This window comes from Lissotriton helveticus, chromosome 7 (genome assembly GCF_964261635.1).
Source record: "Lissotriton helveticus chromosome 7, aLisHel1.1, whole genome shotgun sequence".
NCBI classification, from domain to species: Eukaryota; Metazoa; Chordata; class Amphibia; order Caudata; family Salamandridae; genus Lissotriton; species Lissotriton helveticus.
Genome location: NC_136068.1, coordinates 1,930,802,505 through 1,930,874,593, shown reverse-complemented (window position 1 = coordinate 1,930,874,593; position 72,089 = coordinate 1,930,802,505). Strand labels below are relative to the sequence as shown.

At 46.7% G+C, this 72,089-nt stretch overlaps 1 protein-coding gene across 3 annotated transcripts; it reads right to left on the bottom strand.

The window, feature by feature from the left end:
- Positions 1–35,680: 35,680 nt before the first annotated feature.
- On the bottom strand, positions 35,681–61,799 carry LOC144770925 (uncharacterized). 3 transcript variants are annotated; one of them, XM_078655744.1, is made up of 4 exons: positions 61,401–61,799; positions 53,508–53,610; positions 48,874–49,011; positions 35,681–37,570 (listed from the first exon to the last, which is right to left on the bottom strand). In XM_078655744.1, exons 2-4 carry the CDS (start codon positions 53,548–53,550, stop codon positions 36,471–36,473), a joined length of 1,281 nt encoding a protein of 426 aa, XP_078511870.1. In that variant the 5' UTR covers positions 53,551–53,610; positions 61,401–61,799; the 3' UTR covers positions 35,681–36,470. The 3 variants fall into 3 exon arrangements, with proteins under 3 accessions (XP_078511870.1, XP_078511871.1, XP_078511872.1); XM_078655745.1 differs by having other exon boundaries at positions 61,693–61,787; XM_078655746.1 differs by having other exon boundaries at positions 61,722–61,778.
- Between the last annotated feature and the right edge of the window lie 10,290 nt (positions 61,800–72,089).

Sequence of the window (72,089 nt, the reverse complement as noted above, 5' to 3'; positions counted from 1 at the left end):
GTGGCAGCCCTTCTTATCCTTGTTGGCCTCTGAATTTCGGGAAGTCACTTGCCCTCGATACCTCCGCTTACTGCGCCGCTATGATACGGAACAACTGACAGAGGTCTAGTGGTCGCGAATGGCATAGTTAGTTTAGGTGGTGGACTTGGAACACGGGTGGTGGGTCGGAATGGGAAGGGAAGGGTTTAGAGGTTTTCATATTGTTCTGTTTTTCCTGTAATTTATAGCATATACAAGGCTTTCTTACAGTAGCATAAGCCCACTTTAACACTGATGGACTTAGCTTGTTCTTTTTGAACTCTGAATTTACCACTGTTAAAGGATGCAATGGCTATACCTACATGTATATTTCTTTGTATAAGCTTCAAATCTCTCCATACAAAGATGTAATACTAAAGAAAGGGATAAATCCATGAAGGCAGGATGCTGGACTTGTAAACTGCTGTGCCAGCAGATCTGTGTAGGAGTAGGTAACGGGGCTGCTCTTGGATTGACTTTGGGTCTGGCTCGAGTGCACTCAGGGCGCGGTTGTGCGCAGATGGGCTTGTCTTTGGCGCAGATGTACACAGCCAGATTTTGAAAAAAGCTCACTATAGGAGAGGACATGGCTCCAGGTGTGAATCAGCTGCGTCTGAAGAGGTAGGTACATAAAAAGTCCAGCAACTCACAAACCAACTGGAAAGCTTACCCTCCATTGGGAAGTACTGGCAAATAAAAGTTTGCAGCAAAAAGTCAGAAAAAGTAACACATAAAAGCAATATACCAAGCAGCTTCACTGTTCCAAGATAGCGGCCGCAATGCAATACTGGAGCCAACCACCTCCTTCCGGGCCTGGCCTGAACAAGGAAAACAATGGATGCACTTTTTAGGCTGAGCCCAGCGCAGCGCACATGCGCTGCTCTAGGAGAGGACCTTTTGGAATCGGTCTGCACTTTTCTAACACTCGTGCGTGTGGCGCATCCACCTTGCGGGAGTGAGCAGTGGCGCGCAGGGGCCATCTGTTTCTAATTAGCGTGGCCGCGCGCTTGTTTACTTATGCCTGTCTCGTGGTCGCTTTCACTTTCTTGCCTGTCTCGTGGTCGCTTTCACTTTCTTGCCTGTCTCGTGGTCGCTTTCACTTTCGTGCCATGCTTTTATTTTTTTTATTGAAGCTAGCTGCCGGTTTTGCTCCTGTGCTCTTAGCACTCCCTTTCCTTGGTTGCCCCCGTCTCTATGCTGTGCCTCTCTTCCTCCTCTGTTTCTCTACTCTCTCTCCCCTGCCTGTCTCACCCTTGCCCTCCCTCTCAGTTACCCTGTTTCCAGCTCTGGGCCCCGCCCTTTGACAGGAAAGCGAAACTTGCAGGTCCACGCGCTGCTGACAGGGACCGGACTCTGATCAGGAGCTGGCGCCTTGGTGAGCACAAGGCTGCTCAAACTGATGTATTCTGGGAGCTGTAGTCCTATGGGCCCAGCTGAAGAACTGGGCTTAATGCATTAAACAGTAGTTGTTTTGAATGGAAGACCAACGTTGCAAATGAGGGGTCCCTTAAACAAGGGGAGCAACTAGTTATTAGATATTCCTAAAAGGCAGAGAGAAGCAGGCTGTGCGCCCTGGCAGTCTCTGGAACACGGCTTATGCAGATACCACGCGCCTTCACACTGAAACACCCTGGGACAGGTCTATTACTCCATACAACAGCACTCCCCTTTCCTAGAATTCTAGGCACTTCCTATGGCTCAGGTCCAGGCTCGTTATAGAGCATGGGGTTTCATTGTGGGGTTTACCTTCATGATTGCACTGATGGCGCAGTGTCACACTTCGCACTCACACAGCACGGTAAAAAAAGCTATGACTGGCACAATGTGGTTTATAAACAATCCTACAGAGCACATGTAATGAGACTAATCTTTGTGAATGATAAGCCGAGCATGCATGCCCAGACATATCGATATACACCGCACACGAGCTAGCTTTTTGAACAATGGAAAGGATGAAAGTCAGAGTCAGTCCTGCTTTTATTTGCACTTGTGGCTGCTGCGTGCACATAGATTTCTTTAGTACACTTGGTGACATTGGCAGATGCCACCGGTGACTCAATTTTTGTTTATGTTACCAAGACACTGGTCATCCTATGTATCTGTGGATAACACAATGTTTACAGTGCAGATTAAAAAACAATATTAAAGTGGGGACTGCTTTGTGCACATATGGTGTGGAGAAGCGCTGAGTCCTGGCGCCTGCTGCCTTTAGCCGCTGTGCCTAATAGTGTAACTCTTAGCACCCTCTATTAAAGTCTATCTCTCATGTTGCCATTGCTTGTCCCTGTGATTTTTTGTATTCGTCCCTCGGTCTTATAATTTCTATGTCTTTCTTTGTTTATCTGTTTTGTGCCATGTCCCTCCTCAGCGTCTGTTTGTCTTTCACTGTGTTTATGTATTATTCTATCTCTCTATATCTCCGCCTTTCACTGTCTCTGTACACTTTTCTGTAAAGCCTGTCTCACTTACCTTATCTCACTCTATCTCTGCATATCCCCGTTTATGCTTTCGTATTTATCTATACCTGTCCCTGTTCCACTGTTAGTGTGTCGCTCTCTTTGTTTGTATACACACGTTTTTATCATGCTTATCTGTGTTTTCTTTTCCGTTCGGTTTTTCCTTCCTTTCTTTCTGTCTCTCTGCCAGCTGTTATGCAATATTCTCTAAACAGAAAGACATAGCAAGGAAAAACAAACGGAGAGGCAGACACATATAAGCATGAGCTAACTTTTAGTACCCTCTGTGACCAAAACCCATTTGCTGTCTCTTCACTTGCAAACCAGCTTCCTCTCTGCACTCAGAATTACTGAAGTCTCGGCGTCGGCTCAACATCCTGTGATCCTGCGCAAAATCACTTAATCTCCCCGTGCCTACCCCAAAACAAGGATCCAGCTCCGCACTGCCCTTTATTTATTTGCGTTTAGCGCACATTCACGTAGCACTAACTTGGGAGAGGTTGTGGCCTTAGGGTTAGAGCTGCCTACTTTGGAGCTGGAGAACCAGGTTGGTTTCTGTGGCATTTCAAGATTTTCTTTATTCTCCTAACCTTGTGTTTTGTTTCAGAAGTCTTCTCCCATCCTTTTAAATCCCTTGTGGTACTCCCTCTCCCTCAACAGCTCACTTTCCAGGGATTCTGTTGCTCCTTAGGTAATCCTTTATTCCTTTTTTCTTTCTTTTTTAGTGCTGGTTACAAATTAAGTTTGGTTTCGGTGATTGTGCGCAAATTTCAATGTACCTAACAACTAATGATTGTGTCCTTGTGTAACGTAACTGGTGGTCATGTAAAGCGCTCCAATATCTTCGGGTCAAGCTAACGCTATATTAATCTGCAAAAAGTTTTTAAAAACTTGTCACGAAGGGACTGAAATGCTTTGCATGAGCAACACTTACATTACACAGGGACACGTAGCAACCAGTGCATCTGCAGCCGTCTTTACTAACCCCCCTACCCTTTCCGTAGTGTCGCAGGGATTCCGCTTCTACGCAGAACTGTGCGCAAAGACTTGGAACCTTGGTGAGTTAGGGTGTGCCAAAACTCACCTTAGTACCCAAAATCCCACTACCAGACTAGCAATCAGTGTCTCATTGGTTCTTACAAATCCCCAATAATTAGACAACCCAGAACATGGACTTAGAACACCTCAGGAAACGTGGAATGCATGAACACTCTTTCGTTATACTCACTGATCAGCCCAAAACAAGGAGTGAATGAGGACACGTGCTAGTTTGAAATATTTATTTCTAATGCTGTGTTCTCAGGTACAGTATCTTAGCTAATACAAGCAAACATATTATAATAAACAAGGTTATCAGCATAGTTACATTTCCATAGAATACAAAGGGAGTAAGCATGTTAAATGCTAAGGGTCAGAAGGCTAAAGGTACCTACATCTTACCCTCCCTTGCTAGTGTATTGTATTAGATCTATAGTAGGTCTCTTGGGATTACAAGGGCGGCCCCATACCTTAGGTTCTAGCAGCATGAGATCACATCATATTCTACACCAGCTCTCTGCATGCGAAGATTCGTCAGACTGCTGCCACATGCTCTAGGCAGTGCAATATTAAACGCGCTGAAAACTCGAGCCACCCACAGCTGCATATGTGTTATGTCTAGGACGTGCGCTGATCAGACCGAAAAACAACTTCTGTGTTGAAGTAACCTTGAGGGCCGCAGCACTCACTGTACAGACATAGCCTACCAAGCTAGACTGATACTATAGGAAAAACATATTATTCTTATGTGAAGCAAAATATTCTGCTAAACTCTAAACATTTATAATATCATGGGCCGTGTGCAAAGCAACAGAAAGAATAATATAATAAATAAATAATAAAACGGCATTTAGCTTCAAACAAGCTCATGCTAACTAAACACAGTATGAAGGCAAAGGCACTCTATATGACAGTAGTTGCTGTTTTTAACTTACCAATGCTTTTGACACCCGTCCCTCGCCCCACGTCCCTGCATGCCCCACCACGGCCTGCTCCCTGCCTCCTTTCCCATTGCTTGGACATAAAAGGCCAGTTTATGGCCTCGTAGCCATGTGGTGACCTCTCTACCTCTCTGAAAGTGATGCAACCTGCATTAATGTCTGTGCCTCTGATCCAGATTTATTTTTCAAATAAAGTATACAATACATAATTTTTAAACGTGAAAATCCAAGAGCACGTACAAAAATAGTAAAACAACTTGCCAACACACTCTGTTTAAAATATAAATAAACCCTCAATCAATTAATCAATACATTTGTAAAGTCCGTTACTTACCCGTGAGGGTCTGAAGGCGCTGGGGGGAGGGGTGCTGCTCCTGCTCAAATAGCCAGGTCTTGAGAAGCCTCCTGAAGGTTAGTAGGTCCTGGGTCTGCCGTAGGAGGATTGGGAGGGTGTTCCAGGTCTTGGCAGTGAGGTGGGAGAACGATCTGCCGCCGGTGGTTGCTTTTCGGATGCAGGGGACGGTGGCGAGGGTGAGGTCGGCGGAGCAGAGCTGTCGGTTCGGGGTATAGAAGGTGAGTCGTCTGTTGAGGTATGCCGGTCCGGTGTTGTGGAGCGCCTTGTGTGCGTGGATGAGGAGCTTGAAGGTGATCCTCTTGTTGATGGTAAGCCAGTGCCGGTCTCTCAGGTGTGGTGTGATGTGGCTGTGGCGTCGGATGTCGAGGATCCGGCATGCAGAAGCGTACTGTATGCGTTGTAGTCGTTTAAGGAGTTTGGCCGAGGCTCCTGCATAGAGGGTGTTTCCATAGTCCAGCCTGCTGCTGACGAGGATCTGGGTGACCGTTATTCTCGTTTCGGTGGGGATCCATCTGTAGATCCTGCGGAGCATGCGGAGGGTGTTGAAGCAGGAGGACGAGATGGCGTTGACTTGCTTGGTCATGGAGAGTGTTGAGTCGAGGATAAACCCCAGGTTGCGTGTGTGGTCAGTGGGAGTTGGGCGTTGGTGCTGCTCTCAGTGCGGACGGCCACCAGGAGTCGTCCCAAGCTGAGGGGGTGGAGCCGAGGATGAGGACATCTGTCTTGTCTGAGTTCAGCTTCAGACGGCTATTCTTCATCCACTCGGCGAAGGCTTACATTCCTTCATGGAAGTTGGTTTTGGCAATGAGGGGATCCCTGGTGAGGGAGAGGATCAACTGGGTGTCGTCGGCATAGGAGATGATGTTGAGGTCGTGTAGTCGGGCGATGTGGGCGAGCGGTGCCATGTAGACGTTGAACAATGTCGGGCTGCGGGATGATCCTTGGGGTACGCCGCAGGTGATCTCAGAGGCTCTGGAACTGAAAGAGGGGAGGCGGACGCTCTGGGTTCTGCCGGAGAGGGAGGAGGTGGTCCATTCTAGAGCCTTGTCTAGGATCCCTGTGCTGTGGAGGCGTGTGCGTAGGGTTCAGTGGCAGACAGTGTTGAAGGCGGTTGATAGGTCCAGGAGGATGAGGGCCGTGGTTTCGCCGTTGTCCAGCAGGGCCCTGATGTCATCAATGGCGGTGATGAAGGCGGTCTCGGTGCTGTGGTTGCAGCGGAACCCGGTCTGGGATGGGTCCAGGATGTTGTTCTCTTCGAGGTAGCGGGTCAGCTGTCTGTTGACGGTCTTCTCGATGACCTTTGCCGGGAACGGGAGGAGGGAGATGGGCCGGAAGTTCTTGAGGTCCCTCGGATCCGCCTTGGGTTTCTTCAGTAAGGCGTTGATCTTGGCGTGCTTTGAGCTCTCCAGGAAGGTTGCGGTCTCAAAGGAGATGTTGATGGCCTTGCGGAGATGGGTTGCGATGGTGGCGCTTGCTTTGTTAAAGATGTGGTGTGGGCATGGGTCTGACGGAGAGCCGTAGTGGATGGTGTTCATGATTTTGATGGTGTCGTCGTTGTTTATGTTGGTCCAGGTGAGCATGGGATCGGTGTGGGTGATGGCCGCGGAGTCTAGGATGTCGGTGGTTGTCAGGGTGGTCAGGTTGCTGAAGCTGTTGTGGATGTCTGTGATTTTCTGCTGGAAGAAGGTGGCAAGGGAGTCGCACAGGTCTTGCGATGGTGGGATGTCCTTGGTGTTGGAGCTGGGGTTGGAGAGTTCCTTCACGATGTTGAAGAGCTCTTTGCTGTTGTGCGAGTTGTTGTCGAGTTGGTCCTTGAAGGAGGCCCTTTTGGCGGATAAGATGAGGTGATGGTGTCTGCGGATGGCGTTCTTGGGGGCTGTGTGGCTGTCTGGTGTCTGTTCGCGGAGCCATTTCTTCTCTAGTGTACGGCAGGTTTGCTTGGAGGCCTGGAGGTCTGTGGTGAATGTGGGATACTTGTAAAGCGCACTGTTACTCTAACCGAGTGTCCTGGCGCTGTAGACCTCTGGGGAACCCGTCCTGGTTTTCCCTGTGAGATGGTCCCTTTCTGGGTATTTCTAGGGTGAAACCAGGCATCCCCGGTGTCTGTGGGGGGCCGTTGTAGAGATGAGGCAAGCTTAATGCCCAGAGTTGCCGAGTGTGTTCCCTGGTTAGAGTAGGCACTGAGAACCAGCTGGCTTTCTTGTTAGTGTGTCTGTTGGAGGGTTTCTTGATTGGGGCGAGAGTGTTTGGCGCAGTTGTCGATTCAGCATCTGAGGTTGTGGGAGGCGGTGGTTGGGCTTTGGGCGAGGGTGGTGTTTAGCTGGTCTTCGGTGATTTTGCTCCAGCTGCGGCGGGGATCTGTTGCGTGCAGTGGTGTATGGTGGGTTTCCAGAAGGTGAAGTGGATGCAGCGATGGTCGGTCCAGTGGAGTTCGGTGGTGTGGCTGAAGGTGACATGGTTGGCGAGGTTGTCAATCAGGGTGGTGGAGTTGGTGTCGTTGTTGTTCTCGAGGTGGAAGTTCAGGTGTCCGAGGAGGATGTAGTCGGCAATGGAGTCACTGAACTGAGGCCGGGGGGTCTGTAGACGAGAGTTCTTCTGAGGGTGGTGTTGGGATCGGTGTGGATCTGGAAGTGCAGGTGTTCGGCGGTGCTGTGGTTGTCGTTGGTGCTGGTCAAGACCCTGAGGGTGTTCTTACGGATGATAGCGATTCACCCTCCTACTCTGTTGATGCGGTCCCTGTGGGTGATCTTGGAGCTGTCCGGGATGGCTATGGCGATGTCGGGTGCCGAGGAGGCGTTCATCCAGGTCTCTGTCAGGAAGGCGATGTCCGGGGATTATGTGTCGAGCAGATCCCAGAGTTTGACGGCGTTTTTGCATGCGGAATGGGTGTTCAGTAGAATGCATCTGAGGTGGTTGCGTCCTGTCACGGTCATTTGGCAGCTCGGAGGCTGGTGAAGTTGCAGCTCCGGCAGGAGAAGGGTCCTTTGGTGTGCTTCGGGGCGGCCAGGAAGCAGGTGTGCGGTCGTCCGGTGTTGAGTGCAGGGAGGGTGCTGGCGTCGTAGCAGCGTCAGGGTGTTTGCGGGGGCCAGGGGGTCTGGCGCTGGGTGCGGTCCAGGGGCAGACGGGCTTTCCCCAGCGGCTCGCCCGCTGCACAGTGGCCTGCATTTGAAGGGGAGGGGGGAGGGATGAGCAGCTGGGAGGCGGGAGTGAGGCGGGATGGTCAGAGGATAGCTGCGGGAAAAACGGGCAGAAGAATACAAGGGGAAACAGATCAAAACAAGTACAGTGGCAGTCAGGAATAAAAAAACAAAAGGCAGTACCAGGCAAAAACAGCAAATGACGAGGGCAGCACCAGGCAAAAAATGCAGTGATCAACACTCAGGGAGAGGAGCCCAGGGAAGACTCGAACCCTGCACAGGAGGGCTGGCTGGGGCGTGCGGCAGCGCAGATCACCGTTGAGCTGCTGGGGAGAGAGAGATCCTTGGACCAAACTCTCACAACAAAATACATACTGATGAGTAGATCAAGAACAGCCACAATCCAATGTCATGGAGCACTTCAAAACACAATATTTTATTTTGCTGTTGCACCACCAATTTTTACATTAATGTACACCAGTGTCTTAGAATTTCTATGTCTTTCTTTGTTTATCTGTGTTGTGCCATGTCCCTCTTCAGCATCTGTTTGTCTTTCACCATGTCTATGTTTTATTCTCTTTCTCTAATATGCCTAATAAATGTGTTAAAGCTTCCACGCATGATAATGTAAAGCATGACTAAAAAAGTATAAAGGTCCCAAAAGCAAGACCTATTGGCTATGCCAATGCTAGTTTTCAGTATCAGCTCCCTGCAGGGCCAGAGCTAGTTCAACTTGCACAACCCGATTTGAATAAGCTCACCATAGGAGAGGGCACTTGCGTCTGAAGAGGTGGGTAAATTAAGAAACTAAATGTGAACAATGTTTAAAAATTCATAAAGTGAAAAACAATTGGTCTCCTTGTAGATGAATGCCGTCTCTTGTTTACATTTTTTATTTTTGAACTCATGCAAAGCAGTTAACGTACAACTTATATTTCGCATACATTTCAATTCATCAATAGCATATCTAAATCTATTAAATTCATAATTATTACATGATAGATCCTCACTTATAAATTATCCCTCCTTCCCCTAAAAATCGCCTATTGAGTCATTCCACTTCTTCATGGCAGATATAAGAGAGAGAGAAAAAAACTTCTGGCACTGTCCAATGGTCATTTCCCCTGTGGTCAGCGTTATACCAAACAGAGCAGCATAAGGATCCGGGAGAGGATTACACTGCAGCTTCTGGCAAATAAAATATATATATATATATATATATATATATTTCCAGAAATGAAACAAAAGAGGATATGTTAATGAAATATGCAGCCAGTCCCCATTAGCTGGTTTACATCTAAAACAACTCGCTTCCACCTCTGGAAACATTTTATGAAGCTTTGCTGGAGAGTAATATAACATCCATTTGCTAAAGAACGCAATTCTTCAAGTTTGCCGCTCCAACTGCTGTAAAACTCACTCGATTATAAAATGCCCGCTGAGCAGGCTCTAAAGACCAACCCGTAGAAGCTTCTATTGATCGTAAAAGATCTATAATTAAGGACCTGCTATTTTTCGGGCTAATAATTTATACCAATTTCCCACTCCTTATACCTTTGCAATAAAATATGCAGACCCCAGCGTATCAACCAATTTATAATTTCCCATTACATACCCTGAACAAAACTTTTTAACTTTAACAAAACTGATAGTAACCGCGAAACGTAAAGTTAAGATTTGTGTTATACCGTAATTATGTATGATCAGTTCATCTACGTTCCCGGGATCACTGAAAGAATATCGACGGACAGAATATCGACCATCAAAAATATCGTTGAGAAAATATCGACAGTCAAAATATCGAGTTTCTATCTACAAACAGGTAAGTACAAAAATATCGAGTTAAAAATATCGTTTACAAAAATATAGTTGTAAAAAATATCGTATTTACTAAAAACAGTGTTAAATTAAATTAATATTAATAATTAATTACTAAAATATACTTAAAATTACTTAAATTAACTTATAATAATTAAATAATTAATGAAAGTTAAATAAATATTTTTTTATTTCATATTTATTAAACATATATATATAGTAATAAAATATAATAAAATAATACCCAAAAACTGACCCTGAACCCTAAAAATACCCCTTTACCCAAAAACTGAAAACTGACCCTGAACCCTAAAAATACCCCTTTACCCAAAAACTGAAAACTGACCCTGAACCCTAAAAATACCCCTTTACCCAAAAACTGAAAACTGACCCTGAACCCTAAAAATACCCCTTTGCCCAAAAACTGAAAACTGACCCTGAACCCTAAAAATACCCCTTTGCCCAAAAACTGAAAACTGACCCTGAACCCTAAAAATACCCCTTTACCCAAAAACCCAAAACTGACCCTGAACCCTAAAAATAAAAACGATATTACTTCACTTACCTTAAAAACGATATTACTTCACTTACCTTAAAAACGATATTTTGGCTGTCTATATTCTGTCCTGTCGATATTTTCTCCAAACGATATTTTGGAGTTGATATTATGTCCAAACGATATTTTGGAGTCGATATTATGTCTGTGCACCACGTTCACTGTATGGCATGTTCTTACTCTCACATTTTGTCAAAGATAAACATGCATGACTGATTGATATGTCACTGGACTCTTCCACTATATGGAAACAACTGGATGGAGATACGTTGAAGACTGTGTACGCCTGCTCAGTTATTGTTTAACATTGAATAAAGTTTTTAAAAAAACTAATATCAAGTGCAACACTGCGCTACCATGTTAGTATCAGTTATAGTGACCTTAGATGGTTCATTCTAGAAAAAATGAGAGTCAATAGACGAGGAGGAGACATAGATTCAATGAGAAAAAAGAGGGAACAGTGGTTTATCTGCTACCTCAACACTGTAGAAAAGGGACTCAACTCAAGAGAAGATTGGGCAAAGATAATACAGACATAGGTACTTTATCAAATACATCATAATAGCACTCTTTAATGTATAAAGAGCATAATGATTTATATTCCAGTTCTCTATAGAGTATTTTTTAATGTAATATCTATAGCATTAATTCAGGCTGCGTGGTTTTTAAATTAGCAGTCCCGCTCCTGTTCGCCGACGGTAGCAGATCATCTAGCTTGCATCTAGCCTGCTCCTAGCCTGCTCCTAGCGACAGCAGCGTAGTGTACTGTAATTTTTATGACACTGTTTATTTTTGTTTTAACTATTGCACTATGAAATTCGTCATCATGTTATTGGATTGATCGGTGTACCACCACTTACCTTTGTGCCCAGGCGTGTTCTACTACTTCACCGCCAAAAGTTTGGCTGTGTGGAGGGAACGAGCGCCACAACCGGAAGGTTCCCCCCTCCACTTCCGGTGTGCCACCACCAGCAAGGTCAGCTCTCTAGCTTTCCGCCTCCCCCCGGTACATAAGACGATGCACTCAGTCAAGCGCAGCGGACGAGCATAGCGGGCGCGCCGTCAGCGCGCCGGAGTCGCGCCAGAGTCATGCCCGTCTGCGCCCGTCCGCGCCGAGACCGGGCCGCGGGCTAGTCCTCCTGAGCAACCCGTCCAATTCCTGACATACAGCGGTACCCAATTACTAGCCCTTAGACCCTCCATGCATTGTTCGCACAACCCTCCCCACTTTATTCTTTCTGAGCTGTCTTGTGGCCCTTTAATTTGCAAATTTTGTACACGTCCCCCCCTTAACAAAGATCGGCATAGTTTACTGCAGGCGGCACTTATAAATGCTCGCTCCCTTCCAAAACACAAATTAGATATCCTTGAACTTATTATTGCACACTCCCTTGATTTACTTTTTATTACAGAAACATGGGGAGACGCGGCGCAGACCCGGATTTTACAGCTGCCCTGCCACCTGGTTTCTGTCTAAATCGATTAGATAGACCGATAAAAAAAGGAGGTGGTCTGGCTATTATTTATAGAGATCATCTCCGCATTAATACCACCCCTCTTCTTAATATGAGTTGTGAGGCACTGCGCGTGCCCTCCAGGACTGGTCTACACAATGGGACTTGCAAGATGCGTGGCGCAGTCATAACCCCAACACCAAGATCTACTCATATTACTCGGGGGCACACGACTTACATGTACGCCTCGATAGGTACCTGGTCACCAGAGAGTTGCTGCCACTTGTCAGAGACACACACTACATGGGCGGCACACACTCAGATCACAACCCCCACCTCATGGACCTGGCCTGGGAACAGCCGAGGCCGCCGGTGCCCACCTGGAGGCTGCAACCTGACTTAATGCTGGATGGCCCACTCAGGACCTCGATAGGTGCACAGACAGCGCAATACTTTGAGGACAACAATGGGACTGCTTCCACGCCCCAGATAGAATGGGACGCTTTCAAAGTGGTCCTCAGGGGACTGTGTCTAGGCACACAGGCTCACTCTAGGCGACAGATAGAGAAAGACCTAAAACACCTAGAAGCAGACCTGCTACAGGCAGAACGGGAGGCGTCTGAGGGCGCCAACACTAGGCTATTGGAAGCGAGGGCGGATCATGACAGATTAGTGGGTAGACTAAAACATGTCAACTATGCTGCTCATTCGGCCCGCACACACCGTTATAGTGACAAGCCAGGCAAACTGTTGGCCTGGTTGATACGACGCGAAGACCGATCTTCCCCTGTGACGGCGATAAGCCCTGCCACCGATACAATGGTGTATACACAGGTGGACATCCATGCCGCCTTTGTGACACATTACGATGCGCTATATCGGTCACAACTGCGAAATCCGCAGCCAGATATAACGGCGTATCTAGACGAAGTGACGCTCCCCACTCCGACTGATAGCCAACGGGACGATCTTGGATCGCCGTTAACGGCAGATGAGCTACGTGACGCCATTTTCGCCCTTTCCAATGGCAAAGCCCCGGGCCCGGACGGGCTGCCAGTTGAATACTACAAGGCCTACTCAGACATTCTAATTCCCGAACTACTCAGAACATACTCGGGAGCGTTAGAGGACTCATCCATACCCAAATCCATGAATGAGGCAACATTGGTGTCTCTCCTCAAACCGGGCAGGGACGGTACGCTCCTCGGCTCATACAGACCTCTGGCTCTGTTGAACACAGACTACAAGATCCTGGCGTCGACTCTAGCCCGAAGGCTGGCGGCTCTGGTGCCAGCCTTAGTGCACAAAGATCAGAACGGCTTTGTTCCAACATGATGCACCTCACAGAACATAAGGAGGCTGTTCCGAGTACAGGAGTACGCAATCCAGACCTGGCCGAGATCGGGCTGCTTAATTTTAGACCTTGAAAAAGCGTTCGAATCCGTGGAATGGCCTTATTTGCTAGCGGTGCTACGCAAGTTTGATCTGGGTGACGACTACATCGAGCTGGTGGGATTGCTGTACAGGAGGCCCGAGGTGAGAGTACGCACGGGCAGACTGCTGTCCGAGGCCATCCGAGTCAGGAGGGGCACCAGGCAAGGCTGCCCGCTCTCCCCACTACTCTTTTCACTGGCGATGGAGCCTTTAGCCGAGCGAATGCGCAACAGCGGCGCACAGTGGGGCATTCCACTGGCGGATGGCACACATATAATATCGCTGTACGCGGACGACTTACTTCTGTACGTCAGAGACCTCGAACACCTACCACCGGAACTATCGGACATCTTCCGAACGTTCGAGACCATGTCCGGCCTAAAGGTCAACTGGGCCAAGTCGGGGGTGTACTCATTTGCTCCTAACACCCCAGACCCTGAGCTCAGGATCAATTGCGAGAGGTTGCCGTGGCACCAAAACACGTTCAAATACCTGGGAATCCATATTTATAGAACCCCCCCAGACATTTTGGATGGCAATTTGACACGAGCCATAACATCCATCAGAACACAGATCGCCTTTTGGAAAACGCTCCCCATTAATGTGCCGAGCAGGGTGACTTTAACGAAAATGATCGTCCTGCCCAGACTCCTGTATTACTTTGCAAACATTCCACTATGCGTCCCGGCCCGCATTTTCAGAGAATTGGAAACCATGCTTAGAGACTTGATTTGGAACACGGGAAGACCCAGAGTGGCACTGACGAAATTGTACGTTCCAGTCAGCGATGGTGGCCTAGCGGTACCAAACCTGGAACTCTATTATCTGGCGGCGCAACTGCAATGGGTAGTGGCTTGGCTCTCAGGCAGGAATCATGAGGACACGGTCACAGCTGTGGGCGCACTATCCCCAGTACAGATACACTCATTATTTCACCCAATGGCGAGCACCAGGAAACACACCCAACTACACGTAGCAGTGGCTGCGAAATGCTACTCTCGATGCCTACGGCTCACCAGAACCACTACACCGTATGCCCCGGCGCTCCCGCTCCTAGGCACCCCCAAGGCCGCGACAGTAGTTACAGAAACGGCCCTGTGGGGAAACATTACTGAAGAACCTCCCATACACCAGCTGATACAGTACATGCACGTCATGGGAAATGGCACACACGTGGTGCACTGGCTAACCCAAGCACTGCTCTCCCACAAACAATGCACCCTACAACCACTGCGGGATAAGTGGGCGGTGGACAGGGGGAAGGCCTGGACGGACAAGGAATGGGCGGTGATACTGGCGGGCCCCAAGAACACTCCTCGCAACGCACGCTTTAAACAGATTCAATTTTATATCTTACACAGAGCATACCTCTCCCCAGACAGGATAAATCTATACTTTCCAGGCGCAACGGCAGGGTGCCCGAGATGCAATACAGAGGGAGCGGATCTCTTACACGTGCTGTGGCAGTGTCCACCGATCCAAACGTATTGGCAGTCGGTGTTGCCACTGTTGGAGCAGGAGCACGGCAATGCCGATTCCTCACACATGGGAGGCGTGCCTACTGGGCCTCTACCACAGAACCAAACACAACAGGGTGCCCTCCCGCTTCTGGGATCTTGGCCTCATTACAGCAAAGAGGTTCATTACTAAACACTGGAAGCGCGCAGACCCACCCAGGGCAGAGCACTGGCGCACCTCACTAGACACCTGGGCAAAGGCGGAAAGTATATCCCTTCACAATGAGGAGTCAGCAGGGCTGCGTAAATTCCCCATTGCGGCGCTTTGGGACGAACTGCTACACTCCTTCCACAGCAAATTCCAGACACTAGAAGAACCCACAGGACATGCCTCCCCAAGCGGAGAACACAGAGACAGGTGCACAACACCAGGCACTGCGGATGTTGGCCATGTTGCCAGCACCCCTGTCACATAGTTGGAACGAGCACTGCCCCGCCCCCCCCCCCCCCCGCTCCACCCGCGCGGCACGCTCGCCGCTGGTCCCGCATCGCCCTCTCTGGCCTACTGAGACAGGCACGGACCGACCATGACACCACCCCCGGACCCCCCCGCTACGTGATCAGATGTCCAACACACCACACGCCATACACCTCCAAGTTTGGTAACCCCACATCTCCCTGTTTAGGTCTCGTGACCTATCAATGCGCATGCGCATTGAGAGAAGCGAGACTATAGGGCTTTAAACAAAGTTTAACTAACTGTGGCGATTTGGTGCTGTGCCCGTGCGCTTTTAGGTCAATGCGCAAGCGCATTGACCTAAAATGCGCGTGCACAGCATCAAATCGCCATCTGTTCCCCAGCAGCACTCCTCCCACTCCTTTGAAGTGAAGCCTAGCTTCACTTCAAAGGCCCCTGCCGCTCTCCCCGCTCCGCCCCCTGCTGCGGCCGTGTCGCACTTCTCCTCCCCCCTCCCCACATTAATGCCCTCCTTTTGTCTCTCCCTATCCCTCTTACTTCACCTTTTTCTCTCCCCTTCCCTCTGCTTCGCCATCTCTTCTTTCCCTCTCGATTCCCTGTGTTTCCTCCTTTCCATATTTTTTCCGTTCTCTACTTCTCTCTGTCCCTTACCTCTGAGTTGTCCGCTCTCCCCTTTCTCTCACCGCACACCCCTTCCCTCCCTCCACTCGTCTGTTCTCTCCCTGCCCCCTTGTTTTTTTTTCCTCGCACAAATGTGAAAGCACTGTACAGCAGCAGAGAACAGGCTCCGCTTCCCTTGTGTCGTGTTTCCAGTGACTGCGGTAGTGTCCCTTACCTAATGAATGAGTGCTAAAATATTAATTGTGCACAAATGCATCCCGGACGTTCCTATGGCAAACGACCAGAATTAACGGGCAAGGCAACTGGCTGTTATGCAGGCACATAAGTGTTTCATTATTAGCCAACAGTGTGAAGTCCAACATTATCAAGTGCAAAAATAGTATTTTACAGCATGCGGTGCACATATTCGCCGTAATATAAATAAAAGGGCTACATGAGAAAAAATATTTTAAGATACATCTTTACCAAATGTGCAGCTCACAATGTAATGTCCCAGTCCTGCTATATGCACGTGCACTCCTTTCTCCCTCTCTCCCGCTGCCTAGTCCTCCCACCCCCTCCCTCTCCAGTGCCGCTCCACTCGCATCTGCCTGCTGCTCCCCCGCCCACCCCCCCACTCCCCCAACCAGCAATTCACACACAGCAACGCCACTCACACACGCAACGCACTAATCGACGCAACCCCACTCATCGACGCAACCCCACTCATCGACGCAACCCCACTCATCGACGCAACCCCACTCATCGACGCAATGCCACTCACACATGCAACGCCACTCACACACGCAATGCCACTCACACACGCAACGCCACTCACACGCAACGCCACTCACACACGCAACTCATCCACGCAACCCCACTCATCCACGCAACGCCACTCACACACGCAACGCCACTCACACACGCAACGCCACTCACACACGCAACGCCACTCACACACGCAACCCCACTCATCCACGCAACGCCACTCACACACGCAACGCCACTCACACACCCAACGCCACTCACACACCCAACGCCACTCACACACCCAACGCCACTCACACACCCAACGCCACTCACACACGCAACTCCACTCACACACGCAACTCATCCACGCAACCCCACTCATCCACGCAACCCCACTCATCGACGCAACGCCACTCACACATGCAATGCCACTCACACATGCAATGCCACTCACACATGCAACGCCACTCACACACGCAACGCCACTCACACACGCAACGCCACTCACACACGCAACGCCACTCACACACGCAACGCCACTCACACATGCAACTCATCCACGCAACCCCACTCATCGACGCAACGCCACTCACACACGCAACACCACTCACCCACGCAACACCACTCACACACGCAACGCCACTCACACACGCAACGCCACTCACACACGCAACGCCACTCACACACCCAACGCCACTCACACACGCAATGCCACTCATACACGCAACACCACTCACACACTCAACTCATCCACGCAACCCCACTCATCCACGCAACCCCACTCATCGACGCAACGCCACTCACACACGCAACGCCACTCACACACGCAACGCCACTCACACACGCAACGCCACTCACACACCCAACGCCACTCACACATGCAACGCCACTCACACACGCAACGCCACTCACACACACGCAACTCATTCACGCAACCCCACTCATCCACGCAACCCCACTCATCCACGCAACCCCACTCACACACGCAACGCCACTCACCCACGCAACGCCACTCACACACGCAACGCCACTCACACACGCAACGCCACTCACACACGCAACACCACTCACACACGCAACGCCACTCACACATGCAACGCCACTCACACACGCAACGCCACTCACACACGCAATGCCACACACACACGCAACTCATCCACGCAACCCCACTCATCCACGCAACCCCACTCACACACGCAACGCCACTCACACACGCAACGCCACTCACACACGCAACGCCACTCACCCACGCAACGCCACTCACCCACGCAATGCCACTCACCCACGCAACGCCACTCACCCACGCAACGCCGCTCACCAACGCAACGCCACACACACACGCAACTCATCCACGCAACCCCACTCATCCACGCAACCCCACTCATCCATGCAACCCCACTCACACACGCAATGCCACTCACACACGCAACGCCACTCACACACGCAACGCCACTCACCCACGCAACGCCACTCACCCACGCAATGCCACTCAACCACGCAACGCCACTCACCCACGCAACGCCACTCACCAATGCAACGCCACTCACCCACGCAACGCCACTCACACACGCAATGCCACTCACACACGCAACGCCACTCACCCACGCAACTCATCCACGCAACGCCACTCATCCACGCAATGCCACTCACACACGCAACGCCACTCACACACGCAACGCCACTCACACACGCAACGCCACTCACACACGCAACGCCACTCACGCACGCAACACCACTCACACACGCAACTCATCCACGCAACCCCACTCATCCACGCAACGCCACTCACACACGCAACGCCACTCACACATCCAACGCCACTCACACATCCAACGCCACTCACACACGCAACGCCACTCACACACGCAACGCCACTCACACACGCAACGCCACTCACACACACAACTCATCCACGCAACCCCACTCATCCACGCAACCCCACTCATCGACGCAACGCCACTCACACACGCAATGCCACTCACACACGCAACGCCACTCACACACGCAACGCCACTCACACACGCAATGCCACTCACACACGCAACACCACTCATACACGCAACGCCACTCACACACGCAACGCCACTCACACACGCAACGCCACTCACACACGCAACCCCACTCACCCACGCAACCCCACTCACACACGCAACGCCACTCACACACGCAACGCCACTCACACACGCATCACACACGCAACCCAACTCACACACGCAACGCCACTCACACACGCAACGCCACTCACACACGCAACGCCACTCACACACGCAACGCCACTCACACACGCAACTCATCCATGCAACCCCACTCATCCACGCAACCCCACTCACACACGCAACGCCACTCACACACGCAACGCCACTCACACACGCAACGCCACTCACACACGCAACGCCACTCACACACGCAACGCCACTCACACACGCAACGCCACTCACACACGCAACTCATCCACACAACGCCACTCATTGACGCAACACCACTCATCCACACAACGCCACTCATCGACGCAATGCCACTCATCGACGCAACGCCACTCACACACGCAACGCCACTCACACACGCAACGCCACTCACACACGCAACGCCACTCACACACGCAACGGCACTCACACACGCAACGCCACTCACGCAACGCCACTCATCCACGCAACGCCACTCATCCACGCGACGCCACTCATCCACGCAACGCCACTCATCCACGCAATGCCACTCATCCACGCAACGCCACTCATCCACGCAACGCCACTCATCCACGCAACGCCACTCATCCATTTGCAAAACCAAAAGGTCAAACACTTCTATTGCAAGACCTATTGCATTTTCAATGCTTGTTTTATTATCCTCACCCATCCATTACAACATGATAACGTGGAAGACATGATTGAGTGATGTTTCCGCCATTGTATTTCATTGTGAAGTAACGGTGTACCTTATGTTTCGCTCCGTGATCCATGTATGAAATTTCTTTTTTTTTTTTTTGTGTTTACATGCAACGACATACTGTACAATTCATGTTTTCTTTCTCCTGTGAACCGAATAAAGGATATATTTTAAAAAAAAATGAGTTGTGAGGCACTCTCTTTTACGATTACTCTTACTGCTAATCAATCATTTTCAGGGAGTCTAGTATATCGTCCCCCAGGTCCATGCACCAAATTCCTTGCTAACATTAACAACCTTCTAGAAAGTGTAGCAGGTACTCCTCATTTCACCATTCTCGGGGATTTTAATTTTCATTTAGAGGCTGGTACTGATAACAACACTGTATCCCTCCTTGAAGATATGTCAGCTGCAGGACTTAACCAACTAGTCTCGGCACCTACTCATATCGATGGGATATTCACAAACAATCTAGATATTTCCTATTCCTCACAACTGCCTCTTACCTGGACAGATCATTCAGCGGTATTTTTTGCCATTAGGCTCAATAATCCCACAGCCCCTCCGATGAAATCTGCGTTTCCAGTTACGTCTAGGAACTGGAAAAACATCAATATCCCACTTTTATCGGCTACTCTGGCCTCATCACTAGATATAATCGAAACAGATCCAGATATAGCTTCTAATAACTATCTTTCACAACTTAACAATGCTTTAGACTTTTTAGCACCACCAAAAGTTATGTTTCGAAATCGCACTTCGCCCTAAGCCCCCTGGTTCTCTGAAAACCTGCGCTTACAGAGACAATTCTGCAGGAATTTAGAGAGACACTGGCGGAGACATTACAACCTTACAGATAAACTCATATATAAAAGTGCCCTCAATAAATATAAGCAGCAGCTAGTCATAGAAAAAGTAGCTATTATGTCACTCAGATTGAATCAGCAGAAAATTCCACCAAGAAGCTCTTCTATGTAGTTAACCATCTGACCAATCCTCCTATTCCACCAGAAAAAACTTCCCAACAGCTGTGCAATTCATTGGCGGACTACTTTACTGACAAAGTAACCTCCATATTTTCTGCTTTCTCTCCTCAAGCTATGTCTACAGCTAAATCCCCAGCCCCCAATCATCTCCCTATTTCTAAGTCTTTTTCTTTTTTTCACTTAGTTACACTTGAACAAATTTCACATCTTGTCACCACCATTAAATCAGGCTCACCATTAGACCCTTGTCCTCCTTCTATTCTTAACCTCATTCCCGAGGCTATCTCACCTGCAATAGCTACCATTTGCAATAATATGTTCCAGGCAGGTACCTACCCGTCGGTATGGAAAAAAGCGATCATCAGACCCCTTTTAAAAAAAACTCCCTTGACCCCACAGACCCTGCTAGTTTCAGACCAATTGCATGTCTACCCTTTCCATCTAAAATTTTTGAAAGCCTTATGAATCAACAACTATCAGATTTTATTGATACCTACAATCTATTGGATGACACCCAATTCGGCTTCAGGAGTGCACACGGAACTGAAACAGCGCTCATCAAAGCAGTGGATGAAATCAGATACACACTAGACAAGGGAGGAGCGGCAGTCCTGATATTGTTGGACTTGTCAGCGACTTTCGACACGGTCGATCACAACATCTTGATCGACCGTGTCGCAGCCATGGGGGTGAAACATAAAGCCAAGGCCCTGATTGCATCCTTCCTACATAACCGGTCTCAAACTGTTAAACTGGGTTCCTTTTATTCATCTCCTCTTTCCCTTCCCTGCGGTGTTCCGCAAGGCTCCTCGCTAAGTCCGACTCTTTTCAACATCTATGTATCGGACTTAGCGAGGGTGATAAAGGAATATGATATCAGCCTTACCACCTATGCTGGTGATACTCAGTTAGTCCTTTCAATACACCGGGACGGAGACAGGGTGGCCGCCAACTTCCGGGAAGCAATGTTGTCCATCAGCTCCTGGATGGCGGCCAACTGTCTCAAACTGAATTCCAACAAGACCGAGATTATGTTGTTTGGCAAGTTAGAACCCTGCTGGTCCCCTCAGTGGTGGCCAAGTGAGCTAGGCCCCCTGCCCATACCTGTCAAAAAGGTAAGAAACCTTGGAGTCATCTTCGATGATCGGCTTCTTTTCAATCACCATGTAAATAATGTTGTTTCCTCATCTTTTTTCACCTTGAGGAAAATCAAAAAAATTCTACCTTACATACCCACTTCGGCAGCAAAAACCCTTATCACATCCCTTGTATTTTCACGAACAGATTATTGTAATGCCCTCCTTCTTAATGCTCAGGCAAAAGTGCTCAACAAGCTTCAGTTGGTGCAGAACTCTGCGGCCAGGGTACTGCTCAACATTCCAAAACATCACTCCATTTCCCCTTTCATTCATAATTTGCACTGGCTTCTAGTGAGAAGTCGCACAAAGTTCAAGGCTCTATGTATAGCATATAAAGCCATTAACAATACTGGACCTCAGTTCCTCAAATCAGCATTTAAACCTCCAGAGGCACCAAGAACTCTTCGTTCATCCTCAGCCCATCTTCTGAACGTTCCACCCACAAAAAAGGTAAACTGGGGTGACAGACGCTTTATAGTGGCTACTGCCAGACTGTGGAACTCACTCCCTCTGTGTATTAAGACCTGCCCCACGCTATTCAGTTTTAGGAAACAACTTAAGACGTGGTTATTTACACAATAGATGCTTTGTTTGTGCAGTTTCTGATCTTTACAGCGCCGAGACACCTCCGGGTATTTGCGCGCTAAACAAATTGCAAAAATAAATAAATAGCAATTCTAGCTCCATGATGCCGCCGGTTTAATGATAACAGTGCGATCATTTTTGCCAAATCACCTTATTCAATACTAGATAGTGGAGTGAAAAATCCCTCTTACACGCGCAATGTGTGAGTCTTCGCGGGGAGCGACGACAATCAGCGATGGCGGGAGTGTGGTTATTTGACTATCCCTTCACATATCTACAATAGACCAATAGAGATAGACATTACATTCCACATACCCTTCGGTTGCGTAGGAAGTAGAAAGGGCCTAGGGAGCTTATTAAACAAGCAGGCTCGTTTCCTACCTATTACATCCTCGCTCTCAGAACCAGGCGGGATACGTAAAATAAGGGGCCAATCAACAAGAAGTAGCGAGCGGTTAAAACCAGAATGAATATACAGCGTTCTGCGGAATTACGCGGAACCCCAGGAGGCGGAAGCTTTGCCGATCTCTAAGGTGAGGAAGGGAGGTTTGAGACTAGAGGAGGTAGCATGAATACCACGATCCACTAAGGATCGACGTGTAGAGACCAGTTAGTAAATTCAGTTTCTTTCCTCCTCTTCAGAAAGGGCCACGCCAAGGAAAGCACACACGTCTCGTGATTATAAAGTAGGACGGAGTGTTGTTTAATCCAACTCGATAGGATTACTGCAAGACGCACATGCGGCAGTACAAAGGTAACATTTACCGGCGTTGAACACACAAGAGACAAGCAACACTAAGCTTAGGAGTGTAGTTTTATTTTTATATATTTTATCCCTTGCAGAGCACTGCCAGACAGCAATACGGGACAGCTTTACAAGAGACATACTGAGTCAGACTCTCCCCGTGTCTTTTAATAAATACAGACTACTGACGAATAACTTGAATTAAAAAGGTGAGAACAATGTCAGTATCACCCGATACAGGGGAAACTTAAGAGGTGCGGTCAATATGGGCCCTAACTCTGTATATTTATACCTCTATGTAGATACGATCAATAGATCACAGAACAGAAACTTCCGTTCTGGCGAAGGAAAGAAAAAGAGAGAATAAATCTGCAATAATTATAAGGTATTCAAAGCTGACTCTTGACTAAACGAGTGGAAAGTTTTGCTGGAACGGGTGAGCTATCATAAGTAAGGTCCCCCTGTCAGCAAATATTTATTAAAAGAATGGGTTGAATGTCGTTTTATGAGAATACAGTGGGGGAACCTGAAAGTCATTTAGATATTTAGAAGCCCCCTATGCCCCACTCTCTGGAACAAATGTAGTAATTATGTCGAACCCTTTATTTGTATTACTATGACCCCACTTTTTTGAGACGTCAGGCTCTCCGGGAACGATAACAATCTGGAACTGTGTGGTTAGAAGGTTAAATTACTACAGTTGAATGGGGATTCACTCAGTTTGATAGAAATTTAGTAGTCCTTAACACCCTTTCTTTTCTATAAATCCTGTAGTAAAAATGTTGAACCCTTATATGACCTACAATGATCATGATAAGTTGTTTAATTCACATATGCACATAATAATTTTATGCATATCTTTTGTAGGGAGAAAGATAAATAATCCCTCTTGTGACAGAATTATCTAATGTCTTGAAAAAGATGGTGTGACAAGCAATAGCCATCGAAACGCGTTGACGCAAAATTTGAGTACAATCCAGAAGACTGACACTATTGTGGAAATACAAATTGTACTAATGTATGAGACAATGTGTTAAATACAAGAAATTGGATGTACAGAAGTACTGGACAAGCTTCATGTACTACAATTTCTTTCTGTCTGTCCTAATTATGCAGGTCATAATTTATGTTTGTTCGATACTTTTTTATGGGCTCAATATGATGTTTTTTATTTAGGTGATTTTAATAATTGTATTGTGTTTTTACATACTTGATGTGATTTTGTATTTTATGAGAATTGCACTATCAATATATCTTTACTTAATAAAGTGTCTTTTTTAAATATTATAGGCGTGAAAGTACTGATGTTTAGTATACTTCTATTTGTTCATTTGATTGTTGGATCAAGGGGATCACACTGTTTTTGGTACTAGTACCTCAATTCCTTTGATAATATTAAGGGGTACCTCTCAATTTCTTACGTAAGTATCAGATATAGTGCCTGTGTCTTATTTAAAACCCCAAAAAATAATAATAAACTTGAATAAAACTAAAATAATGAGAAGCATCAAGATTAGCGTTTACATTTACCAGTGTCTGCCATTGTACAAACTCTCCTTTGAGGGAAAAAAATCTGCCAATCTACACAGCCACAAACATGACCATCGAGAGCATGCACCCGCCAATAGAGGTAGCCCTAAAGAGATACATTCTACTGATTTCAACTAGGGGTGAAACCACAGAATCTTATATTATTCCCATATTTTAGATAAATGCTGTCTCGTTGAGCTTAAAATGTCGCTACTGGATTACAAATATACTTTATAATAGGATTAAACAGAAGCCTGCCCTGCATGTTCAAAAACGACTTGTTTGATCCTTTCGATATTTATGTACACTCTGATGTTTACTAGAAGAACACTGAATTTAATATGTTGTTCTACTGGCTGGTTCATTTGCTTCTGGGTCCTTTTTCCCATTATCCATTTCATTTGTTCTCTGTAATAACTAACCAATAAGAGCCAGGATTATGACAGATGTAGGCCAATCCCACTATCCTGAAATGATGGTGCTAAGGCAAAGCCGAGGGCACTGATACTCTACAGGTATGTGTTGTGCATAAAACTCACTAAAATACAAACTATGTTATGTGAAATTTATTTGTTAAGCGCAACATATACCTGGAGGTGTCTTGACGCTACTTCAGTTACAGAGGTCTACCTAGCCCGACCAAATAAATCTTGTGCTGGATTAATAAACAATCATGTGTTTAAAGCCTCCCTGAAGAGAAGAGATCTGACACGACTTTAATATGTAGAGGAGAGTATTCCCTGGTTTAGAGGCATTAACCACAAAGATTCTTCCTCCCCAAGATCATCTGAAAGTTGGGACAACACATTTTTGGACTCTGAAAGTGTAACTGCCTGGTAGGACAGAACCAATTGAAACTGTTGATCAAATATACCGGGTCCGTGTTATGGAGTGCTTCATGGGTTATACACAGGGCTTTGAAATCAATTCTTTGATTACCAGGTAGCCAGTGAAGCTTTTGCAATGCATATCAGTCAGTCAGTCAGTCAGTCAGTCAAATATCTTTATTCGGTTAGTTAAAACCATAAAAGCAATACACAATTCATTGTAAAATATCCATACATTATATAGGTAAAAAATTTACAATTAAACAAATGTACACCTGATTGAAGTTCCTAAGTTCATTCCTAAAACAATTAAAAAAGTTTTGATACAAAAAATAGATACTATACAAAATAAGGTCCAAGAAAAACAGGCACCTCTGTATCCCACTAATCTTGGTGCAGTTCCCCAGAACGAAGTTGACGAAATATCAACCTAGATGTGTATTTGTCTGGGTAAGTCTTGTTTTATTTAATCGAGCAGCCGCTACCAAAAAACTGGCTACACCATATGTGACCTGCACAGAGTTAAGCATTTGCAAGTGTAAAAGTGCAGGCCTCACCTGGACAAAGTTGAGTTCCTTCAGAATTGGATATAAAAAAATGTTTCGGGGCGCCATATAGTGTTCGCAAAACATCACAAAGTGAAGCGTATCCTGTATTGAAAAGCTGTCACATGTACAAGGTGGGGTGTTTTCTAGGGTCCCCCACTTTATATAGGTACCAAGCACTAAATGAATGAGGTTGAACCTAAATCTCAATAGAAGAAAACGATGGTATGGTTTAGTCACGTATTTTAGGTAGGGTTCCATGACTGGGGAGATAGATAGTTGATATATTGTTCTCACCATTGGTTTATTAAGTTCAACCTCCTCCCTTTCTGACTCCAACAGATTCCGGAGATGCAACTTGACCCACCCTACATCCTCTTTCTTGAGGCCCTGTGGTAAAGAGTACATATCCGGACGCCCCAGCTTCACGCATGCCGCTCTAACATACGCAAGCCAGGGAATACTGTCCGCTTTATCTAAGGCCATACAGTCTTTGAGTATGAGGTGGTTCAACGTGATCTCCTCATTTGTCCAGGTTTTGACCCAGCATAGCAGGGGGGACATTTTTAGAAGGTCGGTAATGTGTCCCAAACCCACTTCACTATGAATTGAGTATGTAGGAGATGACTTTGGGAGTGACAACAAAGCTCGTATAAAATTATTTTCTATAATTTGGATGCCTGGAGATGAAACATAGCCCCAAATATCAGCCCCATAGGATGCGATTGCTAGGCATTTGGATTTATAGATGCGGATCATGGCCTCCATGGGTCTCGAACCTAGTCTTTTAGAAAAGTTCATAAGACCTGTAGTAGATCTTGCAACTCCGTTGCCCTTCAGTTTTAACTGAGGTCCCCAGCAATGCATATCTAACCGACTGATATTAAGGAATGCCAACCAGCATACATGCTGCTGCATTTTGGGGAACTTGCAGCTTACGTAGGAATTGCTGCTGTGCCTTCAGGTATAGTCCATTCCAATAATCGAGTTTAGACAGGATCAAGGCTGTCACAACTGTCTTTTGTAAGGCCTCTGGAATGTAGGGAAGAATTTTCTTCACGATTTGTATGGTGTAGTAGATGGAAGAAATGGCATTAACTTGGTCTCCTTATGTAAGTTTGCAGCCTAGCAGGACTCCTAAGTTTGTCACTTTCATAGCCAGTAGCAGAAGATCTCCAAGTTCTTGAGGCCTCCAGGATGGAGACCAAAAGGGGTCTCTCTGCCAAACAAAACAACCTCTGTCTTTCCTGAATTTAATTTCAAGCAGTTACCCATTTGCAGACTGCCAGCATAAAATTGCTCAATCTATTGTTAATGTTCCCATCGTTGCTAGCTAAGGAAACACATTTCTGGGTATAAGTAAGAAACTGAAACATTTGATCAGAATAGCAAGCGATGTTAAATACACATTAAATAAAGTAGGGCTCAGCGAAGATCCCGAGGGAACCCGCAGGGCAGTGAGAAAGGTTCTTATTCAAGATGGCAGAGTGAACGGACACGCCTCAATCGTGCTCCGTCCCCGCCGGGCCTATAGCATCGTCATAGTGCAGAAGCCTCCTTTATTTAGGCACCGGAGGATTCACCCTGCTGCAAGGCGTCGGTGGCTCCACTGGGAAATTTACAAATGGAGCATGGCCCCTTTCTTAAGGTCGGAGACTGGAGCTGCCGCTAGCGGCCATTGTGCAGCTCTGAGGACGGACGAGGCGAGCAATAGTCGGTTGTTGCGCCGGCACCTCGATGCCCGGAACAGGACCGGTCCTGTCTGAATCGGACTACGGACCTCGCCAGTGCCGGAGAGAAGACACGACACCGCCCTGTGGGCAGACTACTTGGGACAAAAGCCTGGGGGCGGCCCAGCCGGGAGTTACGCAGCCAGATAGCCGCTGGGCCTGTGCCCGGGACCTCGAGAACACTTTTCAGAGCGATGCTCCTAATAATTGCCAGCACAGTCGCTGGAGGGCCACAGACATGACCGGGGCCTGCATTGGCCTGTTTGTCTGCCAGAGCATGTCCCGGAGCGGACCTTGGACTATAGTGCCCCCGAGCTGACAGCGCTCACATGCCGACGGAGGAGTCGCCATCTGGGGCGAGGTGTCGGCGGACTAAGGTGAGGGGGTGGGGTCCCGACACGATCTGCGCTACCGCCGCTCAGCAGGCCTCGGAGAACCCTGCGGAGGCCTGGGATCGGGTCAGTGGGCATTGGAAACGCGGAGGCTTTACATTGCACAGTGGGCCCATGCCCATCGGGAGAACACACGTGGGTCATTATGTGTCCTGGCCTTATATCCATCGATTCAGGCTCCGGTGGGGAGAACCTCATTGCCCCCCCATCGACTGCCATTTGGGGCTGTATGAGATCCATCATTGGGGCTAGGCGGATTCCATTAGATTAAGCAGGGCCCACAGCTCCTGGTATAGCTCTACCTCTGTGAGTGTAAGGCGATTGAGGCATGGGATTTAGAGGGTTGAGAGTGCTCCACTCGGTGAGGCACCCCCGACTTCTGGAGCCAAGCCTATAGCACCCTGACCACTGCAAGACCACTGACTCATTGTCAGTGAAACTGCTCTCCCACCCTCGCAGCTCCACCATTAAGTGAGGCATCTCCGGAGCCCCTGCACTCCAGTAGTGTTGGTGTTCGAGGCCCTCATCCACCCGCAGGTTATACCTGCGCCTCATAGCTGGTGGTCCAGTGGACCTCTGACTCCTTTCTCTCGCTCCGCTTTCTGCCCCTTCAGCCTCTCCTTTCTGCTCCATTTTCACCCTTCAGCTTTTTGCTCCGTTTTCACCCTTTAGCTTTCTGCTCCGTCTTCACCCTTGCTCCGTTTTCACCCTTCAGCTTTTATCCCCTTTAACTCTTTATAGGAGTTTTCTTCTGCTTTCCGCTTCGTTTCACCCCTTATTCTTTTTACCCTCTCGCTCTTTATATCTTTTTTCTGTCTTTTTAAAATCTTTTCTCCTCTTTACATATCTCCCCTTTTGTTGCTTGCCTCCCGCTTTTCCCGCTGCTGCTGTCCCTGCGACCCCTTCTTCCCAGCGCGACCAGCCCTAGCCAGTTCCCCTCCCCACTCCTGCCTCCCAGCTGTCCAGCCCTCCCCGACCCCTACTTAATGGTGGCCGCTGCGAGAACAGACAAGCAACACCACGGACTCATTGTCAGTGAAACTGCTCTCCCACCCTCACAGCTCCACCATTAAGTGAGGCCTCTCCTGAGCCCCTGCATTCCCATAGTTTTGGTGTTCGAAGCCCACCTCCATCCGCAGGTTATACCTGCGCCTCATCCCTTGTGGTCCAATGGACTTCGGGCTCCTTTCTCCGGCTCCGCTTTCTGCCCCCTTCATCCTCTCCTTTCTGCTCCATTTTCACCCTTTAGCTTTTGGCTCAGTTTTCACCCTTTAGCTTTTTGCTCCGTTTTTCCACTTTAGCTTTCTGCTCCGTTTTCACCCTTCAGCTTTTTCCCCCTTTCACTCTTTATAGCAGTTTTCTTCTGCTTTACGCTCCGTTTCACCCCTTATTCTTTTCACCCTCTCACTCTTTATCTTTTTTCTGTTTTTTTTCACCCTTTTACCACTTTACATTCTTCCTTCTCTTGCTTGCTTCCCGTTTTTCCCGCTGCTGCTGCCCCCGCGTCCCCCAGCACGACCAGCCCAAGCCAGTTCCCCGCTCCCGACTCCCAGCTGTCCTGCCCAACTCCTACTTAATGGCGGCCACTGTGCGGCTAAGCAGCGGGCGCGCCACTGGTGCGATAAAGGCAAGCCAGTCTGCGCCCGTCAGCGACCAGCACCAGGAACCCTGGACCTCCAACCCACCAGCGCTGCAACCCAGTGACACTCCACGCACTCAACCCAGGATGCAACAACTGCAAGCTAGCATCACAAGCCGACACCCATGGACCCTTCAGCTGTCACCGATGCCGGCACGACCCTGCAATGCATCCTCCTCAACATCTGATCACTCCATAAACACGCCACCGAAATCTGGGAACTCCTCGAGAGCACCACCCTGGACGTAGCATTCTTCACCAAAACCTAGACCAACACCACCTCGGGACCAGACATCGCCATTCCCCAAGGATACAAGATCTCCCGGAGGGACCACCACACCCGCCTGGGAGGAGTTAACGCCATCATCCACAAATCCACCCTCCAGCTGAGCACACACCCCGACGAGCCCACAGACCTGATGGAACACCTACACTTCAAGCTACAGGCCAGCCCTACAATCTCCCTCCGAGGAACTCTCCTCTACCGACCCCGCAGACCTTTCACCAACTCCATCACAGACATCATCTCCCCGCAAGCCATCGCATCAACCAACTACACCCTGCTGGGATACCTCAACTTCCACCTCGACAACCAACTAGACCCCAACACCACACCCCTCCTGGACAACCTCCGGACCTACACACTCAGTAGGACACACCCTCGACCCCCTCTTCACAACAGGAAACCATCACTTTCAGCCACACCTCCGAACTCCCGTGGACAGACCATCGATGCATCCACTTCACCTTCAGAATACCCATCACCCAGACACCTGCTCCGACGAAGAAACTGGACCAAATTTACGGACGACCAGCTCACCTCCTCATTCTGCAACTCCACACCAACCAGCGCGGAAGACGAAGACCCCAACACCGCAGCCCAAACTCTGAACAGATGGATCTTCGACAGTGCCAACACCATAGCCCCCCTCAAGAAGAAGAACAACACACACGCCAAGAAAGCCAGATGGTTTACCACCAAATGTTTGAGAGTCCAGGCGCACATGCTGCCGCCTCCTAAACCCCTGGAGGAACTCCAAATCGACAGAAGCCCACAACAACTTCAGAGCCGCCACCAACGCGCACCACCAACTCATCAGAAATACGAGAAAAACCGATCGAAGACAGAATCTCCACACATGCGCACAACAGCAAAGAACCCTTCAGCATCATCAAGGAGTTCCCCCAACCCGCCAGCGAGTCTACTGACATCCCTCCCTCACAAGACCTTTGCTAAAAACTCTGCACCTTCTTTCACCACAAAATCAAGCACATTTACGTCAACTTCGACAAGGACAACCAACACACTAAAAACTCACGAGCCACCCCCGACACTCTGAAGATAACAATCGACAGCTGGACAACCCTCCCCACCGAAGACACCATCGCACCCATGCTTCGCCACACCATCAAGTGCTCCCTGGCAAACGCCTCCTTCCCCAACGACTGGAAACACGCTGAGATCAAAAACCTCCTGAAGAAGCCCCCGGCGGACCCTACCGACCTCAAAAACTACAGACCCATCTCCCTACTCCCGTTCCCAGCGAAAGTCATTGAGAAAGCCATCAACAGCCAACTCACCACCTCCCAATCTGGCTTCAGAAAAAAAAAACAGCACAGAAACCGTCCTCCTTGCTGCAACAGACGACAGCCGCTCCCTTCTGGACAGAGGAGAAACAGTAGCCCTCATCCTCCTCAACCTCTCAGAGGCCTTCAACACAGACCCGGAGCAGGCCGGCGCTGGTGAGGGTGCTGATGGCGCAGTGACCCGTGAAGTCTTGGCAGTCTTAGTACGCCTCTTCGAGAAGCTATACTGACTGTAAAGAGAGATCTGCAGTCAGATCCGAGGGAGGTGTGTTGGGATGTTGAGGCTGTCGGAGAGAGGTTGGTGGCCCTGGAGGGGGGCATAGTAACTAGAGATGAAGAAATGGCTGCACCCCAACAACAGGTAATTTGATTACAGGACCAACAAATTGATCTTTAGTCTCACGCTGAGGACCTGGAGAGTAGGTCGAGGCGGAATAATATCTGCATCTGTGCAGTTCCTACGGGCGCAGAAGGGGCTGATCTGGAAGGATATGTGCAAGCCTTGTTCAGCTCTGTTCTGGGCACCTCAGCGGAGAGTGCAGTTATTGGTGTCATCGTGTGGGTTCTTCCCGCCAGCCTAACCACCCTCATGTGGACATAATTTTTTGTGTGCATGCCTTTAAAGTGAAACAAGACATTTTTAAAGCGCTACCGATCCGCCCAAACACTACAATTTAGAGGTCACTCTTCGCAGATCTTTCAGGAACTTGCAGCAAGCACTTTGCAGAAGAGGAAATACTTTCGGCACGTAACCACTTATCTGCGGTCCTCTGGAATTGCCTACTCTTGGGGCCACCCCTTTCATTTTATATTCCGATCTAAAGGCAAGATCCATCAGCTTTGTTCCATGGAAAAGACCTGCAAGCTCCTAAAATTGAACCTCAGTGATCAGGCTCCACAGGGTTCTTCCAATGGGGGAAGGGCTCCACTCAGTCGCCGTTGAGGCTCAAAAGCCAGATTCAGACTTGAGCGCCTGTGCCCTGACCCTGCTGTGATTGTTAGAGAAAGGTCAGCGGTGATCCGCTCCCTCTCCGGCACAGAAGTAGAAGTCACTGATCCTCCCAGTTGAGGTATTTCCAGGTTTCTGGGTTGATTTGCTGTGTTGGGCCTGGTGGGGATGGGGTCGGTGATCCTCAGTGCGGGTGGATATCTCTTGCCATCCTGGTTGCCCTCATATATACCGGCCTCCCTTCAGCCATGAACTCTATTTTTCATTAGTTAATAATAATTTCTTGTTTTGTTGTAAGGTTGGGATTTATATTGTGTTATTTGGGGCCCCCCTCCAGCGAGCCAACATTTTATTCCCCCCACTTATACACATCTTTAGAAGACCTTATTACATATCACATTTTTAACATCTCACCACGGATTAGCAAGACACAATCCTGGCCCAACACGATTTGCTTTTAGCCCCATGTCCGTGGAGACTAAGATAATTAGCCTCAACGTTCGAGGCCTTAATAATCCTACTAAGAGGAGCGCGGTACTCTCTCTGTAGAAGCACTCATCGGGGATATATGTTTGCTCCAGGAGACACACTTACTTTCTAGGGAAACACATAGAATGCATGCTAAAAGGTCTCCATAGCAATACTGGTCTTCTGGGAAGGGCAAGAAAGGGGGAGTGGCTATTTTATTTTTTATAAGCACTTTAATGGTATGGTCCTGGGTCCTAAAGCAGAAATTAATGGCTGCTTACTGGCCCTCCAGATGCAGATAGACACGTTCCATTTTACTCTGGGTTCCATTTACTCACGCAATGAGCAACACGAGGCCTTTTTATTGGAAGCCCTAGCAAACGTACTAAATACAACGGATGCAGCTGTGGTGGTGGGCGGGGACTTAAATGTAGTGATTGATGCTGAGTTGGACTGACCTGGCTTAAGAGCTGGTAGCACGGGTGCACTGTCAACGTGGGGCCGAGAGTGGCTGGAAGAATGTGGGCACCCTCAACACCCGGGGAAATGGGATTACACCTTTTACTCCGCTGCCCATAAAACATACGCTCGGTTGGACCATTTCCTAGCCTCCCCGTCCGCCTGTGAGAGTATATGGGAATCCACTATCGAGGCCCGTTCACTTTCAGATCACATGCATATGCACACCTCTCCAGCCCAGACTCAGGCCCCCCCATGAACCCCAGGCTTGCTTAATAAGCTCCAACAGGAGATCGATCGCTTCATTTGGGGGTCTGTAAAACCTAGGCTGCAGAAACAACTTCTGCAACGCTCGAAGCAAGACGGCGGCCTCACAATACCCAATGTGACGAGCTACTATAAGGCCGCTCTGTTGCGATATTTAGTAGAGTGGAACCATCCGCTCATGGAGAAACACTGGGTCTTCATGGACCAGACAGTCACGGAATTCATATTTGGAGGGAGGTGTGGCTGCCTAGGTCCTCCGGAGCATGGGGGCTTTATTCTTCCCCTGTTACACGCCCAACACTCCAAGTCTGGGATAGGGTAGCAATCTCCGCAGGCCTCACCACATTCCCCTCTCCCTTGACTCCCTTATTCCCAAACCCAGACTTTCCTCCGGGCATGGCTAGGGGCGCTGAGAGACGTTGGGTGAAGGGCGGGTGTAAGCGTTTGGGATGTCTCTTTGATCATAATGTCCCTATCCCATTTGCCCAACTTAAGGAAGATTATGCCTCAGGCATGTAGACCAATGTTTGCATTTGAAAAATGGTTGTCCCTCAAGATAGACGATAATAAAATCATTTCGGAAATATACTCACACTTGAATAAGATGTTACACAAAGGCAGATCCCCAGGCCAGAAACGGTGGGAGGAGGAACTGGGCAGAATACTGTGAGATAAAGAATGGGATGACATTTTTTACAGGGCACACCACACAGCAGATACCACAGGACATACGGAGATTTCCTATAAAATCATTTCATATTGGTATTAAACTCTCTCCCGGATACAGAAATGGAATTCTCAGTGTGAAGGTCTGTGCTGGCGGGGCTGTGACAGTCCTGGCACATTACTTCAGATGTTGTGACACTGCCTCAAGCTTTCTAGGTACTCGGAGCGGGTCCTGGATGAGGTTGATCGGGCCTTCAATACTGTCATCCCTAGATTTCCCGTATATACCCTTTTAGGACTAACCAATGCATTAACATTCCCGCTTCGCTCAATAAAAGGTAGGCAGATGGCCCTGCCACTCAACACTGCTCACCAAGTGAAGTGTGGCTGCTGCAGAGTTTTGTATGTAATCTGATGGAAGTAAATAACCTGTGTTTTATTGTTCATTGGGGGGTGGGGAGGGGGGAGGGGGGGTCAGCAAAAGAGAAAAATGCAGATGCGCGGAATGCCCCTTGAATGCTCAGGAAAGTATATTGGTTTACACAAACAGCGCTCTACCAACACTCGCCGCCCTACCTCCGGGGTGTGGGCTAAATGGCCGTGTATCCATCTGCTGATAGTGAGATGAGCTATTTATGGCTATTGTTTGGAGTACCTGAGTGTTTGTTACTGGATCACTGTGAATCTGCAATAAAAAATTAAATAAAAAAAATAAAAAAACACTGCTCACCAAGTGATATTGTCCAGCTGGAACACCGATAGAATCCTGGATCATCAACAGTGGCTTCTTCAGCTGCGGTCTCTGCTTGGTATGGAACGATTGTCGATGGCAACCCTAGGAGACAAATCAGACTACACCAAAATCTGGGCCCCCTTTATCTCCATCCTCTCCTGTGATTTTCGGGAGTTGGCCTGCACAAAATATCTACGTATTCGGAGGTTGATCCCGGACAATGAGTAGGTGGATGAAGCCACTGGTGTCACTGCATGAACAACGTAATCTCATTTTCTCCCGGAGTGCAATAATCCCAGGTATCTTGACTCACTCGGACGGGGGTGGGGTGGTGTGGTGGGTTCTCGCAACTCGTTTCATTTTGGGGGTATTTTTCGTTGTTTCAGGTTTTAAATTGGTAACTCGTCTATCTTACCAGATACATTCGTATAAGGGCACCTTCTTGGAGATGTACTGCAATGTCAATTGGTATCGCTGGTTATCTGAATGTATTCAGGCATCATATCAGTTCCACCTGCTCCTTTAGTGATGCGGCTGGCTCATGATGGGTTGTAGGCAGTATGGTGTGCAACTCCTATTAATTATTATGTACCCATTGATTGCTGTGTATGATGTCCTTGTTGGAAATGTCATACCAACCGGCCCAACAGAGTTGTAGGCGGCTTGCTGTGTAATGCTTTTATTAAGTACTTTGACAATAAAAAGAGATTTAATTCTAAATCCCCAGATGACACCGTTTGTTCTCGCTCAAGAAAGGAACTCAGGAGGGCAAGAGGTGCCCCTCTAATTCAAATCTTAGAGAGACGGTCAATCAGCAGTCCATGTTTTAAATGCTACGGACAGTTTAAGCAGAATTAGCGATGCTCCCCCCCATCAAGGGTTGCACTTTTCTCCTTGGTTGTTACTATCAAGGCCGTCTCCGTGTTATGGCCGCCCCTGAAACCAAATTGTGTAGGATCAAGTAATAAACATTCTGACACCCAGCCCAAAGTATTGCATTTGCTGATAGGACTGCTGCCAAAAGGGTACTTTAAAGGAACATCAATAAAACAAGAGGAATGAGTTTACTTTGTATTCTACTTGCCTCCAGCTTTACAAAAGAATTCCACAACTACACAATAATTCTGGCATACAAGTTGCATTTAACTAACAAGTTTCCTTGACCTCTTTTAATTATAATGTAATTTATAGTCTGGATGTGGGGCATGTTTTATGAACTCAAAATATTTTTAAAGGTTTACATGTTTTTCAAAATGATTATACAGAAAATTGAGCTTCTGTAGTTTGTTTACCAACACAGACAAGACAATAAGTGATAAGCAAAGAAATTATTTTCATAAACACATTTATCATGCTCTATTAAGGCATTCAAGTCCCGGAGAGGACAGTTTATAAATAGAACCCATTCCTTAATCATGAGGATGCTAAAATAATCAAAGGTTAAAAGCAAATATTCTGAATAAAAATGCACATCTCTTCCATACTTGCATTTAGCTGTCCTGCAAATGTTTCTAGTAGCGCTTGATTGCAGTGTATTTAATCTTTCCCATACTAATTGGAGTGTCTTAAAAAAGAACTAGTACACTAGCACTCCTTGGAAATAATATACATTAAATATCTATTACTAGGAATATTGTATAAGAAAAGTTACAGTATTAAAGGTACACAGACTTATTTTGTTAGTTTACTTTAGGTTACCAATTGAAGTGTTTTCAAAACTATGTGTTTTTTAAAGTTTATTAAGGTATTCTGAGATGGTAGCTGATTTTCTTGGATACTAAGCACAGCATCTTACACTACATCTTTTCATTTGAAACCGAGGCCTGCTGAAACACCATATTGTTTCCTTCAGGTATCCTGTTCATTGCAATGTGTTCTCAGATGTTGTTTTAAACAATGGCTGTAGCGAAAGCTTATCTCACATTTAGAGCACTTATATGGGGTTTCTCCTGTATGTATGCGACGGTGTATTAATAGGCTGCCCTTTTGACGGAATCTTTTCTCACACTCAGAACACTGATATGGCTTCTCTTTCAAGTGTGCTCTTTGGTGATTGAAAAGCGATGATTTTGTACTTAAAAATGTCATACATTCAGAACACTTAAAAGGTGTCTCTTTTAACATTCCTGTAGAATTAAAGCTTTTTTCATATTCGGTATGTTCTCTCTGATGTTTATTTAAAGCTTCCTTTCGGCTGAAACACTGCTTGCACTCATTACACGCATATGGTTTCTCTTTTGTATGTACTTTCTCATGTTTGTGAAGGCTATCCTTTCGACTGAAGCTTTTTACACATTCCGTACACTGATATGGTCTCTCTCCAGTATGTGCTCTCTGATGAATAAAGACATCTCTTTTATTCCTAAATGCTTTGCCACACTCTGTACATTGATGAGGTTTTTCTCCTGTGTGTATTCTTTTGTGTTCGGTTAAAGTTTCTTTGCGATTGAACCTTTTCGCACACACTGTACATTTGTACGGTTTTACTAATGTATGTATTCTCTGATGCTTAAGAAGTCCGTGATTATCAATGAAGCTATGTTCACATTCCGTGCATGGATATGGTTTCTTTAACATATGTGCTCGTAGATGTCGGTTCAAAAGCCTTTTCTCCTTGAAGCTTTTATTGCACTTGGTGCATGAATATAAAATACAGTTTTTAAGTGGCGGTAATTCACCCCATGGAGTTGACGTACATTTATCAGGTGTTTTTATTTTTGGAGTCACCTGTTGCAAAGTGGAACATGCTGATTTACCTATAGAATTTCCATAATTAGCACTCTGCTCCATGTTCTTTTGATGATTTTTAGCCCTTAAATGTATTTTCTTCTTGGAACGTAGAAGGGCTTTCAGTTTGGTGGTTCCAGATGAACCTTTGTATCGGGCCTTTCTGTAATTGCATGTGGTAGCATATAGACTTGTATTTTCTCCGATATCAATTATGCCACCTATTGGATAAACAAGATGCCAGTAATTAGCTTTATAACAAACCAAGTGATGCCTCTGCCATTGATACATATCAACATTATTGTACACGCTAGCTAGGTAAACCTTGTTTTCATCATTAAATCAATTTCATTAAGTGAACAATAATACTTTGACATTATTCTTTTTCAACTCAACACTCCTCAACATGAAGTGCTATTTTATCACTTATCATATATAATGAAAATTTTGGCACAACATAATACAACCATGGTGACAACTCTTTTCACAGTGAACCAAGAAAGCAATTAGCTTCTGCACGCAAGCACTCAATTATAGAAATAAAAAGTTAAAAATTAGAAAATAAAAACAAATATAACACATAATTAAACCATGGGAGTGTTAACTATGGTACTGTCAAATCTGGAAATAAATGCAGGGTGGGTGGACAGGTACATATGGTCAAATAAGAAAAGGAGTGAACATGTAGTTTACTAAAGATAAAATGTTCTAAATGAAACGGAGCAGCACATATTCAAGGAACATGCAACAATTTGCAATCATCACCTTATTATTAGTGTCTTTGGAAATGCCGAACATTTGCATTAACTGCCTGATGTGTCAGTTTTACATGTGGGACACATTTCAATCCACAGCGATACCTGGTTGGTAAATCTGCTTAGACTGGAACCAACTGAATGAGAATCAGTGATTACAGACTGAACAGCAATTTAGCTGGGGATGAATAAGGTGTTGCACACCAGGTTTGAAGTCCTCAACAATGCAGAGGATGAGATTTTTATTATGAAACATTTTTATTGGATTTTGGGAAAATGTATGGCATTCAGTACAAAATGATGCAAAGTGCTGTAGTAACTGCATACAAGTGGTAGACACATCCCATCACCACTTTATAAACTCGCACTCACATATTCCTTTATCAGTTTGATATTGCTTCATAAATCTTTATTAAAGTTTTTTTGTCATATTTCAGTAGCGAAAGGACTAATGAGATGCTGGCTTTAATCTTCAAAATGCTTTTGAGGGCACCCCTGGAACAATAAACTGGGACCTGCCAGGTCATGCAGGGATCCAGTTCTATTTTCCAGCTGTCCGGATTAGGGGGAGGGAGGTTCTCATATTTCGTCAGTTTAGAAAGGCCTCCTTTGGCAACAACCAGGCCAGCCCATAGAGCGCCAATTTGTATCTACTGGAGTCCAATACCGATTGAAAATGCAGGAGGCCCCACTTCAGGTCCTCTTTTAATCAAGATAGCCCAATTCGGGGGAGGAGCTATGCTAGCAACCAAGATGGCCGCATAAGCTCCCGGCTCCGCCGACCTCCGCCGGTTGCTCATAAATCCTGACTACCATCCTGATTTCCCACCGGACTCCCGCGCAGCTGAAGTGCGCCTGACTCTAAAGGTGCGATCCCGGAATTTCTAGCTGCTCAAATGATGAAGATAAGCCGTGCGCCATTTTCGGCCTAACCCGGAGTTGAAGCCGGGGCCTCGAGTTCTAACCCAGCCGGGTTGGAGTTGAACAACATCGGCTGCGGGACGTGGGTGGCTTCCGGTCTCCCGAAGTGGTGTCTTTCTGGTCCGTTTTGGATGGTGATCTGGTGGCAGCCTTATCCCGCAACTGCGGCGGCTTGACGTATTGACTGCTCTGGTCGGGGAGCAGCTGCCCGAGGCCCCGCTGAGCTCCCGGGGTCGATGGGCTTGGTTCCTCGCGGGCGGCGACGGTGTTGAGATCGTGCTTTGGAAGTGCCCACAGTTGTCATCGGCATTGCCTGTGCCTGGTGCCCCGGAGTAGTCGACCTCCGGGGTTCATAGACCCGCCCGGTCGCTCAGTGAGGGGCGATGGAGCGGGCTGAATGTCCACCGTCGCTACATACTATAATGGCCGCCATTGGGGAGCTCCACATACGAGTCACCGCCATCGTCCAGAGGATGGTTGTAACTGCTGATAACATCTGCCGGAGACCGGACTCCGACCCTGTGTTGGTTGTGAACCGAGATGCTTTACCTGCGGAACGAGCTCCGATTGCTACCGAGGACCCTGTGCGGAAGTTGGACTTTTAATTTTTTTGCAACCCCCAGATGGCAGCGAGCGAGCCCGCAACTATCGGATGTGTGTTTTGCCCTATGTCGATGTCGCCCGATACGGATGTGACTATTCCTATACTTCAGTGTGAGTTCTCCAGTGACTGTCGGATTAATACCTCGCCCCTCTTCTCTCAGATGGATAAAAAACGCTCTGCCGACTTATTGCTGGTGGGCAGTGAAATTTGTTTGACTTTTGGACTTTGTGAACGTCAATCCTGGTATCAATCCTTCCGTGTTGACTTTGAAACTTTTCTATTTCTTGATACTCCTGTTGTGATGGCGGTTCGAATGGATAGGGCTCGCATGAAGAATCGTAGCGGCCAGGGTTGACTTTTACCGTATGGGTTTGGAAAACGACTTCATTTGACACGGGATTGTACCTCATGATTGCACGGGAGGGGGGTGGTTTTTACACGCTTCCCCCCCCGTTTGATTTTACTTGTTGCGTTTTCTTATCCTGGAGATTTATGGGGTGGGTTGCTGCTGGCGGGGGCAAGGAGGACCGGGGGCATGTCTGATATTCCCTCCTCCACTTTCTTCTTTCCTTCTTTTAGGTACCAGTTCCGGGGCGACAGGCACGCTGCTAGTGGGGATGGGCCGTAGCCATTGCAGAGGTGTAGGGTGGGGGGAATGGGGAGGGGTTTATTATTTTATATTAGTTTAGTTCTATGGCCTTTTTTTTCTTCTTCCTTTCTTCTTTCACAAGAGATGGGTCGATTATCCTGTATCGATTTTCTTATTTGTCGGGTGTCTAATTTGGTCTTTAATATCCTGTATCATGGGTGGGCTAACCTCGTGCACTACTGTTTTGTCGGATTGCTGTTTGTTTTTCCCCTTTAAGTATGTCTCGTTGCCATGATTGCATCCGTCGGTAAAATTGCTTTCTACGCATTGTATACTTGCTCACCTATTGATGAATCGTTTTATGAGTATGACACCCGATTTATGTATATAGCCCAATCCCCTATAAACACGCCCATCAGAGCAGATTGGACACCAACGGTCCAGACATCACTAACCCTTTCTGGAGATTGACCTCTTCATCTGCAACACAAGCAGCTATTTAAATGCAAATTTCTTGAACACTAATGAATGTATTTAAACTATGCACGCTTTCGGAGTAAAGTTCTACCTTTGTGCCATTTTTGATGTAATTCCATTCAGCCAAGCTTTCTGTATAGGGGAGGAAGCTTTCTTATTGGAATTGAATTGAAATGGGAAATCAATGATTTGCTACCCTCCCCTTTTTATTGGCCAATTTTTGGTTGATTTTCAGGACCTAACTTTCTTTGGTTGTGAAATAGTCCTGAATATTGTTTTAGCTTTTAGTTTTCCATGTAATCAGGAGGAGTCAGTTGCCATGACCACTTTGATACTTTGTAGATGGAGGATCAGTGGAGCTTCTGGCAGTGAGTGGAGATATTATGGTTAAATCTGTGCAGCAATAAATCAAACAATATTTGTAAAGCGCAACACTCTCACACCAAGGGGTATCTGGTCTTGAATCGCTTTCTGAAATCAGACAGCGAGGAGGCTGTACGGAGTTGTAGGGGCAGGTCATTCCAGGTCTTTGCAGTGATGTAGGAGAAGAAGCGGCCAACATTGCTACTGTGGCAGATGAGGCGTGTATGTGCGAGGTCGAGTGAAGCTGAGCACAGGTGTCTGCTGGGTTGTGGAAATTCAGTTAGTGGTTGAGGATCTAGTCTGCCCACTGGGTGGCTCTGGTTTTACGTTGCCAGGGGCAAGGATAATCAGAATAAACAACAGTATCCCAACAGGTATTATTTTAAAGACAATTAGATATATTATGCCATAGACATTATCAGCAAGGAAATAAGGAGACTCTTTGGATATTTGCAATGTGCTCAAGGCATCATGTTTATCAAGACGAGATATGGCAAGTTACGGTTGTGGCAGCACTGTAGTAAAAACAAATAATACAACCCTAATTGTACTTGGTGCTCAAATTGTGCAAGTGATGGACAAAGTGGCGACGCAAGTGACAATGTGATCAGCATAAACAGCGCATAGTGGCTGGTGCTAGAGATATATACAGTGAATAAAAGAAACAATGTGGCTCCAGATGAATTTCCAGAATTCGGGTTCTAATTTAGATTCAACCACATTGTGAGATGCGCCTCTTATTGCGCTGGGTAGTCGACGGCGTTTCGATCCTCATTAATTGGGATCTTCATCAGGACAGGGTTGGTGTGGATACGGTGCTGATGGAGTGAAGCAATCCAGGGGTAATCATGGGTAGAGATATGAATATTGTATCATCACGGTGTAAAGCGGGCCTGTGAACAGCGTCGTCAATGTTTGTACAATGGTCCCGGTGGGCGCGATCTGGAATCCAATGGAATCGGTGATCGGTTGCTTGTTGACAACGCCCGATTCATCCAGACACTTCCGCGTCTGACCGCGCAACCCAAGATTAAATCTTCCCCGATTGAACAAGGAGCCTTTCGGACGTTCCCACGTAGCACCTCGCCACCTACGATTTACTCATTGTCAACCGATCTCCAATTCCAGTAGATTCCAGATCGCGCCCACCGGGACCATTGTACCATTGTATGAATTCTGGAAATTCACATTGCTTCTTTTATTCACTGTATATATCTCTAGCACCAGTCACTATGCGCCGTTTATGCTGATCACATTGTCACTTGCGTCGCCACTTTGTCCACCACTTGCACAATTTGAGCACCAAGTACAATTAGGGTTGTATTATTTGTTTTTACTACAGTGCTGCTACAACTGTAACTTGCTTTATCTCTTCTTGATAAACATGATGCCTTGAGCACATTGCAAATATCCAAAGAGTCTCCTTATTCCCTTGCTGATAATGTCTATGGCATATCATATACAATTGTCTTTAAAATAATACGTGTTGGGATGCTGTTGTTTATTCTTATTACTCACCCCAATCCCAACGTGGTTGATGGGTTTATGCTCCTGTACCTTACACAAGAATGGGCAAGGATAAAGCAGCCCGAGCGGGGACTTACAATACCATCACGCAGTATACTAAGCTGCTGCACCACCCACTGCATCTGGCCCACCAGACTGCTGGTACCGATGAAGAAGATGGAGGAGGGGAGACAGAGCAGACGTGGGTGGAGCTGTTGGCCACCATACAGGGTTACCGAAAAGCATTGGAGGCCCGGATAGATACTGTATCTTTTGATGTTAATCTACTGTGGGCTGACCTTCGTATGGTGGTTGGACAAGGTCACAGTTGTGGAAGTAGATGTATTGGGCCTCAAGGGAGAAGTGGTTACCCTGAAGAAACAAGTGTCACGACTTTCCGCCACAACGAAAGCCCAGGAGCGCCTGGCGGAGGATGGAGAAGGCTGGGCCAGGCGCAGCAATATTCGCATTCTGGGCTTCCATGAAAGGGCTGAGGGGAGGTCAGTAGAGCTATTTCTGGAACAATGGATCAAGACTCAGTTGTGCCAGGTGGGCTTGTCAAATGTGTTAGTTATTGAAAGAGCACACAGGATGCTGGTACCCCCTCTGCCCCTGGGGCCTCCTCCCGGTGCATTTATTGCAAACATTTCAAATTATAAGGATAGACACTGCATTTTACAGGCCGCAAGAGAACGACAAGACCTCTGCTTTGAAAACAACAAGATATCTATCTATCTTGACTATATTAGGCATGTGAAGGAGCAGCGCAAATCATTCCAAGGGGTAAAGAGAAAACCGAGAGACCTCCACCTGCACTATATGCTCCTATATCCCCACAAAGCTTAAGGTCCTAATGCAGGGTAAGGCGCACTTCGAGACTCCTGAGTAAGCGTGGGAATGGTTGGAGATATGAAGGGATGCACTCCCACCACGAGAACCAAGAACATGCAATAAGAGATGGGGCGCCATACCCATATCGGGGTCACAAGTTGGGAAGTATTATCTGTCAAGAATGCGGGCTCAGACAATAGGCTCAGGGTTGGAAGTGACGGAGCTTTGCACATGAGTGAGGACTCCATCTCAGCCCCGGAAGCTGAAGGGGACAATGTGCCCAGGACAATGGTACAACGTCAGAGTGGCCAAATGCATCAGTGGACGTGGTCCCAGAGATGCTACTTGAGCAGGAGGGGGGATGTGGAGGGAGGAGACTGGGTAGTGGTTGCCGGGATTTGGCTGAATCCAGGAACTTTGTACTGATGACTAAACGCATGCAGGCTGGTAAGAGTCAGAACATTAGAAGGGCGGGAGCTTGCAGTGGACGCAGAGGGGTAGGGATCTAATAATAAGGAGGAATTTACTTAACCGGCTGCGAACATTACTAGGACACTGCATAACTTTGATTGTCTAAGATGAAACAACGTTTGGTAGAGGGGAACAATGCTTCTGGATTTCTGTAGAGAGGGTGGCTGGAGAGGAATAGCCCCTGTTGGCCTTCATAAGGGGATGCATGTGACCTGGCACAACATTCGGGTGACATTTTTAACACGTTTGTTGAATGTAAAATGTCCGTGGGTGGGGGTGTTATTTTCTTGAGTTGGTGTGTTTTAAAGATGTGCACTGTAGAGGCGGATGAGGGGGTGGGCAGGATTCGGCATCAGCAACTTAAGTAAGTAAACTCCATAATGGGTACGGAATATACATTTCTGACCTGGAATGTGCGGGGACTGGGCACTTGTACTAAAATACATAGGGTGTTAACTTTCCCCTTAGGCACCACATTTTGATTGCTTGGCTCCAGGAAACGCACCTGGATGATTGCAGAGCAACTAGAGTAGCTAAGTGGCGAGGCCAGATATATCATTCTTCATATTCTACCTACGCTGGGGGTAACATGGTTTGGGTGGCCCGGGCACCCCATTCATGATGACGTACAGTGAGTCTGATATGAGTGGCAGATAAGGATTGTTGCATGGATCCCTGGATGGTAGGGAAATTGTAATATGAACTTGTATGCCCCAAACATAGATGACCCCTCCTTTTTCCAGGTCACACAGGAATTACTTACCAATGAAGTAGATGCTCCATTTACTTGGATGGGCGACTGTGCTGGACCCGGCACTTGATAGAGCCCCCCGAAGGCCAGCACGAAACTGAGAATGACACACATGCTTAGCAGGGTCATGCAGGATTTAGGAGCCCATGATATTTGGAGGGAGACTCATCCCACACTCCCATTGTTTACTTGCCAATCCCTGACACATGAAACTCAGAGTAGAGGCTGGGAGGGCTACTGAGTGGGAGGCCCTAAAAGCAGTAACTCGAGGAGTAAGCCTGGGGCTTGTATGTGGGGTAAGGAGACAATTACTCGGGGATCTCGATGGAGAAGGCGTTGGCGGCAGTACAAGCAGAAAACCCAGCAGACAAGGAAATGGGTAAGAAGGAGCGATTTCAGCAGGAGTGTTTGGCTGATATTTAGGACAGGTTGGACAGATATACCCTAACGCGCTATCGCCAGCGGTTACATGCAGAGGGCGACAAATCGGGTCACTTGTGGGCCTTGATTTTACAAAGGACGCAGGCTCCCACAATGACAACAGCTCGAACTACTCAGGGAGGGAGACTTGTCCACACTGGAGCTGGCGTTTTAGAGGTGTTCCAACAGCACCTACAGCGGGTTTATACTGCAGACCCTTGAGTAACAGCAGATGGGTACATTCCAGTCGTCGTAGACTTGGGGCTTCCACAGCTCTCGCCAGACGGTGCAGAGGAGCTAGATGCCCAGATCACGGTCAGAGAAATGCAGGAAGCTCTACGAGCTATGCCGGGATCTAAGGCCCCAGGTGCAGATGGGTTTCCTATGGCTTTATTAAAGGTATACTCAGAACAGTGGATGCAGCCTCTGTTGCAGGTGTATAAGGAGACCTTTGAGTTGGGGGGTGTTTCCTCCCTCAATGCGTGAGGGTGAAATGGTCATGCTCCTTAAGCCAGTGGGGGAACGCACATGACCCCTCAGCATATCGACCAATCACAATGATCAACTCGGATGTGAAAATGTTATGTAAAGTCCTGGCTACAAGACTGGCCCCTCATATGACTCATTTGGTCACGAGGATCAATGTAGGTTCATTCCATCTCGTAACACGGGCATGAATATTAGGAGGTAGTCCCATATCATACACGAAACGCTGAAAGAGTCAAGGAATTGGCCCTAGTGTTAATAGACCTGGAAACGGCCTTTGATTCAGTAGATTGGGGTACTTGTTGGAGGTGCTCAGGGTGGCTGTATTTGGCCCGAAGTTTAGAAGATGGGTGCAGATCATGTGTACGGTGCACAGCGCTAGGGAGCAGGTCAGGCGAGTGGAGGCTGGAGAGGGGGACACGTCAGGGCAGCCCGCTCTCTCCGCTCCTGTTCGCGCTGGCAATAGAGTCGTTGGCGATTTGGGTGTGGAGGGATCTGGCCACTTGGAATATTAATGTGGGTGGAACCTCTCAGGTAATATCGCTGTATGCGGATGATGTATTATTGTATGTTTCCACACCCTGAAAGGCAGTACCAAAACTGTTGCGGGTGCTAGAGGAGTTTGGAAATTGCTCTGGGCTGAGACTTAATAGGAATAAATCTTTACTTTTTCCACTGGCTCAGTTGGCTGGTCGGTCGGTGGAGTCACTCCCTCAACTGGGACTGAAATGGGAGACTGGGCACTTTAGTTATCTGGGTAGACAGGTGAGGACTCATTGTTGGAGGCTTTAAGGGGTTTGGTTGGATTCTGGAACACTCAACCACTACCCCGAATGGGTAGGTTGGCGATCGCCATAATGGTGGTGCTGCCTGTGTATGTTACAGAATACAATGTGCCCTATACCTAGATGAATATTTAGGGCTCTGGACTCCCTTTTGACAGACTTTTCCTGGCCGGGACGGCGATGTAGAGTTGCTCTTGCAGCATTAAATGGTACCTATGAGGGGGGTGGGCTTGAGGCCCCCAGAATGGAGCTATAACACTATGCGGCCAATCCGCAACACGCGACCAGGTGGTTTGCCGAGGGGGACAACTGGGAGAAAAGGCTCCTATGCGACAGAGTGCCAGCAGCTGACCTGACAATCTTATTTATGGAGGGTGCCCCGGAAACAGCACCTTATGAGTTTGGCAGACAGCATCTGTGTGGCAGTAATTTGTGGAGCGAACCCTTAGGCATGTCCCGTTCCATCGGGAATTGACTGTGTGGGAGTTGGCACAGGTCCTGAGAGTAATGGCCAATATGTCATTCAGGGCGTGGCTGTAACTCGCTTGCTGACTTGTATTCGGGTGAAATTGCAGAAGTCTTTATTTTTTGAGACTGTGGAGGACTGCATGCTGTTGAAGTCTACACTGAAAAACGTTTTATGGACCCATCGCACGGCACCAAATGTTACTGGAAAGCCACAATTCAAGTCTCTGCAGGGTAAAATGTGCCCATTGAGCCCGACAGAAGGACTATAAATGAACATTAATCAAACTGAGCCACAAACAAGCCTCTAGGGTGGTTGTAAATAAAGCTCACATTCTGTCAATACAACTATGCATCATTGCATACTGAATACTTTAGGTTTTGTTTTTTCTCTGTTTTTTTTTTTACATCTATGTTAATTTATAGCATCCATGATTATATTATTTATTATCGTAATTTTGGAAAGTTAGTCCTAGATGTAAGAAATGTTCCTTTGGACTTTGTGTATCTTCTTTATCATAGACCAGTGCTTACGGGTGGGAGATTCTAGAGAAGACGGAACTGGGTGTTGGAATCTTGCTTGTTGACGTGACCAGATACTTTGAAAGTGTAAATATTTGAGCTTGAATAAACAAATCTACTTTGCAACCCACATTTCTGTATGGGGCTACGTTGCTCGTCAATAATAATAGTCAGTGCAAGGCCAACTGTGGTGCCGGAGAGCTTGCTGTGGAGTGTGGGTAACTCCGTCAAGAGAGGTCCTTTTCGTGGGTGAGCTTATCAACTCAGTGGGATTTAACAAGCCCAGGCAACAAAACTCAGAAACAAGTAGGACAATACAAACCATAGGACATCTTTGCTGGTAAGGAGGCACCACAGAAGGGAACTTCATTTAATCCTGTACTGCTCATATTTTGGACCAGTTGAGAAAACAGTCTCAAAATGATCAATTTCTTTGTTCAAATGAGAGGTGGTCGCAAAAATTAAAAGAACACCGAGCTCCTCCTAACTTTCAGCAAAGCCTTTACAGACACCCTCCTTGGGGAATGGGCAGAGGGTTATCCCAGCCCCCCAGGTGAACAGGCATATAGTGTGACGCTACCACCCTGACCTGGGCAGCACAGCCTTCCTAAAGCAACACCAGACATTGGAAAGCTTGGTAGTGCAAGTACCCAGGAATAAGGTCAACCCAATGCTTCCCCTACCACTGGACAGAGATTCCAAGCGCATTGGAACTTTTGGAAAGAACATGTTCCCCTCAACCAACATGGCCTTATGATCAGACAATGCCAGCTGCCTACTGGGTCGCCAGACACATGCTCTTTGGGTCTCTTTCGCTCAGGTTCAGCCTGCTGTGCCAGATGACCCGAGCCACGCCCTTAAGCAAGCCATTCAGGATGGCCACAATGCAGCAGAATTTAGGATTCATTGTGAGCTGATATGGTTCTGTGTGGTCCATTATTTCCTATACTTAAAACGGTGCTTCATAGTAACCAGGTGAGGTGATGGGAACAGTGTCCAGGTAAAGACGGAGCATGGAAGTAAAGGGGCTTCTAGTCTTCACTTTGAGACGAAAGAACATTCTTTACAAGAGGCTCAACCTCTGCAGCTTCCAACGAGACCGCGCTCAGCAAACATGTGGGGGCATTCAGTAAACCCTGTTACCCCCCTCCATGCCTCGGAGGGAAAAATAATTACAGAACCAATGGCCTCACGATGAGAAAAAAGGAATGGAGCTCTCCTCCTTTTCTGTCCTTAATGTGTGTATAAATAGCATGATACACCAAGTGGTGCAACGACAGATCAATCTATAGGTTTCTAGAGAAACTGCAAAATTACGATATTACTTACAAAAAGTGATTCCCGAGGCGTAAAAACGCGAAGAAGTGCAATTGCTCTGCAAGGTGCAACCCCAATGAGGAGTGCTCTTTATCCTTCTGATGCCCTGAAAATCCAGGTGCAAGTCCATGGGAAAGGGGCATAAAAACACACACACAGCAGGTGGTACAGGCATAGGGCCAAAACGGGAACGTTTTCATGCTCATGTTTTATTAGAATAATACTGGTTCACTTAAATTACATAAAAGTAATCTCACGTACCAAGGTCCACAATGACCAGCCTTCCAATGACACTATCATGGTTCTTCCCGGGAAACACAGTGCTGGGGTGTCGGAGCTGGATGCATTTGACAGCGGCCCCTGGCGCATGGTCCTCTTCTGTTGGAAGGTATTGTAACTCTGCAATGGAAAGAAACAATGCATATGGAGTTATTTCTTCATTTTATGGTTTGGTGTTTAGGCAGAGCAGCTAAAGTACTTGTGCTGAGCTGGAAACTGTACAACCTTTTCAGTGGATTCTGGGGCAATTAATGGCCACAGGACATTGTTTGCGGAGAGGAAAATGATTACCCACCTATGTCCGAACACCTGACTCTCAAGGGGCAGTGCAGATGAGCAGCGAAGGATTACTACAGTAGGTGGTGGGCGTAGAAACTCAAGTTCAGAATGGAACGAGAAGAACTTTCATTAGAACCAATGGCACTTCTTGGAAAAGAACTAGATCTTCATTTGCAGCTAGAGATAGAGGCACAATACAGAAACGTTACCCCTGAGCCCGTCTTAGAGTTTATGGCCTAGGGATTTGATTTATACAGAATACGGTCTCCTATGGCCAACACTACCCAAAGGCGAAGAGTTTGGGTTACCCCAATTCCTGTGAATGCTTGATATTGGCCAGAAGTTCATAAAAGATGGGACCTTATTACCAATGTTAAGCAACGGGGAACAGCTTAGGTGTTCTTGGCAGACTTTGTAGGACAATATTGTTTATTTACCCTGAACCAATTAATAAAACAGGACGGTAGACAGATGGCACCATGTCTGAAGCCTGTGATACATCTGCTCTCGGCATTAGTTACTAGGCATTCTTAGGTGAAATGTTGAATAAATGTATGTACAGGAATTTATATAGCGCAAATCACCAAGCGGTTTCTAAGCGCTTGCTTAGGGAGCCCGTCCTGGTATTCCCCTGTGAGATAGCCCCGGCAGGGTATCCGCAAGGTGAAAGCCAGGCATCCCGCCGCGGGGGGCCGTTGTGGAGATTAAGCAAGCTATTGCCCAGAGTCGCAGAGTGTGAACCGGTGAATCGAGTAGGCACCGGAGCGAGAATTGTCGAGTCCATGGACATTTTAGGACTCAAGACCCCGCCGAGCCGGGAATTGAACCCTGGTGCCGGGCTGACGTCTGCTTCCAGGTCTGCCTCCTCTAACCAGTGAGCCACACTTCTCCAATGTATTGTTCACTGTATGGGAGGAAAACTCCTGTATGCACCACCAACGTTTCGTCTCAAAATGTCACCAATAAAATGTGCTTTTATGTGTGTGCCATACACTGAAACAATTGTGCAAAGAACAATTTCTGCTTCATCGGTCTTCATATGTACGAGACTCGCTATGCCCCGGATACTAGTATCTGCACGTTTTCACCCAATTGGCATACTTCTTTTATTTGATGTTACTGAACTCTGAGATTTGAGAGCCGTCTAACAAAAAACATTGTTTACAAAATTAGTACAAAATGTGCTTACCAAAAATATAAGGCTTTCAATGTCTCAACTTTCATCCTCACTACTGACTACCTTTTCCTCCAGGTCACACAAACACAAAGCTAACCTAGATCTACTGAGCTGAAACTCTAAACTAGCTAAAAAATACCGAACAGAATATAACCAGGGCAATGCATGTATATGAAAGACCCGCTGAGAAGTACTTAATATGGGTTCACAACATTTTGTGGCAGCACCCCTCTTCAGCAATCATCTTGAACTAGGCCTACTTGAGAGCCTCCCTAATCTGAACATTATCCAAAGTTCAATACTCTTCAAGGAAGTGGGGCTCTGTATCACACAGCCATTGTGTAGTCCTTCAGATCTTTCAACTTTTGCAGTCTAAATACACTCTGAAATATTTAGACAACTTCTCTATATGAAATTTGCCTCAATGGAATTCTACAGAAGAGTAGTCCATACCTTTTTATGTTTAGAGGTGGAGGCCATGCTTTCCTACCATAAGTTTTGGTGGTAATAACATCCAGGAAACTAAGTGCTAACCAAAAGCTCCGACAACTATTTCCTAGGTGTTGGGGCTGCTGGCACTCCTGGGTGAACGCTCCACACTATACTACTGGCGACTTAACAGTGCCAGCAAGGGATGAACTGCTACTAGAGTTTCCCTTGTCCCAGTTGCTTTTCGCCCTTACTATGGAACCATTGGCTGCCGTGATTCATTCCTGTTCAGAAATTTGTGGACTCCGGATCTCCGAGGATGACGGGGGTAAAGAGAAAGTCTCCTTATATGTGGGTGACATAATGCTTAATGTCACCAAACTGGCTACCACAATTCTGGCTATCCTTCGGATGTTCGAGTCGTAAAGTGCATATTCTGGATACAATATTAACTGGAGCAAATATGTGCCATTCCTCCCCCAGAAGCTCCAGGTGGAGACTGCTAGTTTCCAATATTTGGGTATATGTGTGACTGCCCATAGGGAGACGTGTTTAGCAAAGAACCTGGGACGGGTGGTGTCCAAATTTCAATAACAGGCCGATAGATGGCGTGCACTGCCCCTCACTCTGTCGGGAAGAGCGACTGTCTCTAAAAGGATACTGCTTCCTAAATTGTTCTACACCTTACAAACTACGTACTATCCAGTTCCCGAGGCGATGTTCAGTAAGATAAAGGAAAACTTGCGGGCCTTGTTGTGGGTGGTTCTCAAAACCTTACAACCCATACAACAGTGATATTGCACTCCAGGATGTAAGGGCCTATTACTGGGCGTCCCATCTGGTGGCTATCAACGAGGGGTCATTTGCGCCGCAGGACCACTCTACTTACCAACTAGAGTGAACACAGTTCACGATTTGGTCCTACTCCGCCACTTGTAATATGGTAAGAGTATCCAGAAGCTACTACCGGCGACACGGGTGGTGATAGAGACTTGGAGAGCCACTAGATGTATGAAGTTGTCACGAAGACCCCGCTCAGGTGGGACATGTCTATGCAAACTGAGGAAGCTCAGGTGGTTTTAGTCGTGTGACTTGCTGGGACTCTCCCGGGTGAGTGATCTCCTCTCCTGGATTACGGGAATTTGCTTTACCTGGGGGTGCCAGAGAAGAGCATGGCTCGCCTTCAAGTGCTGCAAAATGCGGCAGCTCGTCTCATCCTCAGGCTGCCCAAAAGGGCGCCTTCGAAGGCGGCACTGCAGAAGCTACATTGGCTCCCGGTGAGGCGCAGAGTTGAATATAAAGCCCTCTGCACGTGTCACCGTATCCTGTATGATAGGGCTCCTCGACCACTTGGGAAACTGGTTGAAGCTTATATACCCGCTCGAGCGCTCAGATCTGCCGATGGGGGTCTGCTTAGGGTCCCCAGGGTGAAGAAAGCGCGCATGGGAGGCAGATCTTTCAGGTGTCTAGCGGCAAACTACTGGAATAAACTTCCAGTGGACTTGCGTCTGGAACCTGAAGAAACGAGGTTTCGAGCGAAACTAAAAACCCACCTTTATACGAAGTAAAATGACTAGTAAGCTACTGTGCTCCCTGTTTTCTGCCTCTCTCACTTTCAGCGCGTGGACACGCCGGTGTGCGTAACGCAGCGCTTTACAAATGTCCCAATAAATAAAATAAATAAATGGAGGGTGGTGGTCTAATGCCCATCACCTCCGTTCAAAGAGAGTATGGTATGAATTCCAACCAATATTTGAAATATGCCCAGTTGCACCATACTTGGCAGGCAGAATGTATAGGAGAGTTGGATCTTCCAGAGTACGCCCCCTTGAGGGCAGACTGCTCATTGAGGATCTACCTGTGAAGGCTATTTCCCTTAACTTCAAAACTATCAATAAAAACATGCAGGAATATTAGGAAATGGCAAGCTCGTGTTGATGTACCTCCGCCTAGCGAGTGGTACAGAGACCCGAGAAGACTTTGGGCAGCATTCTCAGCACCACCAAAAAGTCTGGTTGCTCTTTGAAGAAGGAATTAATCCAGAAGCACATGTCTAGAGTTACACAGCAAAAGTTGCACCAACAAGGGTTAAAAGTGTAAGACTACAACTGAATTAAGTGTTATAATGCACTGCATTTACCATGGTGCATTGGGGCAAATTTGAGTGCTAGGCTGTGAGGCAGTGTGCTCCCACTCTCCTTCGATTTACTGTTCTCACACCAATCGAAAACAATTTGGGGCAAGTGTTGCAAACTAATGGAGTGACATTTATTATTCCCACTCCAATCTAACCCAATTAGGAAAAGATGTTGGACACTAAAGGTGTGACATTTACTATTCCCACTCCAACCCAAAACAATTTGGGGAAGGTGTTGGACACGAACGGAGTAAACTTTACTATTTCCGCTATGATCCAAAACATTTTATGAAAGATACTACAAACTAACGATTTTATATACACAATCATTACTCCAAACAAAATGTAGAATATATAAAATATATTAAAACGTCACGTAAAAAACTACTAACACTAACCAAAACTACAAACCTATAGATTCATTTTAAACACTAAATTGTTGACTGCTTTTAAAACACTATTAATAATGTATTTTTTACATTTACCAACATTTCTACACCTCGTGATAGCTGGCCCAAGAGTAATTTTCCAAGCTTGGAGGGGGTCACTTAATGCTCAATCCATGCACCTGAACAGTATATACTTGCACAATACCTGGGTGGTGAACAATGTTGCTTTCTCCTCTGTCACATCTCATCTTTGGTTGGTTTTTGTGTTCAAAATACCATCAAAATAGAGAAATGAAAAGGCACTGGACCTGATGAAAATGTAAAGTGTGAAATATGAAAAAGTTGTTAATAAACATACAACTGACATTTATTCTTACAGAACAACTCAATACTGTGGATTAAAATTAAGTGAAAGTGAGTGTGTGGTAGTGTCTGCTTATATATGTCCTTTTCACTCATAAAAAGCAGATTGCACGTACTGAAACCCATTAGCACTAGTACATAACTTCCAGAATGTTGCCCTGGAAACCAACGTAAACGTTCTTAATAGAGACAGTCTCCACTTCCTTTGGGCAGGGCCTGTCTCAAGTGAGCATCTGCCTTTCTATCTTGTGTATTTCAAGGCAATGACAGTACTCAATCAACTCATGATTATGCTATTTTCTATTTTACATTTCAAGAATATCATGTTTTACTGCACCTACTTAAATACATGGTTCAGAAGAGGTTACTCGTCACCCTCCATCAGTTTGAATAGGCACCCTACACTTGCAGGTCGGGTTAGATCTGATAGCCGATGGCCTGGAACCCTGGGATGCAAGGGGCAGACACAGATGACCTGCAACCCATTCTCTACTGGACACAGCACATTTATATATGCATATCTAACATTCATGTGTCACCCAACACATGTTTGAGAGGTATTACACTATATGAATAGCAAAAGAGCAGTGTGATAATTGAAATATGTATTTATTTATACTTTTATGATGTATTCTGACCCCATGTGGGGTGAGTATGGTTCACATTTAACAGACAAATGAATGAATGGGGTCCAAAAAATCAAATAAATATAGCAAAAAACAAATAAGAAATTAAAAACAACTAACATATGTTGGGATGCAAGAAGACATGAGTGAGGCTGGATAGGAAGGGAGGAGCATGCAAAATAGAGCGAGTGAAAGAGACTGAAGGAGAGGAGTCCACAATGACGGATCTATGGCAGAGAATGATTCTGTTGCAGCCGAGTGAGGTTTGAATCTTTAGCTTCCAGTCAAAGAACTTCGCAATGATTGCACCAAGACAAAGGTAAGCAGTGGCTGTGCATATGTTGCTCCGTGGTGAACCAATTCTTGCAGGTGTGCCATGAGAGACAGTATAATAGTAATATAAACCATGTGCCTTCCCAAGCATTGACATTACAGAGTCAAATTCACAAGCAAATGAGTCAATCTACGCCTGTAGGGTTACAAAGTTGTTCGGTGTCACGTTACTCATTTTCAGAATTCACAAAAGATTTTCCAGGTAAGGCAGCAGACAGGTTTCCAGGCATACTCTTGGAAAATGTGTGAATTCCCATTTACTTGACATGCTGAAATAGTTCCATATGCAAAAACAGTAAATGGTTTGCCTTCCTGGGCAAAATATTTTTTCCTATTTATCTTTAAGCATGGCCTTTGTGGCAGGTTTTACTATCTCAGCAGACTACTGTTTTTCCAAAACAATTTTACTTAATATGAAATCAAAGATGGGCTTGGAGTTATTCATCCGTGATCCATTAGTCTGTCGTCACATTTTGCTTCTACCCATCACAGCAGGACGCGCGTCCGCCCAGTTTTGCCCATTTGCTTCTTGTTGTCCGAGTGGCTGCACAAAGCCTATGCACACTGTTCACTTAGAATAAAAAAAAAGTTCTGTGACAAAGCCGATTCGAAGTCTACTATTTTATATCTGTATTTATATTAACTTAAGATACTGATTATTTATTTTGCCTGCACTTTAGGCTCACACTTAGATGGTGATTTATTTTCCATCTTCTTTTTAGTTCTGATTTCACCTCGCAGATATTATCAGTCGTTAGAAGGTCAAAAAAGAGATTTTAGAAGTACCATGGAAAGGAACGTAGCCGTCGGCCATTTGTTGGTTTACCTGGTACACCATTTGATTGGGCAGACGTGTGCTTCCACTGACAGAGCGATTGTACTGCACACATTACCATGGCAGGCACAGGCTGTGTGTTGATCGCCCCCTACTCTCCACCCACCCCCTTCCCCTGGACAAACTGAGTGTAGACAGAGGATTTTCACTGTAATCAGTTTGCCCCTTTAGAGAAGGGTTGACATCTGTTTTGCCAACCGTAATTCTGAACAGGTTTTTAATGTTATAACTGTACGCATGCACTATTCAGTAGGCCTGTGGTGGGTATGATCCAAAGTTTGTGGCAAAGGCCCAATGCTTAATTTGTAAATAAACAAGCATTTGCAATGCAATAGGTCTCGTATTAGGAAAGTTTGAGCTATTGGTATTGTAAATGTCAATTTTTTTGTTTATGTTTTTTTTTTTTAAAATAGCAAAATTAATAGCTTTGTCATTTACAATGCCAATAGTTATAACTTTCGCAAATGTGACACCTAGAGCATTTGTAATGCAATATGTGTTGTATTTACGTGACTTACATGTATTGATATTACTAATAACAGAGGCTTTTATTTTATTTTTAATATTGAATACTTAAATAAAAGTTAACTTTTGTTTATAACTTTTGTGACGATTATGTTCAGTGTATTTTATTGTGATGAAAATCCAAGAACAGCAGTGAAATATTAACATCTTTTTGTTACATTTGTAATAAAGCTTGAAACATTGAGAGAACATATTTGAACCAGTTGTTGAATCGTTGCACAGATTGATGCTGTGGTGGCGCTGAGTGACGTGATGGCGAACGAGTGATGCTGTGGCGTTCAGTGATGCTGCGGTAGGGCATAGTGATGTTGTGGTGCCCCCGAGTGATGCTGTGGTTGTGCCGAGTGATGCTGTATGCTATGTTTTGTTTTGCTATCCTATGTTTTGCTTTCTTATGCTATGTTTTGCTATCCTAGGCTTTGATTTATTATGCTATGCTTTGTTATGCTATGTTTTGCTATCCTATGCTTTGTTTTGTTATGCTATGCTGTTTAGTTTTGCTATGCTATGTTTAGTTTTGCTATCCTATGCTTTGTTTTGTAATGATATGTTATGTTTTGTTATGTTGTGTTTTATTATGCTATGCTTTGTTTTGATATGCTATGTTTTATTATGCAAAGCTTTGTTTTGTTATGCTATACTATGTTGTGTTTTGTTATGCCATCCTTTTTTGTTATGTATGCTGTTTTGTTGTGTTTTGTTATGCTGTTTTGCTATGCTTTGCTTTGCTATGTCTTGTTATGTATGCTATGTTTTGTTGTGTTTTGTTATACTATGTTGTGTTTTGCTGTTTTGTTATGCTATGCTTTGTTTTGTTATGTTATGCCATGTTTTGTTATCTTATGCTATGTTTTGTTCTGCTGTTTTGTTGTGTTTTGTTCTGCTATGTTTTGTTATACTATGCTATGTTTTGCTATGCTTTGTTAAGTTATGTTATGCTTTGTTTTGTTGTGTTTTGTTATGCTATCCTTGGGTGTGTTTTGCTATGCTATGTTTAGCTATCCTATGCTTTTTTTGTTTTGCTATCCTATGCTTTGTTTTGCTATCCTAGGCTTTGTTTTTGCTATCCTAGGCTTTTTTTGTTATGCTATGCTGTGTTTTGTTATGCTATGCTGTGTTTTGTTGTACTATGCTATGCTGTGTTTTGTTATACTATGCTATGGTTTGTTATGCTATGCTGGTGAGTGTGTGAGGGTGGGTGAGGGGGGTGAGGAGGGTGAGGAGGTGGATGAGTGGGTGCGAGGGTGAGGCAAGTGCTTTAAATCAGGAGGATAGGGCAGCGGAAGCAACTAAGGGCAGAAGCAATGGGGGGTGCATGCATCATAGGATGCAAGCTCTATGGAAGGTGGCAGGGGGACACTGAAGAAACACATAGGGTGGGGGTACTAGGAAGCAACATAGGGGGTGGGGGTACTAGGAAGCAACATAGGGGGTGGAAGGGAGCGGAAGGGGTAATCAACACAGAGGACGCAAGTGGGGAATCAAAAAGCATTGAAGAGGAAAGTAACGGGCAGGGACCAGCACATGGGGTACAGAGAGTAACTGTATGCAGGAGGAGAAATGTGCACGAAGAATAGGGCCAAATATTAACACCTGGAAGCAGTGAATGGGAACCCTCATAGATCAGCATTTTGGTGCAGCCATACTGGTGGTCGTTCAGTGTCCGCTATACTTTTCAGAAGGTGTAATGTAAGCTACTGAGCTGCTGACTTCATGAGCAAGGAATTGGTTCAAGTATCGGTTCTACCCCGTGCCTACACTTTTTTTTAATCAAATTGAGCAATGGTAACAAAATAAAAAATGCTGATCATACTGGGAATTTTTTCCTAGTATGCTCGGCATTTGTAGTCTTGTTTCCAATGTTCATTTTGTTCTGATAGCATATTTCCTATTCAAACTCTAGGCGTCAGCTTTTGCACATGAATAATAAACCCTCAGCTGTTCATAGGGTGGGGGGCGAGGGCTCCTATTGCGAGGAAGGCGAGAGAAAGCCAGAAATCCAGGCAGCGCCGGAAAGGAAAGATAAGGCGGATGTAATATACAGGTGTCTAAAACATGAAGCACGGTGTCCGTGAAGCAGATGCCGTGCTAATATACAAGCGGAGGGAAAACAAAAAGAGAAAAGAGTGCAGCAGGAATGAAAATATATTTAAAAACAAGCTCTGGCATTGCGTGGCACGGGAGCGGCTTCCTCTGAAGTCTGATGGGGCGGGGAGCGGCTTCCTTTGAAGTCTGATAGGGGGGCGGGGAGCGGCTTCCTTTGAAGTCTGATAGGGGGGCGGGGAGCGGCTTCCTATGAAGTCTGATGGGGAGGGGCGGGGAGAAGCTTCCTTTGAAGTCTGATAGGGGGGCGGGAAGCGGCTTCCTATGAAGTCTGATGGGGAGGGGTCGGGGAGAAGCTTCCTTTGAAGTCTGATGGGGGGGCAGGGAGCAGCTTCCTTTGAAGTCTGATGGGGGGCGGGGAGCAGCTTCCTTTGAAGTCTGATGGAGGGGCGGGGAGCGGCTTCCTTCGAAGTCTGATGGAGGGGGCGCGAGGAGCGGCTTCCTTCGAAGTCTGATGGAGGGGGCGCGAGGAGCGGCTTCCTTTGAAGTCTGATGGGGGTGCGGGGAGCGGCTTCCTTTGAAGTCTGATGGCGGGGAGCGGCTTCCTTCGGAGTCTGATGGGGGGGGCGCAGGGAGCGGCTTCCTTTGAAGTCTGATGGGGGGCGGGGAGCAGCTTCCCTCGAAGTTTGATGCAGAGGCCGATGGTGTTTCATGTGCACGCGCCTGAATCACATGAACTCACTGTGATCCGCAGCTAGGTAGACTTTTCGGACCGCTTACTAAAGCAATGCTTTAGGTCGAGACCTAAAAAGCAAAAAAATCCGCGCAGGGGCCCTCGCCAGAAGGCCACCGCAGCTTGCACCTCAGATTACCACTGCACTGACACAACAACTGGCAATCGCTGTGCTACCAGTGAGAGAATTCAGACAAGAATCCCCCCTGATCTCGCGCCCTGAGTCTGACCGGCGCCCGGATAGAGCCGGACTGAGAGGAGCTCCTCGGCTCCACCGCTCCAGGGTGAAGGGGGCGCTCCGGGGGCCGAGGGCGCGGGCTGCGTTTACAGCCAAGCATGAGGACTCAGCGCTGCCTTCAATCAACAAGCTCTGGCGCTGCTCACGGCTCAATCAACAAGCACTGGCGCTGCTCACAGCTCAATCAACAAGCACTGGCGCTGCTCACAGCTCAATCAACAAGCACTGGCGCTGCTCACGGCTCAATCAACAAGCACTGGCGCTGCTCACGGCTCAAACAACAAGCACTGGCGCTGCTCACAGCTCAATCAACAAGCACTGGCGCTGCTCACGGCTCAATCAACAAGCACTGGCGCTGCTCACAGCTCAATCAACAAGCACTGGCGCTGCTCACAGCTCAATCAACAAGCACTGGAGCTGCTCACAGCTCAATCAACAAGCACTGGAGCTGCTCACGGCTCAATCAACAAGCACTGGAGCTGCTCACGGCTCAATCAACAAGCACTGGAGCTGCTCACGGCTCAGTCAACAAGCACTGGCGCTGCTCAGGGCTCAATCAACAAGCGCTGCTCACAGCTCAATCAACAAGCACTGGCGCTGCTCACGGCTCAATCAACAAGCACTGGAGCTGCTCACGGCACAATCAACAAGCACTGGCGCTGCTCACGGCTCAATCAACAAGCACTGGAGCTGCTCACAGCTCAATCAACAAGCACTGGAGCTGCTCACGGCTCAATCAACAAGCACTGGAGCTGCTCACGGCTCAATCAACAAGCACTGGAGCTGCTCACGGCTCAATCAACAAGCACTGGAGCTGCTCACGGCTCAATCAACAAGCACTGGAGCTGCTCACGGCTCAATCAACAAGCACTGGAGCTGCTCACGGCTCAATCAACAAGCACTGGAGCTGCTCACGGCTCAGTCAACAAGCACTGGCGCTGCTCACGGCTCAATCAACAAGCGCTGCTCACGGCTCAATCAACAAGCACTGGAGCTGCTCACGGCTCAATCAACAAGCACTGGAGCTGCTCACGGCTCAATCAACAAGCACTGGAGCTGCTCACGGCTCAATCAACCAACAAGCACTGGAGCTGCTCACGGCTCAGTCAACAAGCACTGGCGCTGCTCACGGCTCAGTCAACAAGCACTGGCGCTGCTCACGGCTCAATCAACAAGCACTGGCGCTGCTCACAGCTCAATCAACAAGCACTGGAGCTGCTCACAGCTCAGTCAACAAGCACTGGCGCTGCTCACGGCTCAGTCAACAAGCACTGGCGCTGCTCACGGCTCAATCAACAAGCACTGGCGCTGCTCACGGCTCAATCAACAAGCACTGGTGCTGCTCACGGCTCAATCAACAAGCGCTGCTCACAGCTCAATCAACAAGCACTGGCGCTGCTCACTGCTCAATCAACAAGCACTGGAGCTGCTCACGGCTCAATCAACAAGCACTGGCGCTGCTCACAGCTCAATCAACAAGCACTGGAGCTGCTCACAGCTCAATCAACAAGCACTGGAGCTGCTCACGGCTCAATCAACAAGCACTGGAGCTGCTCACGGCTCAATCAAGAAGCACTGGAGCTGCTCACGGCTCAATCAACAAGCACTGGCGCTGCTCACAGCTCAATCAACAAGCACTGGAGCTGCTCACAGCTCAGTCAACAAGCACTGGCGCTGCTCACGGCTCAGTCAACAAGCACTGGCGCTGCTCACGGCTCAATCAACAAGCACTGGCGCTGCTCACGGCTCAATCAACAAGCGCTGCTCACAGCTCAATCAACAAGCACTGGCGCTGCTCACGGCTCAATCAACAAGCACTGGAGCTGCTCACAGCTCAGTCAACAAGCACTGGAGCTGCTCACAGCTCAGTCAACAAGCACTGGCGCTGCTCACAGCTCAATCAACAAGCACTGGCGCTGCTCACAGCTCAATCAACAAGCACTGGAGCTGCTCACAGCTCAGTCAACAAGCACTGGCGCTGCTCACGGCTCAGTCAACAAGCACTGGCGCTGCTCACGGCTCAATCAACAAGCACTGGCGCTGCTCACGGCTCAATCAACAAGCACTGGCGCTGCTCACAGCTCAATCAACAAGCACTGGCGCTGCTCACAGCTCAATCAACAAGCACTGGCGCTGCTCACGGCTCAATCAACAAGCACTGGCGCTGCTCACGGCTCAATCAACAAGCACTGGCGCTGCTCACGGCTCAATCAACAAGCACTGGCGCTGCTCACGGCTCAGTCAACAAGCACTGGCGCTGCTCACAGCTCAATCAACAAGCACTGGCGCTGCTCACGGCCCCCTCACCGAGCAGAGCCCGCTGGAGGATCAGGGCAGCGCCTTTCAAGGGCCCTCGCGGTGCAGAGAGACACTAATGAGGCCCCGCCGCCCCCCAGACTGACCTCTGGCCCGGGTCTGGAGGCGCAGAGCTCCGCATCCCCGAGGCCTCTGAACGGGCCGGGTCCGAGCCCCCGGGCGGCCTCGCTCGGTCAGGGGCGCCGCTGGGGGTCGCGGTGCAGGTGGAAAGACGGGGGTTTGAGCCCCAAATAATCCACTGTCAACGGTGCGGGAGCGTTGACACCCCCAGTGAGGCCGGATATGACCAGAACAGCGTCACCGGAAGTGAGGAGCAGGTCGAAGGAAGGATTTCCCCGCCCTCAAGGCCTGTGCGGCGCTCCTGAGTGCGGCGCGCACCTGCGCCCGGAGGAGGGGAAGACTCTCACTCATTCGTCCGAGGCCGCTCTGGCCCCCCTGAGCGCACGCTGGACCCGCACTAACATCCATGATCAACCTGGCTCCCGCATCCTGCCATCACTAGAACTACTTCCGGCACGCTTACACTTCCGGAAGAACCGAGTGCGCACGTGCACAGAAGAGACACTGCTTGATACCTGTACAGCAGTCAGGAGGGAAGACCGAGCATGCGCAGGAAGCAGACACTGCTCGCCGGCCCGTAGGGTGACGGGAGAAAAGAATGCGCATGCGCAGAATGAATCATAACAACGAATGCTTCTCTGGTTCAAGTTGTAGTTATATATTTAATGACAAGCAGGTACATGAAGTATCTCCTCACACAACAGATAACTCTCCACCATTCTGGAATACATTGTCAGAACCCAATGATGTAACATGGAATCACATACCTGTATCCATGGGTGTAGAGAGCCACACGGGCTCTTCCATACATTGTTGCAGCCACCAACACGCATCCATGCACACCCCGGGGCGGGCTCGCACCGGGGTATAAATAAATAAGGCAGAAGACCGCTCGGGTTCTTTCCGGCTAAGTAGCAGTCTGTGTCCTCTCATTTACTGTTCCCTACCACGTGTTAGGCCCTGACCTGACACACAACATTGGCGACGAGGCCAGCATACCTGCACGCGTGCCCGGCTGCCTCTGTGCTCAGCTCCTCAGCGTGCCTGCTGCCTGCCGCGGAGTCCACCCGCATGTGCTCCTGCATCCCCAGGTCAAACAGGATGACATTAGAAGCCATCCCAGAGTTATTGGATGATCATCCAACTACTGTAGAAGTCATTTTCACATCGTCAGACATCATCAAGCTCTTAAAGTCATCAGCAAGGTTTAGAAACTCACCCTGACAACTTGAGGATGACTTGAAAATTATTACCTGATTACCTCACCAGATGGGATTGTTCTTGATAATTTCAAGATGACTTGAAAATGAGCATTCGATTACTTCACAAAATGAGTTTGTTCGGGATGTTTGATGATTATTTGAAAATGAGTACTGATTAATTCACAGGCACTATTTGCAATGAACAGTAGGAGAAGAATAGTTGATTACGTGTAGAGCATATCCACCAATTTAGTTTCATTTTTGTTATAAAAGTTTAACTCTTTAAGCGATTTGTGATTTCAGAATTGCATGATTACTGCACAATGAAGACCATTTAAAATATGAAATGTATCTTTTATTATATGCAAATAAGCACCCAGTGTCAGATAACTGTGTTTTAGTTCATTCACAGTTAATAATTTTACAGGCTTTTATTATACTTGTAAACATTTTTTTAAAACAATTAATAAAAACAAAGATCCAAGCATTAAATGATCAACAATTAATATTAATGATGCAAATGAAGCATTGAAGGCAGGACCACTAGGATTTATTTGAAATGTAGTATGCAATAATGCAGCAGGATGAGGAAAATTATGGTGCATCTACTACGTAAAATAGAGCAAAATTATGAAGAAATTGCTGTTGCTAAAATACACACATCTACAGCAGTGTTTCATCAATAAACTTTATTCGGTCGTCAGACCACAAAAGTACAGAATGCATATATACTGCCCAATAAAAATTTTTAAATGTTAAAAAACCATCATGAAGCATAAATCACAACAATTTCATCAATATAAGCCTAAACCTTAAAAACAATGCAGTAGATACTAAAAAACGAAAAGCTAGCTAGTTCACGGAGCCCTGTGCATCTAGGGGACTGATTAATTGCGGCTTTACAACGGGGTGGTGCAGATAAGATTTTGGGTGATGTACTTCCACTAGTTTAGGATAGGGTCGGGGTTGGGCTCTGGGCCTTCCTTCATATTCTCCACATTTGGCCCAGAAACTTTGCAGTTGCGCACACAAGTGCTGATCGAGTGTCCGATTTCAATAAGTGCAAAGCTGCACCGGAGTCGTGGGTTCCGAGCTGCTTGCAAATGGGAGATAGCAATTTTACCAAAAGCAAATCTAAATTACCTACTTTTTATTTCACCCACCTCACCTAAAATGGTTTAAAAAAAATGTGGCTACATTGCAGCCCTCAGATCCATCCTGATAAGATATTCAAAACTGAAAACTGGGCGATACATGCCAAAAAGACATAGACGCAAGATTAATTGTTGGCATTGACCCTGGACGCCAATATGTAAGACTTCATCACATGTCCTATAGCAATGCGTGAAATGCAGGGACTCGCCATCAAAACATCTGTTCCCTTCAATAAGTGCCCATTAAATGCACCACCTCACAGAACTGTAGGGGAAATAGACAGGAAATTCAAGAAAGACCAGCATTAATCTGCATTTAAATCAAGCAAATGAGGTGAGAATATTTTACATTGCTTCGTGACAGGAATTTTTTGCAATAATCCTAAGTAAGGAAACATAAAACATCGGGTCTCCTTTTCAACATTAAAACGGTGTCAGCGGCTCACAGCTGATGGACGAGAACGTTGTAAAGTGTTGCTTTCAATAAATAACTTTTCTCAGTGTTGTGAAGTTCAGAAGAATGCAGGTGTTCCTGGTCACACGCTGTAAGTCTCCTGGGTGCTCGGGCGCTTCGCACCCCTTGAATGCCTGCTGTGCTGCATGAATAAGGAAGGCAGCTCTACAGCCAGGCGACGCCTTAAAACAATGAACCTCTTTACATAGCGGGCTGCTACACGAGAGGGAAACGAGAGCTTGCACGCAGGCTGTAACTATATAGTGTTTATGGTTAATAGAATCTCTTAACCAATATGAGCTTTGGGTGTGTCTTTACACTAAGGAAAAGTTTAGAAACAAACCTGAAAAAACAGAACTTTCCCAGCACGTTTTGTTAGTTGGCTTAGCTGCAACAGCTGACCCAGGACACAAAACTTAATTTCATTAGAGAAACGCTGTGTGCTGGACTCCTAAACTACGTACATCCTGTGGCGCCGGAAATACGTCACTGCCTGCGCCATTGCTTGAATGCAACTTGGCGATATCAGCGTCGAGGTCTCTTCCAGCAAGTCTTATGGCGATTCCTTGTACTCGATTTTATTCTACTGCCTTTAAGAGTTTCAGCGCCGCACAGAAAGATGTAATCGGCAGCCAAAGATCGGATTCCTGGCAGGTAAGAGGGGGCATGGTTTCCTTACGTTTGTTATCTCAGTTTAAAAGGCATCCGGCAAAAACATATATATTTATGTTGCAAAGCTAATCCAAGTCTGAAATGTATCCTTTGGAGATATGCTCGTCCACTTTATGTGATTTTTATGGCACACGAGTTTGCATCTGCTAAAAATTAAGAGTCAGATCTCTGACTTTACACTGTTCCGTAAAAGCTAAAATAATTATCAGTAACTGAATTTTTTCGCATCAGCTTTCTTACTTATAGTCTGTTGCTAGGACAATGTTTAGCTGCTGATATAAATTAACAGGGATGTCACCTTTCCTAGAGAAAAATACAGCCCAGCTCGTCATGTTTTGAGAGTCAGCTACGATTCTGCCAGTATTTGTTGGGAACATAGCCTTTCTGTCTTTGTATACCTTAATTGTCGTTTTGGGGTCATGAATGATGTTGTAGAACACAGTTCAAATGTTTTTCTCGTTTCATGATTTAATGTTTAAAATATGTACTGATAAGGGAAAAATACAGGCATAGGGGGATTTTCCTAACTTTTGTTCCGGCAGGGAGATTATAATAACGGCCATGCTGTACAAAACTGGCCAGGTGGCAACCCTAAAAGTAATCGTAAAACTTACCAAGAGACATTCCACTACCAAACTTCTAGGTAGCTATTATTTTAGCAAAATATCCTTACACTTTCTTTAAGTTCTTTATTCTGTCGACCACCACAAGCATTGTCACATAAGTGACTACCAATATTGTGTGATTTGAAAGCCTGAGTTATGCATACTGGGATTAAAACCCTTAACTGCATTTTACGTGAGATTATTTTCAGCCGGCTCCCTTTGCAGTAGTACATGAAGTTGAACCTGTGCAGTGAGGGATAACTCAGTTTGTTAAGCACCACAGCTTTAGGAGCAATCTGAATCCTTGTGTGGTGAACTCAGCCTTTCATCTTTCCAATATTACTTTACTGCACCACCCCACTCTACTTTATGCCACACAATTCCACTCAAAGCTACTCTACCCCACTTTACCCCATGCCACTCCACACAATGCCTCTCTACTGCACTATATGGCTCTCTACGCCACTCTACACAATGCCACTATGCCATTCTGCACAATGCCACTCTATCCCACTGTACTCTGCGCCACTCTATCCTATGCCTGTTCTATCCCCGCCACTCTGTCTAGCTCCACCTATGCCATTTGACTCTGTGCCACTCCACTCTACGCCACTCCATTAACATTTAGCCATGCTAAACAGCAGCCACGCTGCTGTACAACACGGCTAAAGGACAGTGGCAAAGACAATAGCTCTCACCTAGGCGCAATTGTAGGACTTGCCAATGCTTGTTTTTATTGTGACCCCCCCCCCCCCATACCGATTCAGTATTTGGAAGGGACATGTTGTAAGCATCCCTTCCAAATATGGAATTGATTTGTGATGTATCAATGTCAATGGCAATGTCTGCCAGCTGCATAATGTGTGGTAGTGCTCCTTTGGCAATGTCTGCCCACTGCATAATGTGTGGTAGTGCACCTTTGGCAATGTCTGCCTACGGCATAATGTGTGGTAGTGCTCTTTTGGCAATGTCTGCCCACTGCATAATGTGTGGTAGTGCACCTTTGGCAATGTCTGCCTACGGCATAATGTGTGGTAGTGCTCTTTTGGCAATGTCTGCCCACTGCATAATGTGTGGTAGTGCACCTTTGGCAATGTCTGCCTACGGCATAATGTGTGGTAGTGCTCTTTTGGCAATGTCTGCCAGCTGCATAATGTGTGGTAGTGCTCCTTTGGCAATGTCTGCCCACTGCATAATGTGTGGTAGTGCACCTTTGGCAATGTCTGCCTACGGCATAATGTGTGGTAGTGCTCTTTTGGCAATATCTGCCCACTGCATAATGTGTGGTAGTGCACCTTTGGCAATGTCTGCCTATGGCATAATGTGTGGTAGTGCTCTTTTGGCAATGTCTGCCTACGGCATAATGTGTGGTAGTGCTCTTTTGGCAATGTCTGCCAGCTGCATAATGTGTGGTAGTGCTCTTTTGGCAATGTCTGCCTACGGCATAATGTGTGGTAGTGCTCTTTTGGCAATGTCTGCCAGCTGCATAATGTGTGGTAGTGCTCTTTTGGCAATGTCTGCCTACGGCATAATGTGTGGTAGTGCTCCTTTGGCAATGCCTGTCTGCTGCCCAATGTGTTGTAGAAGTACACCTCGTCAATGTCTGCCCACTGCATAATGTGTGGTAGTGCACCTTTGGCAATGTCTGCCTACGGCATAATGTGTGGTAGTGCTCTTTTGGCAATGTCTGCCAGCTGCATAATGTGTGGTAGTGCTCCTTTGGCAATGTCTGTCCACTGCATAATGTGTGGTAGTGCACCTTTGGCAATGTCTGCCTACGGCATAATGTGTGGTAGTGCTCCTTTGGCAATGCCTGTCTGCTGCCCAATGTGTTGTAGAAGTACACCTCGTCAATGTCTGTCTGCTGCATAATGTGTGGTAGTGCACCTTCTCAATCTTTGTCTCCTTCATATTGTGTGGTAGTGCACCATGTCAATGTCTGTCTGCTGTGTAATGTGTTGTAGTGCACCTTTGGGAATGTCTGTCTGCTGCATAATGTGTTGTAATGCGCTTCTGGCAGTGTATGTCTTCTGTACAATGTGTGATCACACACACTCTTCAGTGCCTGTCTCCTGCGTAATGGATGGTAGTGTACTTTCGGCAGACTTGTTATGCATTTATGAAATTAATACATATGACTCTCTTCCTGGAAGTAAGCATGCTAAATTCTACTTACAGGTGTATGTCTACTCTACTATGCACAATTTCACTCTGTGCCACTCCACTCTATGGCATCCTATGTCGTAACACTCCACTCTATGCCACTGCACTCTGCACCAGCGGGCTGTACTCTCTACCACTTCACTGTATGCCAGTGCGTTCTATGCCAATCTGCCCTACGCCATTCTAATCTACTCTGGATTACTGTACTCTACACTGAACCAATCTGCTCGGTGCCACTCCACTCTATGCCACCTGCACTGTATTCCAATTTACTATACCCCACTTTACTCAATCCAAATAGCCTGTACGCCAATCTTCACTGCACTTTATGCTTCTTAGTTCTCTGCTATTGCACTCTATGCCATTTTACCCTGTCACTGCACTCTATGCCACTCTATTTATTCTACTCTGCGTCACTGCACTCTACACTACTGCACTCCCTGACACTGCACTCTAAGCCACTCTTTGACACTTTGTTCTACCCTGCACCACTCTATGCCTCTGCTGTCTATGCTATGCCACTGTACTGTAAACCAGTGCACTCTATTCCAATGCACTCTACACCTCTATACTCAACCCCAGTGCACCCTTTGCCACTGCGTCTATGCCAACTACTTTGCACCACTGCACTTCACACCAGTATACAACATTCTACTCTGTGCCACTGCACTCTACACCACCCTATTCTGTACCAATATACTCTACTTCACTGCTCTCTGCACCACTCTACTCCGCATTGGACCACTCTACGATCCTGCACTCTATCCTGTACTGCTCCTTTGTACCCTGCACCACTGCAATCTACTCTGCACCACTCTACGCCAATGCACTATACACCACTTTACTCAAAATGAATGCAATCCAATCTACTCTGCACAACTGTACTTTATGCCACTTCACTCTTGGCCACTTAACTCCACCCTCTGATTCTCTCCTCCATTAAATTCAACTGACCCTCTACTCCACTCTGTGTCATTCTATGACACTACTCCATCCTACAAAGCTCTACGCAGCTCCCAATATGCCACTCCGTGCCACTCTACTCCACTCTACCAAGGGCGCTGCGTTCCTCCGAATGGCTGTAAAAGATAAATTGTTCAAATTTAAAGGGATAGACGGAGAAATGGAAAACACTTCCCAGACACCTGTAAGGTGGATGCCACAGGGTATATTGAGGTAGGAAATGAAGGCCTGGGAGGGGCAGCCACCATACTGACCCTTAATATGAGAGATCGCTTAGGCCAAGCACTTCCGGTGCATCGGTGGTATGTGTGTTAGGGGGCATGAATAACTCTCAGTACTCCTAACAAGAGGTGAGAGGATGTAGCCTTACGTCTACAGCGGTCATCCTCGTAGCTGGAGAACTGGGTTCGAGTCTCGGCCATGACGCTCAACATCCTGTGATTCTGGGCAAATCACTTAATCTCCTTGCGCCTAACAAAAATGAATGTGTCCCTCTGTAACGAAACTGGTGCTCATGTAAAGCAATCTGATACCTGAAATCTTTGGAAACAGAACAGAGGCAGCACCAAGGATGAAGTAGCCAGGACCATGTAGTATCAATAAATAAATTCTTTTATTTTCTCATTTATAGGACAGCCAACGCGTTTCGCTCCCCAACCATGGGAGCTTCGTCAGGGCAAGTGTGTTGGTCAGAACTTGAAGCGACGAAAAATAACGTCAATGGAGTCGTTCGATCCAAACAGTACAGAAGCCTATGGCAAACTTTCGATATCCGGATAATATTTTAGCCACGTCAAGGGTATATATTTAAAAGACACAATTCGTCCAAGAAGTTCCAAAAATTAGTGTAAAATTTCTGGTATCCAAAGAACAGTAAATGCGCAGACCATAATAAGCTGCCACCAAAATTGCTGAAGAGCCCCTTTTCAGAGCGGTGTCCCCATGACGGATTCAATCGGCGGTTGAATCCGTCATGGGGACACCGCTCTGAAAAGGGGCTCTTCAGCAATGTTTGGATCGAACGACTCCATTGACGTTATTTTTCGTCGCTTCAAGTTCTGACCAACACACTTGCCCTGACGAAGCTCCCATGGTTGGGGAGCGAAACGCGTTGGCTGTCCTATAAATGAGAAAATAAAAGAATTTATTTATTGATACTACATGGTCCTGGCTACTTCATCCTTGGTGCTGCCTCTGGTGGCTGTTCTGTTTCTTAAGTCTTTGTCTGGATTTCCAGTAGGACCAAAACCGCAGCAGGTCCTGGAGGTTATCAGCACAACACCAAATTGGATATTAGAGGGACATCGGAAAATAGAGGTGCTGTCTACAAGATCCGCTGTGGAACATTTTTCTTTGGCCTGAAATCTTTGGGTCGAGTTTGCGCTATATGAACTCATTAAAACATTTTTTTTTAAAAGGTAGGTTATTACACTTAACTTTCCCAAACTTCACAAGTTAGTCCTTCCTAACCCTACAATGTCCTTCATTTTGCCTCTTATACCTTATTCCTCTTCACCGGGTACATTGTTAATCATTCTTCTTGCTCCTTCACTTCCACTTAGTTGTTTCTTGCCAGCATTCTTCGGTCTTAACCTCCTCTTCAGCCTCCCTTCTCCCCCCCCCCTTCAACACTTCTCTCCCCTTCTGTTCAGCTCCGACTTTTCTGCCTGTACTCCTCTTTTAATACATCGAGTCTTCTTTAGCCTCCCCTCTTCTCCTTTTCTGTGCTTCACATACCCTTACCATTCATCTCCCCATTTTAGTTACTTCATCTACTTAACTGCTGTGACAAACCCCAGCAAAATCGACATAATGGTTATCGTCAATGGTTTGGGAAATCCTGCAATATATTTCTACGTAATGTAAATCATTTGTATATGTTTTTCTAAAGTGTGTGTTTTTATTTTGTATGGTTAAAAAATATGCATTTTTAGGTTGAGCTTTGGCAGCGCGCAAGCGTTGCTGCAAGCAAGACTTTCTGTAATCGATAAAACCACTTTATTCCTGCCTACAATTGGTTTATTCCAGCGTTGAACTTCTTTGCCGGCTCCTGTCGTGTTCCCCCTGCCGATTCTTCACTTCCTTTGAAAACTCAGGAGCACTGGTAAAGTATAGTGTACTAGGGCTTGCCTTCCTTATAGCCTTTGTGTAAGAACTTTTGTATGCATCTTTATTGATGCTTTTCTCCAGTTGCTGCTTCTGCCCGTTTTGGTTCAATACATTTTAAATTAATTGTGATTGTTTAAATAAATTGTTTGAGATTACGTGTTGATCAGCATTAGGCACTGTATTAAGAAATGTTTATGCGAAACAACGTGTGAAATTTTAAGAATATTTTTTTAAGTCTTGGGTAAAACCTTTTTAATAAAACAATAGAATCTACATGTGGAATTAGTGATTCATTGTTATATTTTCTGCCTTTTGTGGTTCTACTTATGAATGTGAGGGAATTGAATGTGAGAATTAAGTTTAATTTGGTGCACATAGGAATTAGTTACCTATGATAAGTGCTGTAGAATTGTAGAATAAGTCGACAACACAAAGGGAATGCGGGAAATGCTAGGCAGATCTGTGACTGAACGCAAACCACATTCTTGTCACGGACTGACCAATTTATCCGCACTTTGACTCCACCCAGCTCCCTGTCTGCAGTAGGAGTGGGCGTGACTGACAATGCCTGCACCCTGCTCTCCTTGAGCCTTGTTCTGTCTAATACTGGGTGTTTAGGGCCTTGTTTTTAGTGAACCAGATTTTGTGTCATAGGATATGTCCATCTTCAGTATTACCTGTTTTATATGCTGAAAGAAGGTTGTAGAATGGATCCATGTTCAACAAATTTGAAATGCTTTGATAGTTATGGAACAGATAGATCACTGGTATCCTGGAAAGCTATCACTCTTCCCTGATAGTATTTCCAGAGGCATATTTGTTTGAATGAGTGGTGAAGGGGCTTGGTGCCACAGCCAAGCAACTGTAAAGGGACAACATTGAATCAGTCAACTGTTAACTGCCGAACTTATCACTTCCCCAAGCTGGAAAAGAACACACAGGATATCTCTCTCGTGTCTCTGGATGTGTTAGACGTCTGTTTCTGACCTGCACCATTAGTTGGCCATGTGAAAGCCACTGCAACCTTGGCTGTGCATTGAGATTTAGTCTTACAAAAATATTTGAACTCTTGCAGCAATAACATTACCTTTCTCATGCTACCTTGGCAAAAATATTAACGTATGTCCATGTGCTAATATATAGTGAACCCCAAGTTTTTCTCAGCCAGTAAGACTAAGCAACTTACAACCTGAAAAAAGAAATAGCAACTGGTGACCTGACATTATATATCCATTGTCCATGGTCTGGATCACAGAGTTCTGCCCTGTTCCTTATAATCATGAGTCCATTAAGTTATGTGGTCAGTGCCCCATTCCGCATGGCGGTGAAAAGTGCCATGGGGCAAACTTGCCTTGCTCTTACTAAGCATGGCCTCATGGCTCTGTTTGCATTT

What these genes read in the sequence shown, in the direction of transcription:
- LOC144770925 (XM_078655744.1), bottom strand. Translation starts at nt 53,550, where the DNA reads ATGAGATGTGACAGAGGAGAAAGCAACATTGTTCACCACCCAG. An exon ending in CAACATTGTTCACCACCCAG is followed by an intron (nt 49,012 to 53,507) that starts GTATTGTGCAAG and finishes TTTCCATTGCAG; the next exon opens with AGTTACAATACCTTCCAACA. An exon ending in GCTGGTCATTGTGGACCTTG is followed by an intron (nt 37,571 to 48,873) that starts GTACGTGAGATT and finishes TTTATCCAATAG; the next exon opens with GTGGCATAATTGATATCGGA.